Source organism: Vulpes lagopus, chromosome 2 (assembly GCF_018345385.1).
Source record: "Vulpes lagopus strain Blue_001 chromosome 2, ASM1834538v1, whole genome shotgun sequence".
NCBI lineage: Eukaryota > Metazoa > Chordata > Mammalia > Carnivora > Canidae > Vulpes > Vulpes lagopus.
Window position 1 is genome coordinate 153,808,944 of NC_054825.1, and position 70,498 is coordinate 153,879,441.

The 70,498-nt window shown below is 55.6% G+C and overlaps 1 protein-coding gene across 1 annotated transcript; it reads right to left on the reverse strand.

Annotated features, from left to right (window-relative positions):
• Positions 1 to 36,366: 36,366 nt before the first annotated feature.
• LOC121485575 lies at positions 36,367 to 51,123 on the reverse strand. The gene is made up of 3 exons (XM_041746135.1): positions 50,820 to 51,123; positions 38,710 to 38,839; positions 36,367 to 38,236 (listed from the first exon to the last, which is right to left on the reverse strand). The coding sequence occupies exons 1-3, from the start codon at positions 50,973 to 50,975 to the stop codon at positions 37,665 to 37,667; spliced, it is 858 nt and encodes a 285-aa protein (XP_041602069.1). The 5' UTR covers positions 50,976 to 51,123; the 3' UTR covers positions 36,367 to 37,664.
• Positions 51,124 to 70,498: the final 19,375 nt, after the last annotated feature.

Here is a 70,498-nt window from a genome sequence, read left to right on the forward strand (position 1 = left end):
GACAAATGCACAAGCTGCTGCGCACATGCTGGGCAGACTGCAGGAAAAGAGCAGGCAATGCCTGCACCCCAACCCTGGTTACCTACCCCAAAGTAGACCACATGCCCCCTGCTGCCCCACTGTGTCACCCCAGCACTGCCACACTGCATTCAGCCACTGCCTCAGCCTGCTGGAGCCCCAAGTCCTAGGATGCCATGAGGTCATCCAAACTTCCCGCGACTACACCCCTAACCCCCCCCCCGAACCTTAATAATACAGGCAGTGGTGACTCGATGAAGTGCATGTTCTCAGGGATGCTCTATTTTCAAGCCCCTTTGGAAATGTTATTTAACTGTTTTGCTAACACATTCTTTCTCGTGGCCTGACTAAAATGTTGGTGGGGAATTACCCAACACTGAAGGATGGTAAGAAGTGGCTTCACGTGAGCAGTAAGCCTCAGGGATGTTCCCTGCACAGTTTCTCAAACCATTTGCTTCTGGAGTAAACACAGTGTTCACGACATAGCAAGCCCCCCACCCCCCCACCCCGAGACGGGCAGGACACGGGGCTGCTCAGAGCAGAGTCGGAGCCACCTTTCAAAACCAGCAGCTCTCACATGAAAATCTGCATGTCCAGCTTCTCTTGGAAAATGGGAAGATTTGGCCACCAAGTGCCTATGGTCCCCCACCCCCAACCGCACCCCAAGTAACTATCAGCTGGAGGAAGGCGCACTGGGTCCCCCAGACTGGCACTCCCCTGCACTTCACCGCAGCTCTCTGAGGACAGCCAGCTGCTACACTCGTTTACATCACCTGCTTGTCCCCGGCAGGGCTTTTGCAAACTTCAAACAGAAACAAGTTTGAAAAGCAAAATAAAAGGGGCCGGGTTCTTAAAAGATGAGCTCAAACAGGATAAGCACCATCTGTGTCCCACACTGTGCAGGACTGTATCTCCAATGTTGGCCCGGGGCTCCAGGAGCAGTGCGGGTGGACCCCTTTCCAAAGGGTCCCATGGCTCCTCTTACATCACCCCCACCCTTTTGTTCAGCCTCTCCACAAGGCAGGACAGGCCTCTGGGGTTTCCAGAAAAAGTGTTGGGTTTTTTCCCCCAAGAACTCACAGAGGGTAGTGCGGGCATAAGTTGGTGGCAATACTACATTAACTCAAAAAATAAATAAATAAAAACCAAATTTTTGTACAAGACACACACCTATTACCTAAAACCCAGCAGCAGCTTCTCGAATGCGCCCTGGCATCTAAGGAGCACAAAGACCAACCCACCCACCGCCACCCCCGGGAGGCTGTGCAGGACCTCCCACCCCGAGGAGCTGTGTGGTCAGTGGATAGGGAGGCTTCCGAGACAGGATTGGGAAACCAAGAAAGGGAAATCCCCACAGGGCACAGGCTGGACATCTGTAGTCAGTCCCTGTGTCAAGACGGGTTTCTGGAAGGAGCAGTTACTCCTGGCTCAGTGAAACCCCCTGAAGCCCCTGATGGGCTGGGGGCAGGTCATTCCTGAGCTTGGCACTTTCCCTAGCATGAGTAGGCAATGATGTGTGACACGTGTCATAGCCACAGGCATTAACCCCGTGGCTCTCACTGTGGCCTCAACCCCACCCCCACCCCAGAAGCCACAGATGTGCTGTCCTTCCCGGCGTGGCCATGTGCCAAGTCTTCTGAGCCTGGGATTCCCCCCGCCTCCCCCATCCCATGAAAAGAAGATCTGCCCTTTGCCTTCCATGGGCCTCACTGGGAGTTTCTAAAGGTCACAGCGGGTCACCATTTGGCCCACACTCCAGTTTGGTTTGCTGGACAGTGTTCTAGAATGGCTTGCAAATAGAGTCTGACTTGTTTGTGTAGGTGGGAACGGGTGGCAGGCACTTTCCATGTCACCCTAGATGTGTCCCAAAGCCCCCCAGCCAGCCTCTGTGGGCCCTCGAGCTGGGGCGTGACCCTCTCTCTCCTCCAGCGGCACACAGGAAGCCGAGAGCTGTGGTCACCCTGCTGGAGACGTTAACGTACGTAAAAAATAGGTGCTAGAACCGCAGAATTTCTGAACCGAAAGTCCTCCTTTACGTTCTGAAAGGTAATTCAGAGCGAGCGTATAAACACCCAGAAAGGGGAACATGACATTGGAGGTGCTGTTAGCAGCACAGGCTCGGATCTAGGTGTACGCTGCTTACTTAGCTTCAACCTCAAGCAAAAAGTTAGTGCATGACCTAAAGTGTAAGGTGAAAACAGTCCCGGCTTGCTGACCCATCTACTCTACCCTTCTTGAGTTCCTCTAAAGAGGTGCGTCTTCCAAAGTGTGTATTATAAGGAAATGTTTGCAGCAATATTTCTTCCTAATGATGAAAATCAGAAGCCACCATGGGAGGTGGGTGCTACACTGTAGGGTTGCACCTAAAAGACACATATGTGGCCATAAAAGACATTCTGAAGAGAATCTCTTGGCACCATAGAGCCCCAGACACAACATGGAGAAGCATGGGACAGAGAGCACTAACTGTGCGACGCCAGGAACGTGTAAGCCCTCGGCGCACCTGACCCCCACCGCACGCATGACACAGCTGAATAGCCGTGTGGGGAGGGCTGTGATGACAGAGGATCGCTGCTCTCCTTCTTTGTGCTTTTCTACAAACTTTCTGCAGCTCAACCTTATGTAAGACAAATTCAAACTTCTCCCGAATGACAGCCTTGGTGCCAGACGTCATCCACCTGACTCGTGCGTCGGGCACTGGGCCGAATGATTGTTGGCCATATGGTAACAGATCAAGAAGCCAGACGGCTGCAGGGCTGTGCTTGCAGGAAGGGAGAGGCCCCAGCATGACCTTTGACTCCTGAGCTGCTCGTCTGGCCATTTGATTCTGGTCCTTTTGTGGCTGAGGCCGAAGGAGGCCGAGGGGGGCCGTGGCTGTATCGCTCTGGGAGGTTAACTCTAGAATGACCGAGATAAAGATCTCAGATGGCGCAGTAGAGGCAGGAAGGACGGACAGACAGCCCCCAAACACCTTCCCAGAAATGCGCGGGTCACCAGTATGCACATTTTAGCAAGTAGCAATGGGCCAAATGCTCTCACCCCCCACCCCTTTTTGTTAAAATGTCTACTTCCCAGGTGTGAATTACAGCAATAAATTGTGAAACTGTTTTCCATTGTTTATGTAACTAGGAATTCTAGAAATTCAAAATATGTGAGTGTACTCAACCTATTTTTGAGACTCTTGCAAGTGCAATTCTGTTTTTCAGGGCCTACTTGCTCTCATCCCAGAAGAACCATACAGGGCAGCCCGGGTGGCGCAGCGGTTTAGCGCCGCCTTCAGCCCAGGGCCTGATCCTGGAGACCCGTGATCAAGTCCCACGTCGGGCTCCCTGCATGGAGCCTGCTTCTCCCTCTGCCTGTGTCTCTGCCTCTCTCTCTCTCTCTCTCTCTCTCTCTGTCTCATGAATAAATGAATAAAATCCTTAAAAAAAAAAAAAAAAGAAGAAGAAGAAGAAGAAGACCCGTGCATGTCTTTAGTAGGTGGTCACCATTGGTATTCATGGTGTGGTTTTATTTACCAGACTCCTAGAATGCTTATTCTGTGTCAGGCACAAGTCCGAACACTTTAAAAACATCGCTGAACCCTCATGGTGACTCCGCTGGGTGGGCACGGTTGTCAGCATTGTCAGATAAGGGAACGTGGGCACCGAGAGGGTAAGCAACTCAGCCAAGGTCACACAGCCAGGAGGTGGCCGGGCTCGGCTTAGAACACAGAGCCGCTGGCCCTGGAGCTCATCGCAGGGAAGGGAGAGACACGCTTCTCTGTTAAACCTTTTCTAGAGCCTTTGGGGCCAACTGTTTGGTCCACGAAGGACAAGGAGATTATCTAAGGAAAAAGATTTTTTCCGAAACCCTGGCTTTCCTGAGGAGCCCCGCCCAGCGGCGCTGGTCCTGGTGTGTGACTGCAGCGTGCCATCTTGTGGTCAAAGCAAATACAGCCTCTTCCTCGGCATCTAAACCCTTCGGTGCTTCCCAGGAGCCAGGAGCCACAGGCTCTGGCTAGGTGCCACCTGTGATGCGCAGGGGCAGCACCTTCATCTCCCTACCCCCCAGCAGCAAGGACCTCTGACCCTGCCCTGCAGTCCACGGGTTAGATTGGGAGTGGAAGTCAGGCCAGCCCAGAGGATGATGCTTCTGTAAGGTTTGTCCACAGTAGAGAGGCGGGGTGAACCCCACCATCGGGGGAGCAGAACCCACCCCCCAGGAACCTTGTGCCAGTGGTGATGCTCTTGCCCGTGAAGCAGAGGGAAAGCGGGTATCGGGGTCATACAACTAATGAGGGAGCTGGGGACCTGGCCACTCCCTGCCAGACCTCACGCAAACCTCAGATTCATGCTGCCCCCTGGGAGGTGGGACCTGGACTCCCCCGGAGCAGCTGCTCCGGGACACAGCCCCCACAGTGCTCTGTCGTGCTTGGGGCAAGCCCGGCAGCCCATGCACCTGCTTCCTTTCAGATTAGGGATGCTCTGACTCTCCCCATGTTTTCCTCCCTGCAGTGGTGGGGTGACCCGTGGAGGAGGGGCGAGGGCAGCCCCGGGGACAGTGCTGGGTCCCCACCTGGCCATGTGGGGCAGAGCTGCCCTGCTGGCCCATCCACCCAGGCTGTCTCAGTGGGGTGTGTGACATGAGTTCTGTCTTCCACTGCTGTGTTTGGAGGTCTTTTTATTTTTTTATTTTTTATTTCTTAAGATCTTATTTATTTATTCATGAGAGACAGAGAGAGAGAGAGAAGCAGAGACACAGGCAGACAAGCAGGCTCCATGCAGGGAGCCCGATGTGGGACTCGGTCCCAGGACTCCAGGATCACGCCCTGAGCCAAAGGCCGAGGCTCAACCGCTGAGCCACCCATGTGCCCTGACGTGGACGTGTTTTGACACCTTACACATTCAGGGCCCTCATGTTGGAGGATGCCACATCCTCCCGGACAGATGTCACACCCACTCTAATTGATCTGTCCTTTCTTGTTCATTGCCCCACATTGGTGGTCATCTGACCCAGATGCGTCCAACCATTCAGCCCCCAGTGATGGGCGCACACTCAGAGCGTGTGCTACAGACAGGATCGGGTCAGTGCGTGCAGGAGTGCAGGGGGGAGGAGCTCCAGAATGGGATCGGGTCAGTGCACACTCACACTGACCCCCGGGCCCTTCTGGTTCCTGCCCTGGCCTGCACCCTGCGGGATCCAATGCTGTCCTTAGGCTGAGTCAGAAGGGAGTTGAATCGGGGGACACCCAGCAGCTGGTGTGTCCCCAGTGCGTGAGACCTGGAGTGGGAAGCATTAGCTGTGAATCAGTGGTCACCGAGACAGTAGGGAGTGAGCAGGGGAGGGAGGCACACCCACCCAAGCAGCCAGTGAATTTTTGAAAGGGTAATCTTGTCAGCCAGTGGCACTGACACAGTTGCACATGCACACACAAAACAAAACAATTAAAGTCAGCTGCTAGGGGTTCCTGGGGGACTCAGTGGGTGAAGCATCTGCCTTCGGCTCAGGTCATGACCTCAGGATCCTGGGATCCAGTCCTCTGTCAGGCTCCCTGCTCAGTGCAAAGTCTGCTTTTCCCTCTCCCACTTCCCCTCTCCCTGCTCATATTCTCTCTCTCACTCAAATAAATAAATAAAATCTTATTCTAAAAAAAAGAAAAAGAAAAAAGGTCAACTCCTACCTCACAGAATGAAAAAGATCCCCTTGAATTGGGTCATAGATCAACATGTAAATGTGAAAAGTTTGAACCTTTAGAGATAAACAATAGGAGAAAGTCTTGGGTGCCTGGAGTTAGGCAAAGATTTCTTAAACTGGGCCCCAAAATCATATTCTAAAACGTAGTAATTTAGTCTTCAACAAAATTAAGAACATTCGGTCTTCGAAAGACACCATTAAGCCAAGTGAAAAGGCAAGCCATAGACTGTGGGAAAATATTTGTAACACATGTAAAGGCCTTCTATCCACAATATATAAAGAGCTGTTACAACTCAGCAATGAGGAGATAGTCCAATTTTATTTTAAAGGAGCAAAAGATTTGAGCAAGCAGTTCGTGAAAGAAGCAATCAAGGGGCGGCAAAAAGAAGCTCGGCATCATTAGATGTGAAAGAAATGCAGAGGAAAGTCACAATGAGCTGTCTCTACTCACCAACCAGAGCTGACAAGATGTGATGCTAAGCGCTGGTGAGCGTGGGGGGCGGGGCTGGAGCCCTCAGACGCTCCTAGTAGGGATGTAAAATGGTGCAACCACTTTGGGAACACAGCACCTCCTAGAAGTAAAGCTATACTGACAGGCTGACTCCGAGACCCCAGTGCCATGCATCGAGAGAGAGAAAGAGAGAGAGAGAGAGATTCGGGTGACGTGTCAGCGTGAGAACTGAGTGCGGACGCTTGGATTTACTCATAAGATCCAAAAGTTAGATACAACCCAAACGTTCCTCACCCGGTGAACGGTTACACACACTGCCCAGTGTCCCCACAGTGGACCACCGACCACAAAACAAAGAAACAATGTCTAAACCCACTTGCCAGAGGCAACAGACCGCACAGTGCGCACGCTGCGCGCCGTGAACCCACAGACAAGGACAAGTGAGTGACAAAGCAGATTCGTGGCTGGCGGTCGCGGGAGGGGACTGACAGGCGATGCAGATGTTCCGTTCATAACGGAGGTGGTCGCAAGACTACACCCACTTGTCAGAACTGTCTGCACCGAGTGGTTAATCTGGTCCATCTCCACAGCGGTGCAGCCGGTTACGCTCTTGCTTTGGGCTCGGATCGCGATTTCAGGATCGTGGGATGGAGCCTTGTGTCCGGCTCCACATTCCGTGGGGAGTCTGCTTGAGATTCTCTCTCCCCCTGCAAAATAAACATCTTTTAAAATAATGGTGCATCTCATTATGTCTAATTACACCCCCATAAAACCAACCAAATGAGGAGAAGAAAAGAGCATTCTTTTAAGCAGAAGAAAAGAGCATTCTTTTAAGCATAGTCTTTCTTTATCTTTTTAATTTTTTTTTAAGTGATCTCTATGCCCCACGTAAGGGCTTGAACTCACCACCTCCAGATCAAGAGTCACAGTCTTTACAGACTGAGCCAGCTGGGAAGCCCTCAAACATATTCTTAATTTAAGTCCAGTTTGGAGAAAGTTAAAAGAAGGGCAATAGTTGGAGGATCAGATTAAATTTGAAAGGTGTAAACAATGAATCAGCAGTAATGCGCCGCTGGGGAATCCAAAACTGAGGACACACTACCACCTAGTGGCCCAGTCGTGCATTTAGCCCATCATCATCATCTGGTGAACCGTGTGCATCTAACAAGTCACAGACCTGGACTCTTCTCGTCTAGTAAAGGTCTAGTAGAAAGTGTTTCTAGCAAAAACGTCACCAAAAGTAATTTAATAACATGTTATGCCTACTGGTCAAAAGTTGAGAAACCTTTTTAGAAATATCTAAAAAGAAGATCTTCCCGCCCTTTGAGCAACAACCAAAACCATACTTCAGAGAGATTCTCCTTTAATTAGAAACAGCACAGAATTGCCTGTTGCCCCTATTACTTAACATTTCCCTGCAAGTTTTAGCCAATGCAAAAGATGGAAAAGTAAACAAAACAGGAGCAAGATGTAAAATTTTTTTAAAAGGTGGAAATAAAATTATCGCCATTGGAAGGTAACAGAGCAATGTACTTAAAACAAGAGAATCATCTTAAAATTCTTGTAATTCATTAAGTTATCAGACACCAGATTAAAGGGGGAAAGGTGATAGCTTTTCTAGAACAGCAATCACAGACTATACGCTATAGCGAGGGAAAGCTTCCATTAATAAAAGTAGCAGCAAAAAAAAAAAAAGGATATGAAACACCCATAGATAATCTTAAGGAAAAAAAAAAGCTAAAAAGCTATCCATATGTACTGAATGGACTGTAAAAAGTTTATATGGTGAGGGCACCGGGGTGGCTCAGTGGTTGAGCATCTGCCTTTGGCTTAGGGCATGATCCCAGGGTCCGGGGATCGAGTCCCACATCGGGCTCCCCACAGGGAGCCTGCTTCTCCCTCTGCCTGTGTCTCTGCCTCTCTCTCTATGAGTCTCTCCTAAATAAATTTAAAAAAAAACTTTTAAAAAAAGTTTATATGGTAAGATGTATATCATTTCTTGATGGGGAATCTTATAGATTATTCATGTCCCTTCTCTTCAGTTTATCTTCTATATTTTATGGATCTTCAGTCACATACACATATGTGGTATTTAGATTAACTTCAATCATATGAACAAGTTCCCAGAGCAATACTGTAATGATTTTGACTGAAATTCCATACAACTGGATGGTAATCTGAATACTGCTTGTGCATATGCCCATGAACAATGGACCGCATAGTATCACCTTCTTATGTTTACTTTGCACACTAAATGCATCTTTTGCGGCTTGCCGTCTTATACACAAAATGACCATTTGGAGGTGCGTTCGTGTCATTGTGTGTGGTCCCCTATTGTAGGTGTGCGCCCCGGGTTGTCTGTGCTCCTGTGGATGGGCACCCAGAATCCTGCAGACGATGCCTCCAGCATGCATACACATATCTGACAGCCATCGCAGGGACCCAGGCATACACCCGTGCAGACTCCCAGGCTTGAGGGGCAGTGCACTCCAGCCATGCAATTATCTGCTCTTTAAGGGCAAAACATGTGCCACAGACTAAACTCCATCCCCCGAATGCACATTGAAGCCCTAGCCTCCGATGGGATGGTATTTGCAGGCAGGGCCTCTGAGAGGTGAGCAGGATGACATGAGGTCAGGAGCATGGCCCCGCTGTGGGATTAGTGCCCTTATAGAAGGGACAGAAGGAACCTGTCGTCCTGGGGAGAGCTCTCACCAACGACCAGACCCACCCACGCCTTGATCTCAGACCCCTAGCCACCAGGATGGAGAGAAATGCATGCCTTTGCCTGAGCTGCTGGGTCTCTGTTCTGCTGTGACATCCCTGAGCAGACTAATGCAGTATGCCTCGGCTACAAAATGATGTTTTTTGTTTAAAAAAAAAAAACAACTCTATTGCCTTAAGTGATGCAATTTCCCAAAACTGTTTTCTTGTTTCAGCCAGATGATGTATTTTGCAAGGGGTAGATGCCATTGATTTAGAACGCAATGACATAGTCACATCAATATAATTTTTTTAAGTTCTATTATATAGATCACATCTGAAAATACTCAAACGTTTTCAACTATGCAAAGAAAGCGTTGCAGATTCCAGTAGGTTTATTTTTTTCAAAATTTCTCATTTGTATTATCAATATCCTTCCATAACTTTGGCCCCCAAGAGTATATACATGTCAAATATTTTATTCTGTGTAACTGATCCATCATGTTATTTTATGTTTCCTCATTTTTTATTACAATTTTTCTTTATATGAATTTGCCAGGGTATTATTCCCCACTCTAATAAAAGTGTTCAATACTTTCAAATTTTCATGACTTTCAAGTAACATTTGCATCCCACATCTATGTCATTAACAACAAAAATAAGCCACTCATGTTTCTTGAAATTAGCAAGTTATTTTCAGAGCCAGGGAGGGTGGTCTCAGAGCAGTGCAGTGACTAAGGGTTTGCGGGGGAGAATTTGGAGCCCCTGCCCCCAGTCAGAAGCAGAAGGCTGGTTTTGATTTCGCATCAACAATAGTGCTGTGTTCACTTATCTCTGAAAAATATAATAAAAATAGTAAATCAGGTAACTCACTTTATCTTTTCTCCATAAACCTTATATTCACTACCTCATATAAAGTCAAATAATATGTGCATCAAAAGGGCATTAAAATCATGGAAAATGGAAAGCTATGCTGGGCCAGTGGCTTCCAGCCAGCAGAAGCCATGAGGCTGCAGCCACGAAGTGCCAGGACGTGACAGCTCTCCTAGATCTGGCTTTCCTGGCACAAAGCTGCTGTCATCGGACCAAGGCCGCGAGCCTGCACCCAGGAAACAAAACATTCAGGAAAGCAAAGCAGAACCCATACCCCAGTTGAAACAAAACAAAATGCAGTATCTTTTAAAAAAAAAAAGAAAGAAACAAAAGCAAAAACAAAAACAGCTGGGCTGTCCAAACGCATTACACAAAAATGCCCAGGTTGTGTGATGATTGCAAAGGTGGGAATGCACTGAACCAAGAGTTCTCGCAAGCTACTGGATCGTGACATCGGCCACATGATGGATTGGAGGGGAGGAGAACTGATAAAATGAAGGCAATCAGATGCACCCTTATTACCGGCGCCACCGCTCCCCTCCGAACCGCAGTGTGCAGGAGTGCACCTGCTGGACTCAGCGGGCTGTGGGCAGGTTTGCCCGGGACGGATGCGGGCACAGGCCCGGGGGCTGGGAGGCGGGCGGGCGGCGGAGCTCCCCTGCACTGCTCTGTCGCAACCCCTGCAGCTGGCAGCCTGGCAGGCGTGGAGCCGAGAGTGGACGGAGCCATATCCAGGTCCTTCCGAACAAGCTCTGTCCCGCCAGGAGTCCTGGAGGGGGTGCCGCTCTGCATCCAGGTGCTGCTTCCTGCCTTCCTCTGATTCAGGGACTCTGTCCCTCCTATCGCTTGCTCCCTCAAGATACCCAAGCCTGAGACTTGGGGATTGTTCTAGAGACCCCAGCTCCCTCACTCAGCAGCTCAACCTGACCCCCAAGTCCTGGTCAGCAGCCCCGCTGTCCAGTCCCTCCATCCCGGTCAGCCCAGATGCTGTAACAAAGTATGTGGACCCTGCCGCTAAAGTAACAGCATTTATTACTCAGAGCTACAGGCTGGGAGTCTGACACCAGCCCACGGCTCCAGCAGGTGAGGGGCTCCCTGGGGTCTCTTCTATCGGGGCACTAACCGCACTCGTGGGGCTCACCTCCCCGCCCTTCCAAACAGCTTCATGTTAGGGAGTAGGGTTCCAGCACCTGAGTTGGGGGGGGGGCAGACATCAAAGCACGGCACCCACCCTTCCACGCACTTTCATCACTTCGCAGGGATGCGTGCAATTCCCACTGGTGGCTCCTGACCTCCACAGGGTTCACTGTGCTGCCTGAGTTCCTCCAAACGCCATGACGCTGGCCCCATTGTGAGCCACTGTGGAGGGAGCCACACGGGCAGCCTCCTCCATGGGCTCCTCCTTCAGGGTCCCAGTCTGGAACTCCCCACAAGCCCCGACGTGCCCACCGGCTCACACCCTCCGGTCCCACCCAGACCTCCCATTCCCAGCTCTCCCAGACTGTGTAAAGGCTCACTCCCATCATCCATTCCCTGTCCCAATAACTCACATCATGGATTCACACTTGGGACTCACTCCAACATTCTACCGGCATGATGGCTGGACCACGGTATTTGAGGTTCCCCGAAGCCACGCATGCTTCTATGTACACGTTTCTGGCTGATGGGAATTCTCACCCCATTGCCAGGCCCATAACTAACCCCTGCTTGTCTCTCAAAACCCATGCTGAGAGGGTCAGGAGGGAGGCTGAGCCCAGCGAATGGACAGGGTGGTAAATCCATGGGGACAGAGTGGCTCTCAAGCTAGTGGGGACTTAAAGGGGCATCTGGACCCGGGATTGAGGAACTGATCACCTGGGAGCTATTCTTCAGGAAGTTAAGGAATCCTGTCCTAGTGGTCCTCTGGTATAAGGAGCACGGGTTGCCCAAGACCAGGGCTTGTCCCCGGCAGGGCTGCGGCGGCAACTCTAGGAGAGGGCCAGTCTCAGACAGGACCGCTGGGTCGAGGGCCTCCCCTCCTGGATCCCAAGCTCCGAATGGCATCACGGTAGGATCCAAAAAGACCTAAGTGGTAGCAGGAAGCTGGGGGGGGGGGGACACCGTTTCCAGGACTCTGGAAATGATGGACAAAATGCACAAACATCCTGCATGGGAACAGCAGAGCTGGCCCTCGGGGAAGACCCGAGTGTCACAGCCCCAGGGATGCAGAGCGGGCTTGGTGCACGGATGCTGGGGAGCTCTAACAGAGCTGCCACATAAAGCCCAAAACCCTGGGAAGCCCCTCCATGGCCAGAGACACTAGAAAAACCCACCCACCCTGGCAGAGACACAAGGGAACGTCTCTCTTGGCTTCCAGCTCTGCAGGCAGGAAATTCTTCCCTGAAAGTTTGTAAGCTCAGGCCTCGGGTTCTTTGAATGTATTCTCTCTGCAGGAACCACTTTGTAGGACAAGGAAAGGGCAGCTATTAGGACTTTTCCTGTGTGATGCTATTTACTGAGACCTTCCCCCATGTCCCCTGCATGTTCAGGTGCTGGGATCAAAGATGTGAGCATGACAGGGGCACCTGGGTGGCTCAGTGGTTGAGCATCTGACTTCGGCTCAGGCCGTGAGCCTGGGGTCCTGGGATCGAGTTCCGCATTGGGCTTCCCACATGGAGCCTGCTTCTCCCTCTGCCTGTGTCTCTGCCTCTCTCTGTGTGTCTCTTATGAATAAATAAATAAAATCTTAAAAAAAAAAAAAAAGGGAGCATGACATCCTAGGTCGCTGCCTTCGGGCAGGTCACTCTACACATGACCCACAGCTTGGGGGGTGCATGTTGCAATGTCAGGGTGAGTTTCTGGAAAAGCTGTTCACTTTCCAGCAGTCAGATGTGGGACAACACCATGAGAAGGTCCCACTCAGGGTTCATGCATGGATATGTCTGTGCACACGAGCATACACGTGTGGAGGGGGAACAAGCGACCTTGGGTGTGTTGGGGGGCAGTCCTGCCCTTGGGGTCAGCGTCCCATCCTGTCAATACCCCGACTGCTCCACTCTGGTCTCCGATGGGAGCTCCTGCCGCACTGAGATGTCATGTGACCAACACATCAAATCAGGGCTGAGCCATCTCAGAAAACAAGCCAGACCACAGCTCTATATCCTGTGAGTAGTGAAGTCACTCACTTTTTGGAGAAATTAAAACCTAATTATGTGCATTGGAAGAAAGGCAATCGGGACCTGGGGTCTCAGTGACGCATCTGCCTTTGGCTCAGGTCATGATCCCAGGATCCTGGGATTGAGTCCTGCGTCCAGCTCCTTGCACAACGAAAGTCAGCTTCTCTCTCTCTCTCTGCTTGCTTGTGCTCACTCTCTCTCTCTCACAAATAAATAAATTAAATATTTTTTTAAGTTTAAATAAATAAAAAATGGCAAGCAGTCCCGTGAATAACATAAAATAGTAGGTGAATAGAAGGTGTGATCTGGCCCGAGAGTGGCATATTTTCTGATTGTTCTGTCCAGATTTCTAAGTAATATTTTAATTATCTTTAGAGTTAAATGAGTGTGCATTGCCAATACAAGCAATGAGCTCAGAGAGAAGTCGTCCTGGGGGAGGAGGCCGTGAAAACTGAGTAACTCGGCCTGGAATTTAAACACCATAGACCAACCACCATGTGGTTAATGTTTTGCCCAGCCTCCCTCCAAGGGAACGAAACAGGATACAGCAAAGTGGAAAAGAGAATTTACCAAAAGGAGGACCGTGACCGTCAGGACTCCTGTAACCACAGAGCCCAAGACACACGCAGGCTGTTTAAAGCTGGCTCTGGCCGTCCACGCCCTCCGCAAACGGACCAGTAGTTCTCCCCACGAGGGAAGCACAAGAGCTGCCGCTGGGTGGGCAGCGGGGACTGAGGAACCGCAGGGTTGGCTGTGCGGTCGCGCCAGGAGCTTAGTGGGCAGGAGGCCACGGACAGCAGAGGAGTCAGTGGTGCACCTGCTCCTGCCCGTGGTGTTCGTGCCCCACAGGGCCAAGCGGGAGGCAGCTCTTGGGGCGACCGTCTCAGGCCTGGCAGATGCAGGGGGACCTGAGTCGGTGTACATCCTGCATCCAGCCTGCTGGCTCCGAGCGTGGGGCATCCACCACCAACACTCTCTGGATGACCCAGCGTGTTCACTGATCTGAAGGCGCCTCATCAGAACATTCCAGAACACAACCCTGACAGTGTGAAGCTCTCCAGCCTGCACAGTCCTCTCCCCAGGCAACAGAGAGCAGCCCCAATGATGAGAACGTGACTGTCCCAGTTGGTCCCATGGAAGTCCAGGAGTTCGGAGACACTCATGGGGCCGATGTTGCTGTCAGCTGGACCACGGGCGCCCAGCTATGTGGCCAAACGGGGGTCTGGGTGCGTCTGTGAGGTGCTGCCGGGTGGGATTCGCACCTGAACCTGCACACCCAGTAAGGCAGACAGGGTGGGGCTCGTCCCATCCATTGAGGCTGGCCAGGGCTGAATGGGGAGCACCCCGTCCACATCCAGCCGCTAAGCAGGGGTGTGGTCTCCTCCTTCCCCTGGACAACCACATGCACCCCCTGGGCCCAGGCTCCCAGGGCTTCGAGCTCAGACCCTCGCCACCCGCTCCCAGGGCTCCAGTGAGGGTGCCCGCTACAGGCCTGGCACTTCCCAGGCTGCACAATCATGTGGGCCAATACCCTGCAATAAATCATATATGTTATATGTCTCTAAAAAACAGTATGACACGCATGTTATCATAAAAGACAAGAATCAAAGCCACGTTTGCAGCACGATTCCAATTTTTACACATTTATGTGCATAAATACACTCATGCACCCATGTGAACCAGTTTGGGGAGGAACACAGCAACATAGCCTGGTGCTCATTACTGAGTTGTCAGGCTGCAAAGAATTACTCCTCCTTTATCCTTTCTTCTAATTTCTGTATGTAGCACGACTGTAATTTAATTTCTTCCAAAAGTAATGAATATCTGGGTTTTTTTTTTTATAAATTATACTGTCCATGTTTAGAGGCACCTATGTACAGCCGTCAGGAGCATGGAAACCCCCTGCCTGCCCATCTGCTAGTAAACGGACAAACAGAGGCAGACCATCCATATGAGAGACCACAGGGACGTGAGTGAGCCCATCACAGGCACGCATCCCTGTGCATCGCGGTGAGGTTCAGACATCTGCAGAGTGTCCCAGCCCCTGACACTGAAGTCGAGCACAGGAAAGGCTGGTAGCCAGCAGGTGTGTCGTTGTCTGGGTGGGGGGCGGGGGGCGTGTTACTTTAAGTGGACATAAGGAGACTTCGGGCGTGAAGGAAATGTCCTGGGTCACAGACGTGGTCGCACAGGTGTATACATCTGTCAGACTCACCAACTTGGGCTTCTTAATTGTTATTAATGTATGTATTATTTATAAATCATAATTATTATTTATAATATTATAATTATAAATATTATAATTATAATTATTATAATTTATAATATTATAAATAATAGATTCTTTATCTAGAAAGAGAACGAGCAGGAGCAGAGGGAGAAGGAGAAGCAGACTCCTCCGAGCAGGGAGCCCGACTTAGGACTTGATCCCAGGACCCTGAGGTCATGACCTGAGCCGAAGGCAGACGCTCGCTGAACCGACTCAGCCACCCAGGCGCCCCAGATTGGACATTTTAAATACGTGCAATTGATGGCATGAATACTGCGCCTTCATAATGTTAATTTGTTTAAAAGCAAACATTGCCTGGTTGTAATGAAGTAATTGGATGAGGGAATGAATGGATGGGTAAAATGAGGGGCTGCCTGGCAGCTTCCATGTGTGGCCTGCAGGTTAAGTCTCCCCTGACTCAGGCTCCTGGGGCCGCCCTGCACCCTGGCCTGCCCTCCCCAGCTGCGCTCTCTGCCTGGGAATGCCTGTCCCCAGGGCAGCCTTCCTCTCTGGTGGCCGGGCATCAGTGGATGGGACACCCTGAAGTGTGGCCCGCAAGCTCTCAGAGGGCCCAGCCAGACAGACCCCACTGTCCACAGTAGGGATAAGCCTCTCATCCACCACCTACAGAGGGGGTTCCCAGCACAGGATGTCCCCCTACTCTCAGCTGCCTCCCACCCAGGACATCAGCCTGGGAGCTGGTCACCTGGAGCCACTGCTGCCACCGGGGCTCCAAACACCCAGGGAGACCCTTGATGTGATGAGGAGCAAGCAAGGCCACCAAGATGGTGGAGGAGGGAGTGCCAGGCCTCTGGGGGCCCACCTGCACCCCCTTCCTGCTGTTTGGTTATGGGGTCTGCAAATCCCCCCGACACACACTCACTCATGCCTGTGGGGTCCTGACACTTGCAGCCAAACGGGTCTGATACGCACAAAAGATGTGAAAACACATGAATGAATAAATAAAATCTTTAAAAAAAAAAAAAAAGATGTGAAAACAGCAACCTCATGCCCACCTCAGGTGGCCACACAGCTCCCGCTGAGGCTCATTCACTCACTGCTTTGAGGGGCTTTTTTGCTAAATGTTGTTTCCCATTTCATTTTATTCCTTCCAAAAATGATGATAATCTGTTACATGAGTCCATGTCGATATGCTCCTGAGCAATGAGGGGGTGGGAGGTAGGGGCACCGACTCCCCAAGTCATCAAAAATCCATGTACGATTTTTGTCTCCCCCTGAAACCTAGCTACTGTTGACCGGAAGCCTTACTGATCACAGCAACAGCCAACACACCTTCCCTATGTTGTACATATTATGTCCTGCATCTTACAATACAGTCGCCAGAGAGAATTAAATGTCATTAAGAAATCATAAAGAAGAGAAAGCACATTCACTGGACTGTATGGTATTTATTAAAAAATAATCCACCCATAAGTGGATCCATGCAGGTCAAACCCATCTTCTTCGAGGGCTAGTTGTATTTATAATGATTTGATGTAAATAGGATCACACACCCATATAAAACCCAACAGAAAACCTTTCATTTTAAACTTTTTTAAAAGATTTTATTTATTTATTCATGAGAGACACACAGAGAGAGGCAGAGACACAGGCAGAGAGGAACAAGAAGGCTCCCTGCGGGGAGCCCAATGTGGGACTCGATCCCAGGACCCGAGGTCACACCCTGAGCCAAAGGCAGACATTCAACCACTGAGCCACTCAGGTGCCCCTAAATGTTTCATTTTTATGGGAACACTGGTCAGTATGATTGTGTCCAAGAGAGATCTCTGCCCCCCAAATAAAATAATCTGCAAAATACTGTTTACCACCATGTGCCTGGAATTCTGTGTACTGTGAGAACCAGCTATAGATCATTAAAATAGAATTTTCCAGAGAAAACATTAAGCTGCTCCTGTTTCCATCTCGGGGCCCATGGTGTTTACCTTCAGCTCTGCATGTCCATCTCCCAGGGTGTCATCACAGGGTGCTTCTGGCTTCCCTGAAGGAGCGAAGGCATTCTGCTGCATCGCCACATGCCTGCAGGGCCCTCCAGAGACCCCTGTACCCTGTGATCCCGCACCGTGGGACGGGCCATCCACAGGAGCTGTCCCCGTCGCAGACAGGCCCACAGTGAGTGTCTTCCTGGACTCAGGTTGTCATTTGGGTGATCTCAGGATGACTTCCCGGCCCCGCGTTATGGGCTCATGGCTCCAAATGATTCCCACAGTTCTGGGCAACAGGCTCGCAACTGCCCTGCCCACAGCCAGCCAAGCATGAGGAGGCGGCGATGGGGGACTGTCGAGGGTGCCAGCCTGAGAGGGACCCAGAGGAACTCTGACAGCCATGCAGGAAGGTTCAGACACCGTGAGAGGAGCCCCAGCACGGACCCCCATCGCAGAAACGCACCTGTTAGCAAGGCGAGGGTCTGAGGGTCTCAGTTTGGTTGTTTTATTTTGTTGTTTTTTTAGGAGCATCACCCAGGACAGCACCCACCTGTCATGGGAGCTGGGAGGACAGTATGTGAGCACCTGGTCTGTGCTACCCAGGAATAGGGGAAATAGGAAGAAATCTGGATTTTGCAGGGCGCTTTTTAGAACATTCATGTGCATTTCCACACTGATGCATCACAGCAGGGCTTCCCTCTGACTTTCTGAGAGCTCTTGCATCCGGAGCCCCACCTGGGAGTCCGACGGTCTGCTCCGTTTGGACACCGAGTGTCCACCCCTCAAGGGGACAGGGATTCCCCCCTCCTCGTGGTCAGCAGCCCTGCAAAGAATCCGGACGGCCCCTCCTCCTGCCACTTTGCCAGCGGCCCACATCCGTGCTGCCCCCCACAACATCCCGAATCCATTTATTTCTGTCCCTTCTGAGGTCAGGAAAGCACTGTTTATCCCTGGGATAACCATGGTGACGTTTCCAATGGTCCTCAGACGGCTCACATTGGCGCCAGAGTGACAAATAACAAGTGACAGATGCAGATCTGATGTGTCCTCTGCTGGCTCTAAATTCTTGATTGCTTGCCATTGCTCGAAAGCCACGCGATCCAATCTGGCAGCAGCCTCCCATTTGCTGCTTACATTTTATTTGATTAAAATTAAAGCCTCAGGGACGCCTGGGTGGCTCAGCATTTGAGTGTCTGCCTTGGGCTCAGGGCATGACCCCGGGGTCCTGGGATCAAGTCCCACATCGGGCTCCCTGCATGGAGCCTGCTTTTCCCTCTGCCTGTGTCTCAGCCTCTCTCTCTGGATCTCTCATGAATAAATAAATAAAATCATTAAAACACACACACACACTAAAGTGAGCAAGTAGATTCTCAAACACGGAATCCACAAGCGAGGATCACCTGTATCTGACGACGGGCTGCATTCAAAAGTACGTAAAGAACGTGTGTACGTCATGGGTCAGCCCGAGGCTCCCGGGGCTGCTGGCCGTCGCCTCCAGATCCTGGGGGCCTGAGGTGTCGCTGACCTGGGCAGCTGTCTCCAGTCCTGCCCCGGCTTGGAAAGTCAGAAGGATTCCGGGATGTGCGAGAATGAGGTTGCTTCTCCAGCCTCTCCCAGCGCCATGTCCAGGACGGGATATCTGTCAGCAACGGGTTTTGTTCAGTATTTGTGTCAGAGGAGGGAAGCAGGCTCCCAAGGGTGGCCTCTTTGGGTGGGCTCCACGTGCTCACCTATGTCGGGCTCTCCCTGCAGGCACGGGGTGCAGCCGGGAGCCAGTGCCTCTCCTGGGAGAGATGCCAGGGCCAGGGACTCAGAGATGCACTCAGGTCACCACCATCAGGGGCAAGTGCTTGCCTCAGTCTTGCTGCTCCTGGGGCTCTTGACACAGCACGCACCCCTCCTGCACCTCGTCCCTTCACAGTATCTCTTGGCCTCTGCCCTCTGACTCCTTCCTTTGGGCCATCCGGGCCCCGGGAAGAAGGTAGGGCACACAGGGTGGCCATCTGTCCAGGGGGGTTCAGGGCTGCCTCCCGACGCCCAGAAGACCACCCGGCATGGAGGGGGTGGGGGGTGCAAAGTTTTCTCTAAATGCTGAGTGTCTTTGTGTTCCATTTCTCGCACTGAGTCAGCTTCCCTCCTCTCTGGCTGCAAGATAAGTACTTGCATTTCCCTGAACCATTTCAGAGGGGTCACCCAGTCCCTAGGTCTAGATTTGTCATCTGGAACCCAAAGCAGCCATACCAGAGACCCCGTGATACCTGTCCCGCCCTGGGAATTTGCAGAAATGATTGTGTAGACCAAAGGCCATGAAATGCCTGGAGCCTCCAAGCTGTGAGGAGCACTAGAACGTTCTAGGTAGGCAGTCAGGGAAAGAGGTCATCAGGGCAGTGGGTACGGAGAGGGAAGTGGCTGGGACAGAGATTGGGAAGGACCCAACCCATGGGCGGCCCTCCTGCCCACAGGCCAGTGTCTCCCCTGGGGCATCGTGCACCTGCAGTGGCTAAGCCGCCAGCCCAGGGTCAGGAACCAGCTCACGCTAAGGAGCACCAGCCCACGCACAACCCCGTTCCGTTCCTCCTGCTTTGAAATACCTTCTGTCACTTCCAGAAACGTCATCCTGATTGTGATTTTAAGCGTTGCCTGTAAAGCTCCCTGGCAAGCCGGGACACGCCGCAAAGCCAGGCCGGAGTCTCTGGGCGCACCTCTGCAGGGAGGAGTGTGGTTCACCGGCATCCAGAACAGTCCGTGGCTCCCCTGGCCCGTGGCTTCCACGACCCTGAGAACAGCCCCACCTGCCCACACTGTGAGACAAGGGGTGGGGAGGGGTGCTGCGCAGGCCAGGTCGGCAGGTGCCTGAACTGGGGAGATGCACCCTCCGCAGGGTCGGAACACACAGCGCCTCCAGGCCACCTCCCACCTGCATTTGGACAACACCACACCCTTGTCTCTACTTGCCATGGTGGCCACAGGCCACACACTGTCCTCGGGGGCTAGGGGTACAGATGGTGAGCCCCTGGTTCTCGGGCCCATGTGCAAACCCATGGTCATTCCAGGACCACATCCTCACCCCCAGGCCACCTCTGCGCAGCCGGTCCTCACGTGGGGCCCACCCCTTGGAGTGATGCCACGTCCTACAGGTTGCTCCTTCCCCTGATTCTGTTTTGTTTCGTTTTAATTAACAAAAACTGGATGTTCCTCAGGTGCCAAACTCCTTCCTCCTTTAACGACCTCCCTCCTCACCGTGCCTGCCACACAGGCATCAGGCTCTGCCTCTCACAGATGGTGAAACTGAGGCCCAGAAGGCATTCACCTCGGTCCCCCTGCTGCTTAATCAAGATTCATACTCAAATCAGGGAGAAGCAGGGAGAAGGCAACGAGGCAGGGGACGCCCCGCATGGGGTGGGGGCTTTGGGGCAGTACTCAGCTCCCCAGGAGCAAGAATCTAGACAGCTGAGCAAAAACAATATTAAGAATTTGAAGGAGTCTAGGGATGCCCGGGGGGCTCCATCGGTGACGCATCTGCCTTTGGCTCAGGTCATGACCCCAGGGTCCCGGAATTGAGTCCCGCGTCGGGCTCCCTGCTCAGCGGGGAGCCTGCTGCTCCCTCTGCTCATGCTCATGCTTGCTCTCACTTTCAAATAAATAAAATCTTCAAAAAAACAAAGAATTTGAGGAAGTCTGAAGTGAGTGGAGGAATAGATCCCATTTATAGATAGAAACTTTCAAACTTACAAAGATGTCAATTCTCAAAAAGCTGCCTCTGTAAACCCGGTGTGATTGCACTGACATCTCTCCAACTGCCTGCACGCGTGCAGGGCTTGGCAAGCTGGTTCTAAAAGTCGAGGAAGCAGGGCCGCCAGGGCCTCCTGACGGTGGAAAAACCCGTTCAACTGGACGGCAGGACTTGTGAGAACAACCCTGGAGCTAAGCCCAGGAGCCATTAGCAAAGGGCTTGGGAGAAGAACTCGCGCCTGGAGAGCTCATGGGGGGACGAGGTGGGGCGCAGGCCACGGGGTCTCGGGGTGAGCCACCCCCGACAGCAGGCGCCATCCAGCCCCAGCCATGGCCTCTGCTTCACACGCTTCTGGGGGGGCAAGAGTCTACTTGTAAGGGGCCAGTGGTGGAGCTGTTACAAGTAATCCCGGCGACCTTCAAACCTTCAGGTCCACAAGGACTTCTTAAAATGCACACACAGAGCAGCCACCCCCAAAGAAAGTAGTGAGAAATGGTGAGCACTGAAATTAAGAACTTCACTCACCAGTAGGGACCATGGAGGAAGCAAAAATGGGCAGCATAGAGGGTGGTGTTTGCAGATGGTGCTGAGAGGGTGGCAGCCGTAGGGGTGAGAGGTGCCCGGCCTGATTACCTGAGCAGCTTGCAGGGTGGCGAGGACCTGGGGATGGCCTGGGGGGGGGGGACGTGGGAAGCAGGGGGACCCCAGAGGCTGGCCGTGTGCAGCTTCCCGAGCTGGAGGTGGTTGCACGGGAGGCTGATTTATAGTGAGAAATACGTTTTCTGAACTTTTCTGAATGTGCATCCCACTGTGCAGTAGAAAACGGTGAAAACATGTGTACAGTTGACCCTTGAACAACACAGGGGCTGGGGAAGCACCCCCTATATGGTCAAAAATCCAGGTATGCCTGGGTGGCTCAGTGGTTGAGCGTCAGCCTTCGGCCCAGGTTGTGATCCTGGGATCCTGGGATCGAGTCCTGCATTGGGCTCCCTGCATGAAACCTGCTTCTCCCTCTGCCTGTGTCTCTGCCTCTCTGTGTTTCTCATGAATAAATAAATAAAATCTTTAAAGAACAAAACAAAACGAAAGACTCAGGTACAACTTCTGACTTCCCCAAAACCCAACCACGAGCAGTCTATGGTGGACGGGAAGGAAGCCTTACTGATCGACATAGTTGAGTCACACATATTCTGTGTATTACACACTGTGTTCCCGCAGTAAGTAAGCTGCAGGAAAGAGAATGGTATTAGGGAAAACAGAGGAGAACACACATACACAGTGTGTCCTGTACTTATCAAAACGATTCTGTCTACAGGTGAACCCAGGAATTTTAAACCTGCGTTGTTCAAGGGTCGACAGGAGGATGCTTAACTTTTAAAAATCCTACAACCGTGGATGAAGTGGTTTATTGTTTTAAATAGATGGTAATGACACGTGAGCTGTATTTTTTTTTAAGATTTTATTTATTTATTCGTGAGAGACACACAGAGAGGCAGAGACACAGGCAGAGAGAGAAACAGGCTCCCTGCAGGGAGCCTGATGTGGGACTCGATCCCAGGACCCCAGGATGCCCTAACTGGAAGGGAAGGCAGACCCCAATCGCTGAGCCACCCAGGTGCCCCAAGCTGTATTTTTAAAAGAAAGAAAGGTTCTTTGTCATGGGTAAAACTTCCCTGCAGGAAGAGGGGCTGCCCCCTGTGCAACCCCCCTGGGCTTCCCGGCCCCACAATGCAGGTGGAGCGCCCAGAGTTCAGCACCTCTTGCCCCGTTGAGGCCTCCCTGCCCCATCTACACAAGGACTTTGCAGAAATAAAGAGCAGCTTATGAAGGTAAACATGACCGCTCATGACGGCTCCACCCTGCACTTTGCAGACCTGCCCCGCAAGAGACGCCCAGGTGACCCCAGGGCAGGGTGCTCCAGACCCTCGTCCGATCTTCCTATCAGGTAGCACCTAGTCTGCCGACAGGAGGAATCATAGGGAACAAGGAGTTCCACTCCTCCTGGAAAACAGCATTTCCAAGGACACTGTGACCGAGCACAGGCGCGGCAGGGGCAGCAAGCAGGCAGGGCTTGTGCCCGCACCAGGCTCCCGGGTCCTGTTTGGAGCAGCCCGGATGCCCTTGCAGGCAGCTCCACAGCTGGGGGGAAGGTCACAGAGCAAGGTGCTTGGTGCAGCACCCTCTGGATGAACACGGACGTGCTCGGGCCGTGTGCAAAAGGACACTGTGGCTTTGTGTCTCTGGGGCCTTAAGAACGTGGATGCTTTCGTGAGAGTTCCAGCATCTCCGAAGCCCACGAAGGCAGCCCCAGGGTCAGTCAGAATGCACTTGACTCTGCAGCCAAAGGATGTTCTTAGGCATAGGGCAACGGAGGAAAAAAAAGTACCTACTATTTCTTTATCTTTTGAGGGAAGTAAACTCCCACAAGAGTCACCACGGCCTGAGACGAAGGAGGTGGCCATTGGTGCCCCCCATCAGGGCAGGATCTGACGATGCAGAGCCCAAAGTCAATGCACATCTATGCCAATTTAAAAGTATATATAAAAAAGGAACAGGGGCAAACGTGTTTTAAAGGCACACTGTACCAGTGTGCTAGTGAGAGTGTGTAGCGCCCAGAACCCCCACCCAGCGCTGACAGGCACGTAAGGTGGCACAGATGCTTTGGAAACCAGTTTAGCTATTCTCTTAAAACGTTCAGTGTGAACCTACCATACAAGCCAGGAATTTCACTCCTGGGAACTTGCCCCACAGATATAAAAAGATCCATCCACACAAAGGTTTGTTTGTGACCGTCAGGCCGCACATGCAGCCAGAGGGCAAAAAGGACCCATTCGCATGACAACCGATAAAGAGATAAATCCAGCTTATCTGTGCCATGTGATATTACGCCACGCTTGCAAGCACGGACCAATGCAATGCAGATGAACCAAATAAAACAAAAACAAAAACAAGCAAAAAATTGAGCTACATGGAAGAAGCCAGGAGCAGAGGGCTGTGGCATGATGGTGCGGTCATGGAAGGCCCCAGACAGAGGATCCCCACACACGGAGAGCAGCTCAGTGGTGGCCTCAGGGTTGCAGGTGGCAGCGAGGACACAAGGGATGTTTGGGGGTCACGGGAATGTTGGAGACCTGCATCGTGGTGAGGGTAGTGTTAAGGCCCCAGACTTACCAACATGCGTTGAATTGTATGCTTATCACGGGTGAGTTGTGTGGTGTGTGCTTTATGCCTCAAGAAAGCTGTCTTTTGGGGAGAAACAAAAAAGAAACAGTAAAGGAATGAATAAAAATGGATCGTTCCACAAGTAGTGTGGGCGGGCTGTGGACCACGGGGCCCAGGGACGATCAGTGTGATGCGCTCATCACCAAAACCAGCCTAGTTGTTTATTAGCCAAACCACACGACGACGAGAAGCAGTTAATAGATCACCAGTTTCCATGTAGGGCATGCCTGTCTGAGGACAAGAGGGGAAAGTCTGGGCAGGGAAGGCAAGGCTGACCCCTGGCTCGCATTCACAGGCACGCAAAATACACCACAGCTGCTTAGAAGACAAAGGACAAGCCCCAAAATGGAGCTTTGCTGCAAATGTGGCAGGGCTCAATTCTCTCAGGTTTTAGCATCAGAATCAATAAGAAAAATGCTAACAGGCCCAGCATCTCCTGTTCAAACACAGGTCACTCAGGGCTGCAGGGAGAGCGGGACAGCCCAGGTCCCCGAGCTCCCAGGTGGCGGGCTGCAGCATGCACGCCCACCGAGAGCCCCACACCTCAGGGTCCGATAAAGAGATAAATCCAGCTTATCTGTGCTGGTGGCAAATGAAGTCTTTTTTTTTTTTAAGATTTTATTTATTTATTCATGAGAGACCCAGAGAGAGAGAGAGGCAGAGACACAGGCAGAGGGAGAAGCAGGCTCCACGCAGGGAGCCCGATGTGGGACTCAATCCTGGGACTCCGGGATCACACCCTGGGCCACAGGCAGCGCTAAACTGCTGAGCCACCCGGGCTGCCCAGGACACAGGCTTTAAAACATACACCATACACATGTATGCACACATGCACACCACACTTACATGTATATACGTGTGCACACACATGACACCCCACATCATGTACATATACCACATACACATGCACACTCCACATACACGTGCACACACTACTCCATGCATCATGTATGCACACACAGAACAGCTATATGCATGTCACACAATGCATATACTTAGCATACACATGCATATCACACACATGCATGCACACATACTATACCATGCATCATGCAAATACACATAGAACAGCTACATATGTGTCACATGCCACACACGTGCATATATGTATGCATACACATGGCACCACACATATACTGCACACACCATGCACATATGCACACACACCACACCATGCATCATGTGCACACATGCAATAGCTACATGTACATCACACAAAATGCACATATGCACATACAGCACATACATGCATATACATATGTACACACAACACACACATACCACATGCCATGCACACACCACACACATATGCACACACCAAACACCATGCATGCACACATAGAACACCCACATACACCTCATGTGCGGTAAGTCACTGACTATACCCAGTGCCCAGGGCCCCCACAAGGAGCCAAGGCCACATAAGGACTCGCCATACCCAGGACAGGCTGAGGGAGGTGGAGAGGAGCCATGCCCAATAGGTTTCTGATCGCTGGCCTTCTGGGTAGTGAGCCACCAGGAAGCCCCACTCCCCAAGCCTGGGGAGGAACCAGCTGTGGTATGCAGGCCACCCCACACTCTGCAGCAGAAGGCAAAATGTCATGAGGGCCATCAGAGAACCGAAGGCTTGGAGGGGGCAGCTCCAGACGAGCGTGGGTTCCCCCCTTAACACCCTTAAGGCCTTGCGCATTGAGAGAACTGTCCACTACATCCTCCACTTTATCCAACACGCAGTTTACTTCCATGAAGCAAGCCACAATCCCCACGGAGCAATGGTTCTCAAACTCAAGCGTGCTTTGGAACCCCTGGCCGCTCACTAAAACACCTTTGCTGGGTTTCTGAGTTAGCAATTCTGGGGCAGAACCTGAGAATGTGCATTTCGAATGGTTCCCAGGTGATGCTGATGCTGCGGGGCCTGAGACCAGACTTTGAGAACCGCCACTCTAAACACACCCTCCTCTCCAGCTGGCCCATCAAAGGTGCTCTAAGGAGAGTCAGGTGTCTCTAAAATTTCAGACGTAGATTGTAAACTCAAACGCTTCCGAACACTTCCTTAAAATCAAGATGACTCTGTCGGTTGCTCTTGAGTGTTTTAAGTAAACAGCAGGTGAAGCCCTTCCGCACTCATGATGGTGATTACAAACATCATCAGGCCACGCTAAGTAAATATTTACCAAAGTGGTAATTCCTCAGTCGGCTTTTCCGTGATCTTCTATTCCAGGTCTGATTTCTAGTTCAAACATCTCTAGTCTCATTCCATCCCCCGCCAGGGGCACAGTTTTACCCCCTTACCTAGAGAGGGGGTACAGCCAGCCTCTGCATCTGAAGCCAGCCGAGGCTGCAGCCGCCCCCCTACCCTGAGCCCAGGAGCTCAGGATGAGGCATGCAGGTGCCAGTCGCATTGTGCCGACGAGGTGCCCTGAGTCCTTCCCCCTGGGACAGCCTGCTCTGTGCAGTTAGGGTTGGCGCCCCTAAGCAGAAACTGCCCGACTTACACACCCCAACCAACCCGACTGGTGTTGAGTTCCGGACCTAGGCTTTGCTCCTGCATCTGCTTATGCTGAGCGTCTTCCCGCAGTCGTGGGCTGGAAGGAGCTCACACTGACTCCAAGAGCTGACAGTGGAATGATCAGGACTCTCAGAAGCCTGACATTAAACACAGCCATCATGAAAAATCAAATTAGATCAACTTAGGATCAAATCGTATCACAACAAAGGTAATAAATACTCAGACTCACATCTCTATGATTATCTTCTGGCTGTCTACCCTCCTGGGGGTGTTTACGTCCATCGCATGTGTGTGAGAGGAATGGTCTGTAAAAATGAGCTGCTTGCACCTCTGCCCAAACCCACTTCCGGGGCGACACAGTGGGAGCTTGGAATAGGCCACAGTGGGTGTCTTTACACCACAGAAATCTGTAAGGTATTTCCCCAGCCCAGACAGTTATTGGGCTTTACAACATTGATCCTGTGATCGCAGAAGGAAACTTAAAACATTTTAGTAAGTAAGAACTGTGCCTATTTAGGGCATAGGGCACAGTGATGTGATGCACAGGTGCCAGTGACATGATGGCTGGGGCCACCTCCGGACCACTCATTCGCACTGGGGAAGGGAGCATGTGTGCTGGGCCTGGGGGCCTGGGGGAAGGAGCTGGAGGAGATAAGCTCCCTGCAGGGCAGTTGGGACAGAGTCTGTGCTGGGTGTGGAGTGCGTGCAGGTAGGCTGGGACCATCTGCTCGCTGTCACTACCAGATGCACACAGAAGCAGGGATGGGACTCGCTGGGGACAGGGGGGCAGATGGGACGGAGCACAGAGCATCCCCAATGCTGCTGTGGATCCAGGGACACGAGAGGGAGAGATAGGGTGTGGGAGGGACCAGGGCCTGGTGCACGGGAGGTCAAGCTCAAAGATGGTGATGTTGTAGGGGATGTTAAGTAGACCCATTGTCCCACACTCCCCCTAGGCGCCACTTCTTTCTTCCAAAACCAGCAGGAGAGGACGTGCCTGCAACAGGAGGACGTCCCTCTCTTTAGCTCAGATCCTTTATAAATGCCACTGAGCAGCACTTGCCAGCAAGAAAGCACGTAGGTGGGGGAGATGGTCTGGCACAGCCCTGCTGCTGGAGGCCTGGAGGCTCCCACGAGCACAGAAGGGTCATCTCTGGGGATGATATCTGCATCCATTGGTCGCCATCACCAAGCAAGCTGGGCATGCCGTCAAGCCCTCTGTCCCCACCTTAACCACATGATCATTACCATGTGTGGCCACACATGCCCCTCCATGGGGCTTTTACAGACGCTGGGGACGCGATGGCTGTGCATTTGAGGAAGGGATACCAAACACAGGGTTTTCTCCATATGGCCTCACCACAAAATATACGTTACACACACGCTGCCTGAGTCCTCCCTGGCATCCAGCAGGTGTCTTTGTCTGGGTGCCTACAAAAGTAGGAGTTTTCTCGGAGGATGATTCCAGAAAGCACAAGTGGAGAGCAGGGAGACACAGCAGGGAGAACAGCTACCATGCGTGACGGGACACGCTTGCCCCAGGGTGGCAAAGGCCCCTGCACTTGCAAAGTGCACCTGCCTGTGGGGACGTCCCCGTGATGCTGGAAGGGAGCCTCAGCTCTGAGCCGGGACGCTGCCCACCTGCTACAGCTGTGGAGATCAGGTGGGTCGTGGGGCTCTGCGACGAGGCATCGACCACATAAGCACGTGGAATATGTATATGTATATATATATAAAACAAGTCAGCGATCCTTGGAAACAAGCCGTCTGTTTTAAGAAGGTGAATCATTAACCCAGTGTGTCTCCCACGCTGCCCCAGTGAAGGCATTCCAGGGCTCTCCTGGGTGGACGTGGGCGGGCAGGCCTCCAGCAGTGTGCCACACAAGCAGGAGCTCAGCAGGCGGTCCGGGAGGGTGGATTCCAAGGGCAAAGGTGGCAACAGCACCCCCGCCCCATGTCACCGGAGAGGGAAAAGACGCCCTCTGCAAGGAAGAAGGACAACTCTATCTTAAAAAGAAGCCGTAGCCAGCCTCTCCTTCCCTGCTTCAGGATGGGGGTGTGAGATTGGTTTCTAGGTCTTAGGGGGTTAGGGACAGGTTTCCAGTTAAATGTGGCAGATTGTCACCGGGACATCCCTATAACAACCATAAATACCAGAAGGGGATAAACCTGCAGAAGACCGGGGCACGGGGGTGGGGTGGCTCAGCGGTGGAGCGCCTACCTTGGGCTCAGGTCGTGATCTCAGGGTCCTGGGATCGAGTCCCACATCAGGCTCCCCACAGAGAGCCTGCTTCTCCCTCTGCCTGTGTCTCTGCCTTTCTCTGTGTGTCTCTCATGAATGAATAAATAAATAAAATATTTTTAAAAACCCTGCAGACAACTAAGAGCCTGTACCCCAATATGCAAACAGCTCTGACAAGTCAATAAGAGAAGACATCCCAATGGAAAAGTGGGCAAAGTGTCTGGGTGACCACACGGTGTGTTGTGCAGGTGGCATGTCCATACAACGCAATACTGGGCAGTGGTCACAATGAACAAGCCCCGCGAGTCCCGTCCCCCCCTGGGTGACCCGCATGCCACGATGTTGAGTAACAGCAGCCAGAGCAGGGGGTGGAAAGCAGCAGCAGGCCCCGTGAGGTTCTGTGGCCACGCGCTCTCACCAAGGGCGAACTTCTGGGAAGAGCTGTGAAGCCCTAGGAATGGGGCAGGAGTCTGCTCCTCTTCCCTCCAGGCCTCAGACTTTTAAAACATCGTGCATCTCTTGCCATGGTAAAAATAGATTTTTTTTTAAAAGAAAAAAATCTCTAAAATCAATTCAGGGAGTCAGCATCAAGCGCAGGACACGACAGAGTCAGGTGGGCTGAGTGGCTGCGGGTGGGGGGCCCAGAAGGACTTGTGTGGCCCCGGCCCCCAGGGGCCAAGGGGAGGGCAGAGCCAGGGGCTGGGCGCTGTGGGAGCACGTCCTGCCCCCTGGACTCGGCCAGGCTCCGGGTTGGGGACACCTCACTGCCTGCACTGGAGACTTCTGCTCAGCCTCAGTCCATGGACCTCGTGTGAGCATCTCCCCAAAACAGACGGAGGGGCGTACGTCCGCCAAGGTGACCCCAGGTTTGAGGGCACGGGGCGCGTGTTTACACGAGAGTGGGGAACCCCGGCTCTCCCCAGCACACTCGCACACTCGCACGTGTTCACATGCACACACAGCCCAGTGGCAGCACGCACCTGTTCTGGGGGCCAGCTGGTGGTGAGCATGGGAGCTGGGAGCAGGGACCATACACAGGTAGACCCGCATCCACCCTGGGGGGCACTCTGTGGTGGCGACCTTCTTTCAAAGACCTCGATTCTCCCAGTTTGTTGAGGGAGCAACTGAGGTCCCCAGAGGTGACCTCTCAGTTAACAGCCACACAGGGTGAGGGACCAGTAAGGCACATTCCTCGCCATCTCCACACAGGTGACCTACCTGGCCTCAGGCCCCAGACATGCAGGTCAGTGCTCCCCCAACCCCGGGGCCCCTGGTGCGAGGAGCCAGAGAGCCCGAGAAGTCTCAGAGGGAGGGGAGACGATGAGGGTGTGGCCTCTGGGTACCAACCCGTCCTACCCTGTCCACACCCTCCCTGCCCCCACTTCCCTGAGAGCCATGAGAGCTGGGCCTGCCGTGACCCGCAGACAGGGGGTGGCCCCTATACCTTCCTGGCTCCTCGAGGAAACCTGCCCTCATCCCACCAGCACCCCAGAGCCCACCCCCAAAATCTAGGCTCAGGTTCCCCCACAGACATGGCTGGGAGCATCCTCAGTTGGTGGAACTGAGGTCAAAATGGCTCTGCACCGAGGATCTCTGAGGTGTGGGCACCTTGCCCCTCACGGAGCCCAGCCCTGCCACTCCCCGGGCCCAGCCCTGCCCCTGGGAGTGCTGGAGGACAGTCTGCACCACAGGCCCACTGCCGAGCCAGCTGTCTGTCTCAGAGGGACCCTCATGTCCAGCCTGACCCCCTTGCAGCAAAGGCAGGGGGGCCCAGAAATGGCAGACATTCAGCATCTTGCCAACAGACAAGAAAGGAGACACACGTGCCCCAGGGTGTCCGTGAAGCCCCCGTTAGCCCCAGGGACAGGGGAGGCAACACAGAGGCCCAGGGCAATGGGTCTGGCCTTGGCTTATTTGGCCTCCTTCTGCAGTGACTCTCAGCTCCTTATGGCAGCACAGCATAGATGCTTGGTTGCAGGGAGACCTGAGAGCTTGTGGCTGCAGCTGGGGCCCAGCAGACAGTGGGCGCGTCGCCGTGCAGTGGGCAGGGCTGTGGGGGAGCAGGTGCACAGGGGGGCAGCAGGGAGGGGGCACAAGCAGAGTGAAGACCATCCCTGCACATCTGTGGCGTTCGGAGGTGCTGGTGAGGGGGGTGCTGGATCCTGAGCGTGAGGAGGAACGCAAGGAGCCTTGAGTCTAGGAGAGGCAGTGCCCAGAGGAGCTGGGGAGCAACAGAACCCAGGTTGTGGGCAGTCACACGAGGCATCTTGCCTCGCTGCAGCTCTGCACTTAGGCCCGGGGCACCTCCGCCTTCACTCAGGACTGGATCTAACAAGAAAGGCCCCTCTTGTTCCAAATGGCCCCACCTCGGTCATGAAAATGCACCATTGCACCATTAACCGCACATCCCCCTGGCGCCCCAGGCTGTGGGTTTTGAGTCGGTTTTGTCACAGGCACAACCACAGATCTAGGCACCAGGGAAAGACACAGACTGTACACGACTGTGGGGCACAAAGCAGCAGCGTGTGTCTGGGGCAGGGCAGGGAGCGCACACGTGTCTCCCAGCACAAGGAGCGCTAGAAGAGGGAGGTCGTGGCCCCGAGACCTGCCCCAGAGCCTGCTTGTCACATCTACCCCAGCACCTTTGCACCCTCCGGGCCACAAATGGTGTCTGTTCACAAGCAGAGGACCTGGCTGCTTCCTGGGCCCTAAAGACAGGAAGGAAGAGGAGCCTCTGGTTTGTAGCCCAATAACCCGTGGAGGCTTGTCTGCTCCCCACAAAGTGGTGGGGTGTGGGTGCTCTCTCCTACGGCTTCTTCCCAGCTTGGGACCCGACCACTGACTGTCACTCATGGTCCCTAAGGGGCACATGGCAGGGCCACCCTCTGGCCGGGGCCAACCCCGTGTCAGGGCCTCAGCACCACCCCCTCCCTCACCCCCATGTGGAAGGCAGGCAGACGGTCCCCCCGGAACCCCCCACCCCATGCCTTCTGGAAGCCTGCACAGCCTGCAGACACGCTACAAGTCAGAGCTCAGAGGTGCCGGATCACAGGGCCCAAGTGTTCCTGCCTCGTGGAGGTGATTCGAGGAACCAGCCTTCTCCCCTGCACTGACGCTCCGGGTCGCAGAGCTCCTCTGAAGCCTGCATCTGCCTGCAGTTCCCTGCGGTCAGACACTTGACGACGTCCTGGAGGGGTGGCCACTGTCACAGCTTCCTGCCTGCTGCCCTGGGGACAACGGGCATCTCCTCTGACCTGCTGGCCATTTGGGGTCCCCTGGGCCTGTGTGGTGGGCATGGGTGACCCTAGGGACTCACCATCCCCCCACCCCTCCACCCTGCACCTCCCAGGGGCACAGGCCCAGCTGGGCTGCCACGCCAATGCTACTCCCCAGGAACAAAAATGTGCCAGCTAGAAATGCAGCAAGTGTCGGCCGCGTGTCAAAGCTCCGTACCCATTGTGAATCCACGACAGCTGGATTTGTCAGCGTGAGGATGTCAGGGAGCGTCAGGAAGGCAGCTGCTGGTTTGAAAAGGAAGCTAAAACTTCCACTCTCTTGATTAAGCGTCCCAAACTCATTTCTACACCCAACCCCAATAAAACTGAGATGCACACCCAGGGTGCTGCACATGGACACACACACACACAGCCCGACATGCCCATGCACTCCCCGCGCCCCTGCTGCAGCACCCAGGACCCTTACGCGATGCCCCGTGGGCCTGAGGTCGCTGGCGTGCTCCCTGCAGTGATGACGCATGGGCAGGGGAGCCCCTGGGGGCTTCTAGGAGGAGGGGAAGGGCCAGCCCTGGTGGGAGGAGAGCCACCACGTGGGCACCAGGACCAGCACAGGACATTGGCCTGACGCAGGGGTGGATGCTGGGGCCCGTCGGAGACCGGATCTGGTCAGAACGGAGCCCTAGAGATGTTTGAGGAGTGGGCCGTGAGGGAGGCGACGTTCTCAGTCTCCAATGTTGTTTTTGGTGTTGTCCGTTTTCCCTGCTGTAGATCATAACCCACGCAACGTTACGCAAGCGTGTGCACGGTTGTGATGCAAACATATGTTCGTATGTGTCCTGGGAGAACCACATGCACACGCACGCGAGGTGCTCAGCGTCCACATAACAGGGCCTTGCTTCCTTGCTGTCCTGGTCCAGGACACCGACCCAGGGGACCAGCTTTATGAATCGTGATGAGAACTTTCCGAGAGACCCACGGACTCGTCAAAGGCAAATATCCACACTCAGTTTGCAAACTCGGGTTCTGGGGGTTCTTCAGCTTGCTGCCCCTGGGGTCCCTCCCTATCAGCCGGTCCCAACAGAAGCCTCCTTACACCGGACGTCTGGTTCTCAGGGGACTTGGCCTGCCAAGGTGAAGCTCTGGGGGGTGGGCCTCCTGCCAGCGGCCACATGCTCAGCTCCCCTCACCCGCAGGTGGCGGCAGTGGCGGTGGTGACGTCTGGGGGTCTTGGCACCCAACACGCACATAGACCAGGGGTGACCGCGCTTGTGTCTCTGCAAGTTTCTTATTTTCTCATTGATCAATACTACTTTTTAAGTCGTAAAACCACCTGGATAAATAGGCCTAATCCCCGAACCGTCCCCTAAGGAGAATAAGTCAAGAGGCCGAGGCCAAGTAGTTGCAGGGCAGCTGAGGCCCGAAGGAAGGGGGTGTCGGGAGCCCTCCGCTCCCCAGCCCCTCCCCTCGTTGGTTGGGTGGCTTCTGCTCCTGGGGGGGCCTGCTCGCATCCCCTCCTGTAACCCCCACCTGCGCCCCATGGTGCCACCACGGGCGGAGCTGGCACTGAAGCAATGGGATCCTCCCTCCCCCCCACCTCCTGCCGCCCTTCCGGGCACCGAGCCACAGACACTCGCTGAAGTGGGACCAACCCCGAGCGTGTTGTGCCCACGACATCTTGTCGGCCATCTGAGGTATCATCACTACTTGATCTGTCACCATGGCAACAGGAAAACTCTGGAAAAGCCAGCCTTATGGTCTCTCCTGGTAGAAACACTCCATCTCCCAAACAGCAGAGGTGCCTCACCCTAACCACCCATGGCGCGGGGATGACACCAGCCGGCCGCGGCACCGGGGCAAGTGTCCGGGGATGCGGATTACACAGCGTCCCTGTGTCATGAGCAGGGAACGTGCCTGGCGGTGGCTGCCCGTCTGAGGACTCAGCACTGCCGTCTGGGATGGCTGGGGCGTGGAGCATCGTGTGCCCAACATGGAGGTGACCCACCCCACCCTCGTCCCCCCAGACTCCCCCAGGGTGATGGAGCCGCTCTTCTGTGACACCAGCTTTTCTCACCAGCCCTCCCAGGCCCGCTCACACCCACAGCCGATGATGGGGATGATGATACCAACATGCCCACACTCACAGAGGGCTCATGTGCCAATTCCTGGCCAGGAATTCTGGTTATAAGTGGTCACCTTTGTCACCAGGATCGTGACAAGCTGTCCTGGGCCAGCTCAGTTCTTCCCCAGGGCCCGTGGAGACAGGCGGCCACACCCCCCCAACCCCTGGACAGCAGGCTCATTCCAGGAGCCCAGCCTCAGCCAAGGGGCTTCTCACGCATCCCCCGTCCTATCACCGTGATGGCTGAGAGCTGGGTGTCGTCTTGTCCATTTTACAGGCTGAGAAACTGAGTCCCGGGGTGTTAGGTCATAGAACCCAGATTTAAAGCCTTTGTGATCGCTGTTGGATTACATCCCAACGGCGCTTTTAAAGTTGGATTTCAGGAATGCCTGGGTGGCTCAGTGGTTGGGCAGTTGCCTTCGGCTCGGGTTGTGATCCCCGGATCCAGGATCGAGTCCCACATGGGGCTCCCTGCATGGAGCCTGCTTCTCCCTCTGCCTGTGTCTCTGCCTCTCTCCGTCTCTGTGTCTCTCATGAATTAATAAACAAATCTTTTTTTAAAAAGTTGGATTTCAGATGAACTACAAATAACCTTAGTATAAGTGTATCCCAAACTTCCATCTGCTGCATCTGGTGACCCTACCGTGTGTAAAGCACGTGGTGGGTTACAGGCTGGGACGTCCGCGCTGGTTGCTGGCTGGGCTGAGCCGTGGAAGCCGCGAGTGTGGGCTGCCCTGGGCTGTCTGCACCACCGCAGAGGCCTGGCCGAAGCTCCAGGGCTGGGCAGGGGGGCCTCCAGGCCCGGTGGAGGACAGGAGCTCCTCCAGGGGAGGCCTTCCCGCCGACACCCACCACCGCCAAGTGGCTTGCGTCCCTGCCGGCCCGTCCCTGCTCTGGGCTGTATCCCTGCCCCTCGCTGCGTCCCCCCTTCTCCTGCTCATCTGTGCAGCACTGAAAGCTGAGAAAGGGGAGAACCAGTGAAATCTCCAGAAGAGGCCGCGTCCACTGGCGTCGTCAGAGCTGACACGCACTGGATCGCGGCTGGGAGTGTGGCCCAATGAGACGCCCACGGCAAACGGAAAGGCTGTTAACAAGAATCACGGGTAATAATCACAGCGTCTGGAGTTTCAGGGCCTGGAGCCGGCCCCCCTGAAACACAACAACACGTTTAATGGCCCCGCTCCCCATAAATGTTCCCACAGGCCGGGAAGGCTCACTCCCATTAGACGGGCAGTGAAAACATGGCCCTGCTCAGCAGCCTGGGCCATGGGGACCTGTGTCCAGCCTGGGCTGCCTGCAGGGAGCCCCCCAGCCCCATCTTCCCTATCCCCCTGTCCCTCCCTCTTTCCCTCCTGTGTTCCCAACCTCCTGCCAAATATACCTACAAGCCAGGGCTTCGGGGCTCAGCACAGTGGGAGGCCAACAGAGGCTGGCGCACTCAACACATTTCAGGAAATTCTGCACCCCCCCCCTGCCCCAGGCCCAAAGACTATCCAGTGCCCTGGGTGCATCTTGGCTCTTTGGGGCACTGTGGGGACGGTTTAAATCCTCATTATTTTAAGATAACAAGTTGGAGCACCTGGGTGACTCAGTGGTGGAGTGCCTGCCTTCGGCTCAGAGCGTGATCCCGGGGTCCTAGGATCGAGTCCTTTGTTGGGCTCCCCGCAGGGAGCCTGCTTCTCCCTCTGCCTGTGACTCTGCCTCTCTCTGTGTGTCTCTCATGAATAAATAAATAAATAAAATCTTTAAAAAAAAAAAAAAAAAGAAGTGCCCACTCAGGCTGTAATCCCATAGGTATTTCCTACAAGTGGTTTGGGCTGCAAATGTGAGAAAGCCCATCTCAGAGGTGCTCTAACAGGGATGCACTTAGCGGTGTCACAGAAGACGCAGTCAGAGCCTGTGCCCCGGCCAAAGGACGCCCCAACCAGGTGCGTCCTGTCCTCCCATTTCCATTCCCAGCACAAAAGCCTTGAACCCTGGTGCTGGCTGCCTCATGGTTACAAAATAGCTACCAGAGCTCTGGGCATGTCACCAACATCTCAGACTGGAAGGAAGGGACAGGGGAAAGCCTATGAAGTCTCCAGATGATCTTTTCTTTTCTCTCTCTTTTTATTTTTTTTTTCTCTTTTTATTTTTTTTTTCTCTTTTTATTTTTTTTGTTATGCCTTGAAGGGTCCCATTCCCGGTCCCCCCAAAACAGTGGCAAAGGAAAGGAGAGGTTATTGCTGTGACTAGTTCAGACCAAATGGATATGGAAATGCTTCCTCCTGGGAGCTGGAATGCTCTCTCCCTGCTACACAGATGCAGAATTGGGTTCTTCTGGCAAGAAGTGTGGACCACGGGAGGGAAGGGACAGTGTCCTCCATGAGCCCGGGGCTGGGTGGGGAGAGTCCCCGATAAGTAACCGGCTCCCTGTTTCTGGCAGGGTCCATGTTTGGAGCTCCCAAGTAAGGTCAAGTCTTGATTCTGTCTGGCTTAGAGAAGGAAGCTCATGAGCACACGAGCACCAAAGCCAGTAGTTGCCATCCTGGATCCTGCACCCGCACCTTCTCGTTGCCCATCCTGGATCCCGCACCTGCACCTACTCGTTGTCCATCCTGGATCCCGCATCCACACCTTCTCTTTGAAACAAAAGTGATCCAAGGAATTCCCACCTGGTCGCCCCCACCAGAGTCCTAGAGAGGCATCGAAGTCCTGGCAGACGCTCTGCAGCAAGTGAGGTGAGGCCAGGTGGATGCAGGTAAGGCCAGCAGCCGCCACAGGGGGCACTGGGGTGGGGGGACACAGGCCATAAAGTCCATGACAGCTGATAGCCTGCAGCATTGGTGTCTGGAGCTGCTCACAGCTATCGCTCATGGAGCCTGAGTGTCAGCGAAGGTGCCTTTTGGCCTTGAGAGAGTTTCACATCCGTGGGGGTATGGGTTCCTCCAGGATCTCCCCTCGACTTTGGGGCCTGACTGTATGGCTGCTGGCTCAGCACAGAGACAGGCCCATCACCCCCACACTGAGGCCAGCAGGAGCAGCCCCGGAAGGTGGGGAATGGACGCCCCTGCCCAGGAGAAGGGGACTGGCTGCTCCAAGAGCTCCCCAGGTTGGTGGGGATCAGCCTGCCCATGGGACTTCCAGCAAGTCTAGATCAGAATCCCGGGCAGCAGCGTCTCAGCCTCGGCTTCTCCGCCAGCAGGATTTCCCAGGCCAGCATATTTCCTCCACCGGAATCATAAGATCTTATGTGACCAAATACATTTGGGCAACGCCAGGAGATCCCCTCGGGCCTCAGCCCCAGCATGGACGGACTGGGGGCAGCCGATAGCTCACACGCAGGCCGGGACCCAACAGCAGAGGCCAGTTGTGGATGTGAGTGTAACTGCTCTGGCCGGCAAGCATCTATCTGGCAGCTTCTCCTGGAGGGAAGCGCTCGCCCGGCCCAGCAACAGGAACAAATGAAAACGTATACCCTCCACCCTCACCAAAGACTCCTGTAAGAATATTCAGAGCAGCTTTACTGGTAAGAGTCAAGACCTGGAAACACCCCCCTCCACCAGGGAAACACGGGACAGGTGTTCTGAGTGTCCAAGCAGGTGCAGGGTAGGATGCTGCACCACGGGGCTGTCCCCAGCCAGGCCACGTGCTCCACCCGGCAGGTCATGGAACCGTCCGCCAGTCCTCCTCGGCTGTCTCAGCCACTGGGATGCACCACCACGCGTGTGTACGCAAGTCTTGGAACCAGGCCCCAGAAAACAAGCGTGCATTTCAGGACAAACCTCCCCAGAGGCAGGATTCCTGAGTGACCCTGGGCCCCCAGGGTGATGCTTCCCAAATCCAGGGCTCCTGGAGGACAGGTCCTGCTGGAGCATCCTGTCCACCAACACGGCACATGGGCAGTCTTCCTCGGTCTTTCTCCAGGGGGTCTCCTCCCTCGTTGCCTCACTTTGCTCTTTCTTCCATTCCCAGAAAGGGCCAAAGGCCTTTTTGGATACCTCATCCCGAGAAGGAAGTGGGAGGAATTCATGGCAGGCATGGAGGCCCCTGTGGAGTCCGCGCACTCTCCCTTGTCCACATGGGCTCCTGGGAGACGGGACAACCTCTAACACAAAACAGAAGGAAGGAGACGGGTCATCATGTCCATCTGTCCAGCTTGTCCCCCTCCAGGTTCCTGGAACACCCAGCACCCCAGATCGTTCTCAGACTGGCTACATCTGCCTCCCTACAGAGGGGGGTCAGACTCCAGCACAGATGCACCTAGCAGTGCATGAGCCCCGAGGACAGGAGCTCCTCCAGGGGAGGCCTTCCCGCCGACACCCACCACCGCCAAGCCGGACCCCGAGGGCTGCTCCCTGGCCCTGGGGGGAATCCCTCCTGCAGGCTGTGATCTGCATGCTGGGCCCTCTCGGCGATGAGGGGAGTGCGAGGACGAGCACGAAGACGAAGAGGAATGCTCCAGATAAGGGAATCTTGCCTCACAAAACCAGGAGGAGCAAGTCCCAAGCAGCACAGGCAAGCCACAAACCCTCCACAGGGCAGCAGGGCCCAGGGCCTCAAGGGTCACCGGTCACTCACGTGCATCAGCGACAGCCCAAGCCTCCGGGTAGAGAAACTTGCAGAGCAGGAGCAGAGGGGCCGCAGTTCTCGCTGGGGCCAGCCGCAGCGCCCCACGACTGACCGCAGGGACACAAGAACTCCTAATGGCCTGGTGAAAATAAACGTGTAAACCATCTGAGCAAGTTCCCCCAGAAAGTGTGTTTTTTACAAAGCACGGGATAAATCTATTTTTTGCTCCAAGAGCAGAACCAGCAGGCCACTCCAAGGTGACCTTTGTAAAGGGAACAGCACCACATGTGGCAGCATTCTGGGGATCGTCCTCATGGCAGGACAAGTCAGGGTGACGGGGCAGTGGGGACGGTGGGGATGGAGGGGACGGTGGGGGCAGAGGGGACCACAGGGACCACTGTCCTAGCAGAATGCTTGTACGTGTGCCCTGGAAAATGCACTTAGGCAGAGCTGGATTTGTTCCAAAGCAAGCTTTCCTCCTTCCCTGCGTCCAAAGTGAACAGATCTGCTGCCCTATTCATGACAAAAGTCATTGCCCGGCTCTGTCATCCCAAGACTGGTGGTGCCCCAGGCCCTCAGGCCATTGGCACATCCACGGGGCCGCTCTGCAAAACAATTTCCAGAGTTAGAAGGGAAGCAGGCTTCTGCGTAAGAGGAGCATCTTGACGCCAGGACAGCCCACCCTCTGCCCATTTCTCCTGAAATGCTTTCGGGGGCAGGACCTTGTCCCTCCAGATTCGGTCGTGTGGCACTTCGAGCCTCTGAAAGGTGGCGTTAGGTACATACTCGAATTTTTCCCCCTGTCAGCTAAAAATATTTGTGGGCCAGGAAGCAAGGCTTTGGATGAGAAACTTCTTTACTAAATATTTTTATATTAGAGGGGGGAATATTTTGAGGTTTTGGGATTGAATCCTGCCCATGTCCCGCAGGTCGCTTCTGTGTCAGTCACCCACAGGCTTCAGGAAAAACAGTGATTTTTCTGAACGTGACGTCAGATGCCAAGCATCGGGCACAGCACTGAGGACCACATCCTTGTCCATAGGAAGTCTGGTGGGAGCAGGTTCACATCCCTCTCTGGGCCCTACAGTTTCCCTGAGCGCTCTTGGAATGTGACAGTTTGAACAGATTGTGGCAACAGATGGGGAAAAAAAATCACCATCTGATTTTGGTGTGACGTGGAGACATAGAATGTGGTGCACAATAATTAGAGAGGTTGCGCACAGCCAGGAAAGGCCGTCTGCAAACAGCGAGGCTCACTGAGTGTCAACGAGGCTTGGGCCCGTGAAAGGCGAGGGGAGCCATGTCTACCTCACCACCTTCTATGCCCTGGTCCCCCTAACACCCCAAAGACCCCCTGAGCTGGGCACGAGAACCATGTCCATGGAGTTCAGAGCCTGCCCAAGGATGCACACGCTCCTCAGGGTGCACGCACCCTCATCCTCGATCACATGGCAACACAGAGGACAGAGCCTGGCCCCACAACGTCGGGGAGAGCAAGGAGGCGGTGGCCTGCAGGGGCTCCAGGAGGGGGACCCCGCTTTGCTGGCAGCCTTTGTCCTTACGGGTGGGTCTCGGCCTCCTGTTTCAATACTTTTCATGTGTTTTAAATATTTAGAGGGAAAACCTAAATATTTGCACACAGGATTTATGGCAGCGTAGGGTCCCTGCACATGCTTGGTGGAAACGGAGTTTGTAGCTGTCACTAGACTTGCGCACTCAGTGGACGTCGTGGACGCACATGCTCGCATGCACAGGCCACCTGAGCCCCCACAGACTCAGGAAACTCTCAGCGTGAGTGCCTGTGGCTCTAGAATCTGGAGGGAGCCCAGAGTTGCTGAGAGGTGCCGAGGGCAGCGTGTGGCCGGCCCCGGGGCAGAGGTAATATGCCTGCACTTGCTCGTGAGCCAAGACTCCTGTTTCTAAAGGATGGTGGGGGGAAGCAGCTCGCAGACAAAGCCCCCGTCTCGTCTGGCAGGTAAGTATCGTGAGTCCTTAAGGGGTCTTAGGTACATTTAATTTACCCAACCGTAAACACAACAGGAGTGAGGCCATCCATATTATGTCCAAACAAGAGCACGTGGGAACGGAGAATATACACAGAAGTTTCCCTGAAGAAATGTGTTTAACTCTCCAGGTGGTCACTTTGCTCTGGTGGGTGTAGGGGGCCCGCAAGGGGGACCATGAGCCGCCAGCCCGAGGGAGGATGTGGGTAGGGCAGGGGCATGTGAGGGGGGTGTGTGGCCCCACTGGCACCCAGAGATGGGCTGACCCTCATCCTGCCATCCTGGCCCCCAAACTGCAGAGGGAATGAGTGAATGAAGCAGCGGCCCAGGGGATGGAGGAGCTGGGGGGGTGCATCTGGCGGAGGCAGCAGGAGCAGACCAGTGAGGACACGCGAGCGGCAGCAGCGTCCAGCAACCCTGCCTCACCCCTGCAAGCACGGCAGTCTCTGGGCTTCACCTCTGCCTTTGGAGCACAATGTGGGGAGCTCCGGGGCATCACCCCCTCCCGCAGGCTGGTGTGGTCCAGCCGAGAGCTGCTCCCCACGCCCGCACCCCCACCCCAGCCCCCGCAATGCCCCCACTCACAGCCCAGGGACCTTTCCCCGTGCAGAGGGAGGCCACGCCAGCACCTGCACCCGCCGTCCTGGCTGTCATTTCCATGGACGACAGGCAGCCAAGCCTCCCTCTTCTCTCCCAGGCAGAGAATCCCTGACAACCGGGGGTCAGGACAGGCTGCCACTCACATCCTAGCTGGTGTTCTCGGGCTCCAGAGAGCTGCTAAAGCCGCAAAGGGGAACCGTTAGGAGCAACATTGTGGGATCCGCGATTAGAAATGTGGTCAGCGGTCAGGACGTCCGGGTTCACGCCCGATGCTCCGTGTGAGCCCAGGGTCACCGCCCGGGCACACTCACAGCTATAAGACAAACAAACCAATCAGCCTTCGAGCAAAAGACCATGGGGGAGGTAAAGAAAATCCTGTAGAATTCACCTCCCGCCCAGAAAAGGAAAATGAAGCCCTCAGGGAAAAGGGATGAGAGTGTGTCTGCGACCCTGACGCCAGACACAGCAGAAGGGGCTGAAGGGACGGCTTGGGTCCCCAGTACAACCAGGTGGCAGAGGAGTCCAGGAGAAGTGTCGGGGAGAGCAGGCTCTGCGCCCAGCAGTCACGGGAGGGCTGGCCCCTGTGGAGAGGCTCAGGAGAGGGCCTGGCCATGAGGTCTGCACGAGCCCCCCCAGGACCTGTCCCCAGACTTCACAGAACAAGGGCCAGAGAGACAACCCCACCCAGGTCCAGCAGGGAACGGACAGCCGTGACCGTGCCGCCAGGGAGCGTCCACCCTGATTCCACCCTGAGCACGCCTCGCTGAGCCTGGGGGGCCCTGGGGTGCGGGTGCTCCCCCCAGAGCAAGGGAGCCAGCTAGGAAGGGCAGATTGGCTCCATGGACAGAGCCAGCCTGAGACACAGGCAGCCTGGGGACAAGAGGCCAACAGTGGCCCAGGGCTTCCTTGTCAGGGGACGGCGGGAGGCAGCTTATGTCCAGGAGAAAACAGGGTCACAGGTAAGGGATGGCCTCCAGCAGAGCAGCCAGCAAACCTCTGCTGGGGGAGGCCTGGCATGGGTGAGGGCAGCAGTAGGCCCCCCCGCCCAACCTGGGGACGTCCCTCCTCAGGACTCCCCTGCCTAACCTGGGCATGTCCTTCCTCAGGACTCCCCGCCCGACCCGCGGACCTCCCTCTTCAGGATCTCCCTGCCCGACCCAGGGACGTCCCTCCTCAGGACCCCCTACCCAACCCAGGGACCTCCCTCTTCAGGACCCCCCTGCCCAACCTGGGCATGTCCCTCCTCAGGGCCCCCTACCTGACCCGGGGACCTCACTCCTCAGGGCCCCCGGCCCCAAACCGGGGGCGTCCCTCCGCTGGGCCCTCCTGCCCGACCCGGGGACTTCCCTCCTCAGGGCCCCCCTGCCTGACCCCAGGGACTTCCCTCTTCAGGGTTCCCCTGCCCTACCTCAGGCATGTCCCTCCTCAGGGTCCCCTGCCTGACCTGGGGACATCCTCCTCAGAAACCCCTGCCTGACCTGGAGACCTCCCTCCGCAGGGCCCCCCCACCTGACCCAGGGACCTCCCTCCTTAGGGCCCCCCTGCCTGACCCGGGTATGTCCTCCTCAGAACCCCCTGCCCGGCCTGGGGACATCCCTCCACAGCCCATGTGGTGGCCCGGGGGCTCCATCCACATCCCCAAGGTGGTCCTGGCCATCACCCAGTCTGCAGGCGTGATGGCTACAGACAACTGATCACATACACATTCTTCCCACATTTTGTTTTTATAGACACCTCAACTCAGAAACTTCCAAATGTATACAGGAACCCCACGGAAGGTGGACAGGGGGGTAAGGGGAAGGTGAACAGGTAGCAGGGGGACAGGGGAAGGACAGGGATGCTTGTTTCTCATCCCGCTTGGTGACACACCAGAGAGTGAGAGGGAAAGCACCCCTGGAGTCCAGCATGGGATGAGAACAGGACTCATATTTTCTAAAACGTAGGGGGGGACCAGAGATGTGGGCAGCTGAACGCTGTCGTGAGTTGTGCAAAGATGCCGTCAGCTCCCATCTAAGGCCGATAAACTGGAAAACAGCAGCTGTGGTTGGGCAGCCACCAGCATGGAGACAGGGTGGGGGGGCGGCTCCCCGGAGCTAGGAACGGGGGGGGGGGGGGGCTGGGTGCAAATAGGTGTACCTAACGCTGCAGGGTTGAGCCAGTCTTCCTCTTGCCCACCTGTCTGAGAGAGTCTCCCATGATTCTAGGAGGAACCAAGCAGAGCTGCATGCACCCGCTGACAGGTGAGCTGCAGGGTCCAATTTAAATCCAAAGTCGCACTTTGAAAATAAAAAAAAAAAAAACAGATGGAGACACAGAGTGAGAAATTGAGAACAGATCTTGCAAAGTGCACGTGTGTAGTTACGGGCTTGTTTGGGGGGCGCAGGGAGAGGCTGGAGGAGGAGGTATGTCCTGGAAGGTGGGGGAACAGAGGGCTGGCCATCCCTGCTTTGTTGCCCCATGAGCGTCTGTGATCATAGGCTTTAAAGCCTACGCCACGATGAGATCTGCGAGCTACGTCTAGCGCGTTCCCGCCCACCTCCCTCTGGATGTCTCGTTTACTCCTGTATTTGCCTCAATAATAGAAAAAGTCACCTTCTTTGGGTGGAAAGTCAATCTTTGCCAACAGACGATGCTCTTTCTAAACGACTTTGGCCCTGGTGAGTCAAATACCAGTCAAGCGGTTTGCAAGCGAGAGGGGGAGAGCCAGAGTGCGGGCTGGGGCTGGTGGAGGGGGTCCTGCTCTCCCCAAGGGAACCAGGTGGGGGGGCCGGGGGGGGCAGCGTCACTCCACGCCTAGACAGTGGCCTGACTCGAAAGCACTTTCGGTTTGTGCGAGCGCTTCCACGGCTTGCAGAGCATGACCTGTCAGCCAGGCCTCTCCATAAAACCATGTCCCAGAACTGGGTCGTTGCAAGTAGGCCTCTGTGTTCATTCATCGCTAGCCCCCCACCTCACCCACTCTGCCTGGGATGTGAGCCACATGAGCAGCCTCCACGCCCGGTCGGGGCCTCCACTGGGTCTGACTGAGGATGTTGGAAAAAGTGGAAGAGGAGAAAAGACAGGTGCACAGAGTCTGTGCCGGGCGCTGGGTGAGCTAGGCCGTGTGCGGGGAAGGCTGTCCCCGGCCAGAGGCCCGAGCCCATAGAGTTTGGGATGCACTGATGACACCGAACCGGTGATGAGGCCTCAGGTCTTGTCGTGGAAGAAGCCAGCTCCTTACACCGTCCAATCCTTGATTGGGGAGCCTGGGGTCACTGAGTTTCCTGTTCCCAGGGTCAGTGAGCAAACGGTGGCTGAGGCGGGTGCCCACGGGTCCCAGGGGCAGGCGGCTTACCAGCAGGTGGACCCATCCTTGTCCACCTTTGCACAAAAGGTCTATGTGCGGAGAGGCATGGCCAGGAAGCCCGAAAGCTGGGGCTCAGATCCTACCTCCCACAGTCACAGCCAACAGAGCATAAACAAGCCCCCTAACCCTGTTAGAACAGTCACATTTCTGGATGAGGATGACAAGGCCAGCATGCCCTGCCTGCGTGTTTGTATTGGGGAGGCTCACGCCCTGGGGGGTTGGAGATGCAGCATCGCCTGCCCACAGCCCAGCAGCCCGTGATTGCTGCAGGAAACCGTGCCCCCGGGAATGCACTGTGACTACACATTTGCCCCCTGGCTCTAACCCGGCGGGACGTGTGCTGGCCCTGTGTGCTCAGGACCATCCACCTGTTCTCGCAGGTGCTGCTCCCACCCAGCCCCGAGGCTCTGTGACCTGCAGGACCGCACCCCGCCATGGGCAGAGGCAGGCGGCCCAGGTCTGACCGGTCGTGGATCTCTAAGCCATTTGGGGTTATAAGTTCACATGTTGGGTGTGGGACCCGACCAGAGTCCTTTCGTGAGGCTCTCCGTAGGGTGGGAGAGTCCTCGTCATTATTGTGTTGTGGCAAGAGAGTGAAACCAACACGCCAGCAGAACTGGAGGCTGTCAGAGACAGCACAGGAGTGGCACAACAGTGGCTTCGCAGCCCCTGGATCTAGCTGTACCTGCAGCATCACTAGGTGTAAGTGAGCCACAATTCTGTCACTTGCAACTAAGAGTCCCATTGCCTCCATGAATAATAAAGTAGACACGTTTGACAGTGATTTTACAGAAGCATCGTGCTCAGTGCTAGGGACGTAAAGTCTGGGGATGCCCTTTAAAATAGTAATTCATGGGGCACCTGGGTGGCTCAGCAGTGGAGTATCTGCCTTCGGCTCAGACTGTGATCCCTGGGTTCTGGGATCAAGTCCCATGTTGGGCTCCCTGCAGGGAGTCTGCTTCTCCCTCTTGCCTGTGTCTCTGCCTCTTTCTGTGTGTCTCTCAGGAATAAATAAATAAAATCTTAAAAAAAAAATAGACCATACTCAAGAGACTTTGGAGGGTCCATCCAGATGGAACAGAGGGAGGACAGGAGAAACGTTCTTACCTCCCACTGATCTCTAACTGAAATTCAGCATTTCCTTCAAGGGTCAGTATAGACAACAGAACCCAGAAAGGTCAGAGGGCTGTGTGACCCGCCCCAGGACTCACAGAGCTGCTCCCGTCTCAAAACACCGGGCAGCTCATTTCCACTTAGGAATTGCTGGTTCTCAGATCCACTGCTGCAGCGTGTTACTCAGCGTGTAAACAAAGAAGCAAATGGATCACAGTTTAACAGACTCTGATAACTGGATTTCAGGATAACAGGTTTGGTTTCTAATCCCGTGTTTTATTCGGTACATTTAGAACCATTGCTCTGAAAGGAGGTCAACAGGGGTCACGAAGCTGTAGAGGCTCAAAATGAAGACCAGAGTAAAGAGGGAACAAACCAGGGGACCCTGGTGCGGGCTGTGGAGGGCAGGTGTGCCTCCACCTCCACGGGCAGGACTGCCAGGTGACATGGCAGCGGGAGGGGACATGTGGGTTGGCTTGGGGACTCTGGATGCAGGATGCCTGCGGGGTAGCCAATGTCTGGAGGGCCCTTCCAGGAGAGGGGGGCTTGGGGAAGTGTGCTGGCTCTGCCGCCAGTGAGGCAGGCGGTTTTGGGGTCTGGGAAGGCATCACCGGTGCAGGTCAGCGGAGGACACCAGCTCTGGGTCAACTAATGGTCAGCAAGCACGGCCCACCAGAGGCTTGTCCCCCGCCCCCGACTCCCACTGACCCCGGGTCCCACCAGCCTGCGTCCTGGAAGGTTTACCCTGTGCGTGCGTGACAGGGGAAGGCCTGATCAGCCAGGATGGGGGCTTAGTGACTCAGGAAGCGCGTGCGTGCGTGAAGGCTGGATTATACTCCTTCAGCTGAGGGAGTGTGCACTTCGCGGTCTGACGGCTAAAATACCGTGGGGTGCCGGGAACAATGGTGATGGCTCAGCCAGGCTTTCATTTATAAGCTGCTGCCGGAATGCAGCCTTCTAGAACACAGCCAGTGCATCTGGTGTGCGCCTGGGAGGGCACTTCCTCTCCAGCTGAAGAGGGTGCTCTGGCAACGAGTGCCCGATAGAGACCCCCGGGGGACCCTTCATCTCGGGGTGGGTGGGGAGGCTGCCAGAGTGGGATGGCCAGTGAGGAGCAGGGTGGCAGTCATGCCATCCGCGGTCACCTTCAGAAGGCATTTCCCTCGAACCAGAAGCGGCACGGCCTCCCCGGTCATTACCCAAGCCCCCCCAAGGCCCGTTTCTGCAGGGGCTGCACCACACCAACCCCCCAGCCCGCTTGACAGCTCACGTGCTAAGGTCCCGGCCAGGGCTGTACCTGCTGCAGCAGGTGCAATGCAATGCACCTTGCCTCCCTCGCTCAGATACTCCCCGTGTGGCCACCTTAATACTGCTCTCAGCCAATTGCACCCGCTCTCAGCTGCACCCGGGGGGTGCAGAGGTAGAGAAGTAAGTATCTCTCCTCACGCCCACGGGGCAATGGTGGAAGCCGAGCAGAGCCTGTGGCACCTGGGCTGCCACATGGAGCCTCCCCGCAAAGTGGACTTCGTATCATCTACCCAGACAATGGTGCTCGTCCACACAGAGACGGCGGAGCTGGAGAAACACAGAGACACTCCACACGATGTGCTCCATGGATCCAAACACTTGGCATTTCTGGAGAAGCTCCAAGACAAATTGGTGGATGCGCTGTCATTGCTCCTTGTCAAATTAGCATGGAAAGGGGGAGCAGGGGACCGGAGGTGGGTCGGAGGTGACATAAGATTGCCACCCTGTGCCCAGGCTCATTTGGCTGCTCTTATGTACATGTTTAGGATGTCCCGTCATGGAATGTAAAGTGGCAACAAGGAGAACAGAAAGACAAACTGGGTCACTTGGTGTGATGGGCTGAGGCCACAGGGACGGGAGGCCCTTCCAGAGACTGGCTGGTGGGAAGTGAGCAGCGCTCACCCTGAGCCCTCCCCCTGCCCCTGACATACATGAGGAAACAGGGGACAGGGCCAGGGTGTAAGGTGCTGAGGCTGCTGGCCCTCGCTCCAGGGCAGGGCGCTAACAAGTGTCTGGCCCGTGGGCCGTCCTTGGCCCCTTGAAGTGCTGGGACGGGGTGCAGGTGTGCAGAGAGCACGGCGGGCCTGGCAGCGGGGGGAGCTTCTGAGGTCACCCCGATGCAGGTCGCTCCAGCAGGCTCCCGCGGTGGCCCCAGGACCTGTCTAGACACTGGCTCGGAAGGACGCGCTCCTCCAGGGGCGGCGGCTCCTCTGGCAGGCGGATCTGCCAGAAAGCGCTCTCGGGGAGCGGAAATCTACTCTCTAATCTAATTTCCACCCATCTGTCCTCCTTCTGCCCTTCATAACCCCACAGGGTAATCCTTCTTCCCGGACAGTTTTGCAAATATTTGGATTCCACCATCTTGCGCTCCACACATCCATCTCTCAGGCTGACGTCTCCTGACGTGCCCGACCACCCTCCCATGGCCAGCTGGTGACTGTCCTTGGGCTCTAGCAAGGGCACCGTGTTCCAGTGGCGCCCAGTGGGACAGGGATAAGGGGGGTACCCCACCCACCTCTGTGATGCTCACAATCCTGGATCCTAAGAGTGGGTATTCACTCGGGGCAGGGGATGCTGTTAAAACAGCCCTGCTCTAATCTCTTCCCATCAAGTTTTAATCCCAGAGGGATGGGGACCTCAATTCATGGCTCCACCAAGCAGAAGGAGCTTGGAAAGGTTGTTGCCCCACTTTCCCGGATAGTCCCCAGCACCAAGGGTGGAGTACACGGCGCCATGGAGCAGCTACTGCTGTTCTCTTGGCAAGCCCAGCCCAGCTCAGAGCTTCCCCCCTGGGGAAGGCGGGATGGGGCTCCCAAGGTCACCCTGGAGCATCGAAGGCAAGGCCCTGGAGCCTCTGAGATTCCAGGTCATGACCCCACCGCCAAGGCACAGAGGGAGAGGGGTGAGCCGTCACCCGGCCTGTGTGCATGCTCAGCACTGCTTCACCATCCGGACCTGTGCCGGCCCTCAGGTCCTGGTCCTAAGGCCTGGCTGGCAGGGCCTCAGCAGAGCAAGGCAAGGGGCCTGTGAAGGGGACCGAGGCTCTTGGGCTGCCCCGGATCATTTAGGGAAGTGTATGTTTTTAACTCTCCCTCTGGCTCTCAGCAGCAGTGGTCACCAGGAGAGCAGTCCCGGGTTCCCTGGGAGAGTGCTGCGGCTCAGGCCAGAGGCCCAGGCCTAGTGAGGGAGCCCCCACGCCCCCCCGTGGCAAAGCCCCACCGGCTCATGGGGAAACCGTGTTCCTTCCTGCGGACAGCATCCACAGCAGCTGTGGGAGCTCCCTGAGATCACAGCCTTCAGAGGATGCCCAGGGCCCCCAAGGCCCCACATTAGTACAGACACGTGTCACCAGGGGCCGCACTGGGGAACCTTTTGCCATTTGGTGTAGGAGACGTGATCGCTGGGCAGACAGTTGGCAGGGAGCACACAAGGGCCGCGGAAACACCGCCGGCTGGAGGAGGTACCTGCCCGCCTCAGTCTGGGAAATGCAGGGGCCGCTCCTGCCCAAAGTCAGGCTTCCTGAGATGCCAAGGGGCAGCCGTGCGCTGTGCACACGTGCGTGCAGGGCAGGGCCCCAGCAGAGTGGCCGGGGGCCTGGGGGCGCGGGAGACCTGGGGATTGGGGGCGCCGGGAGGGGTGCAGTCAGGCCGGGCTCCCGGGAGGGGCCCGCCGGGCCCTGAGCAGGTGGTGTGGGGGGGTGGGGCGGGGGGCGGGGCGGGGTGGGGGTTGGGGGGCGGGGGCGGGTGGCTGGGCCCGCCTGAGCGCGGGCGGGCCAGGGGCCGCCTCTGAGGCCCCGCGCGGAGAGGAGGCGGGAGGGGGAGGAGGGGAGGAGTGGTGGAGGAAGGTGAAGAGAGGGGAGGGCGGAGGGGAGGGGACGAGCCGCGGAGGAGGAGTCTGCCGGCAGCCGGGCGGGGGAGGAGGCGGCGGGAAGGGGAGGCGGGAGCGGGGGAGGGGCCTGCGCGCCGCCCCGCGCCCTCCCCCCCGCGCCGGCCTCCGCGCCCTCGCGCGCCGCAGCATCCCGCCGCCGCCCCCGCCGCCCGAGCCCCGAGCCGCGAGCCCCGAGCCCCGAGCCCCGAGCCCGGCCCGAGCGCCCCGCCGCCCGCCGCCATTCCTGCGCCCGCGCTCGCCGGGCCGGGCACCGCCGGGACGCGCGGCCAGGACGCGCCACGCCAGGTAAGGGCCGGCTGGCGGCGGGAGCGCGCGGGCCCGGCAGGTGCGCGGGGGCGGCGGCGGGACCCTCCGAGACCCCGGGCCGCCGGGAGCCCCCAGCCTCCACCCGCCGGGCCCTCCCGCAGTCCCCGCCCCGGAGCCCCCCCTCCTCCCCGGACCCCGACCCTCCCGGCGTCCCCTCCTCGGAGCCCCCCGGCGGCGCCCCTTGGGACCAGCCCCCCAGGCCCCTCCCGGCACCCCCGGGACCCCTCCCTCCGCTCCCGAGCACCCTCCGGGCCGGCGCGCAGGTGGCTCCGGGGGCGCAGGGCGCGCGGCCGATCGCGGCTGGGAGCGGGGGCGGCGCGCAGACCGGGCGGGCGCTCCCCTGGCCGCTGGGCCCCCCCCCCCGGGCCCTCCGGGTCCAGCCGCTCGGGCCTGGCCGCGCTCCGCGGGCTTCTATTTCGGGCCGGAGGCCGCGGCCCCCGTGCGCCGGCCGGAGACGCGCACTCAGACAGGTGGGGCAGGTCAGGGCCCTGGCGGTGAGGGCTGCAGGCCTCGGGCTTCCCTCAGGGTTTGGGCTGCGTGATTCTAGAACAGCCAAGGAGACTCTCCAGCCTTGGCTGGGGCTGCACCTGTTGCAGCCGCCTGGTGAGCTGCAGGGAGCTGAGCCCACTGGGGTTTTCCGGTGCGCACATGGAAAGGAGACTTGGGTGGTGGTCCTTCTTGTCATCGGGAGGGGGGGCGCATGTGAGTCTGTATGGGGGCAGTTCACTGAAAATGAGGCCTGTTGTCAAGGGCTGGGTGAGCCCTGCCTTCCAGCGCCTTCCGACCCCGTGCCTCCCAAAGTTGGCTCTGTTTTTGTTTTACAAACCTCCCCTTACCTTGAGCACGTCCAGGCCGGTGGGTGGCCAGGCTGCTGCAGGCCAGGCCAGACCTGGGGCTTGTGGCCAAGCAGCTGGCCCTCCTGCTCTGAGTCTATTCAGGTCCACTAGGCGCCACGGAGCGGAAGTTTCTTCTGCAAGGGGGTGAAGTGACATCGTGGCCTGTCACCTCATATCTGCCCCAGGCCCGGGGCCAGCCGGCTGGCTGCCTGGGCACCGTTATTTGGGACTGTTTACTGTGTCCCAGAAACAGGCTGCCTCAGCCAGCGCTGGGGCCAGGATTCTGGTGGAGATAATGCCCTGATTGTCACTTGAACGGTTGGTGTCTATGCATATCGTCTGTAAAAATAAAGAAGAATAAAGCCGGCCTGCTCTGAGTACTCTAGGCACCATGTGCTACCAGGGATAACAGCTCAGGAATGAGGGACTGGTGAGGGACACACTGGCTGTTTCTGTAGACAGGGACTGGCCCTCTGGGAGCCAGACCTGCACTTCGCCCTGAAAGTGCCTGTAATACACCCAGCAGGTGAATCAGGTAAAGGTGTAGAAGCTAATCAGCAACACAGAGAGGTATCTCTACCCGGTCCCTCCCTCGCAGGACCGTGAGCTGGTGGCGGGGAGTGACTGACTCCCCGTGATGGGCTTTGCCATCTGTTTGTCTGCCTCTGAAATAGTACAGTTGAGCTTGTCTGCCTACCCTCTGCCCAGGCTAGCACATGTCTGTTGGAAAATGCAGCTTTGCAGCGCCCCCTCCCCTGGTGCGTGGGGTGCCCTGCCGCTCCTGCTCTAGCCCCGGCAGGCAGTGCACACATCCGAGCTGGGGTGTGGGGTGTGGGCCGTGCTGCACAGCTGTCCAGTGGCTGGAGGTAGGGGGCAGCAGGGCAGGGCAGGGAGATGACCTTCATGACATCACTCACTTGTGATCCCCACCGTGTGGGTTATCTGAGGCAGATGCATCTCGAGGGCCTTCCCCACCCCAGGCGGGGATGTCTAGGCCGGTCTTGGGAGAGCATACTAATGGTCGGCTCTGGTGCCAGCTCACAGCAAAATCAATAACGCCTTGCAAGGACCATGGATCCGCTGTGCTTCTGGAGAGAGTCCGCCTCTCCCACACCCAGTGTGGACAGGCCTAGGCCTCCGGCCCCTCCCTCTGGGTCCCTTTGCTCGTAGTGGGGGAGGAACGGGCAGGGCCAGGAGGGCGGCTGCAGAGCCTTCTCCTGATGCTGCGTGCTGTGTGGTGAGTCTGGGGCCAGAGCTCCTGTTTCAGCAGCTGGGACCTGGTCCCCAGGCATCCCCGTTGCTGGCTGGGGTAGGCCCCTGCCGCTGTGGCCGTGAATTCACTTCCCGATTATTCCATAATTTATAGTGACTCTCCTCTTCTTATCACACTAAGGATCCGCTTGGTTGAAAGAACTGCCGGGAGGGAGGTGGGAGGTGAGGTGGCCGGCAGTGGCTCCAAGCGCCCCTGCACCCCCAGGCTTTTCAGGGAGCAGAAGCCGTGGTCTGTTCACTGGCTGGGTGTGCAGGGTGGCCGTGTGGTGAAGCTGGCCATGCAAAAGCCCTCAGATGAATTTGCTGTCGGCTCATAGTCCAGGGTTAATGCTGGGAGAAAGGCCACCGTCTTTGCAGTTCCCAGCTGGGAGCAGTGTCATCCCTCTTGACCTGTCACCCGGCAGAAGGGAGAATAGAAGAAGGAAGATGACTGAAGAGAAGTGGGGGGTGCAAGGGGGGAGGTCCTCTCTCCCTCCGGCCTGGGTCGGCCTGGGGCTTGGCAGGTGCAGCTGCCACAGCTCTACCACACCACTGGGCTGTGGCTGTCTGGGGACGTCTTGGGGCGTCTCCCAAGAGCAGGGCCGGTCAGGCAGGCTCCTTGGCACCGGAGATAGGGCTCAGCGCGCAGCAATTTCCAGGCTGCCTGCCGTCTGGGGGGGTGGGGGGGTGGGTGACACAGGGAAGCCAGGGGTTACTAGGAGGAAATATCTGCTGATTCGGAAGGGTGCGTATTGGGCCTCACCTAGTGAGGGTGGCATTTGTCCGCATGACAATTAAGGTGATTTTGGGGCTGAGCAAGTTGGCCCATCCCAGTTCCTTGAGTGGCTCACTTTTCAGCTTGCCTGACCCTCCCTCCAGTGCACAGACCTTTTTACTGGCAGTGCTGTGCTGGGGCAGGCTCCCTGTCCCCCTGTTGCCACTCCTGGGCTTTGCAGCAGCCCCCAGGGCCATCCTAGGCCTGGGTGCACCTCCAGAGGGGTGGGGTCCCTTCTTTGGTTGAAAAGTCTTAGATGCTGTCCAGGAGAAAGCAGACTGCACCCTCTGCCCGGGTCACTTCTAAGCAGCTCCCGGAATTGCAGGCTCTGGACAAAATGCAGTCAGACCAGCATTTGATTTGACTCAAGAATCATTCCTTTAAAAAATTATGGTATTTATGAGACAGTTGATATTTGTTGAGCAACTGCTGAGTTTTTTTTTTAAAGATTTTATTTATTTATTCATGAGAGACACACAGAGGCAGACACATAGGCAGAGAGAGAAGCAGGCTCCCTGCTGGGATCTCAATGCAGGACTCAATCCTGGGACAGACCGCTGAGCCACCCAGGCAACCGCTGAGCCACCCAGGCATCCCAATGACTGATGAGTTTCAAAGAATTATCATATTCCTTAGTATGAGCCATGTACAGAGCCATGGCCATGCTGAAACGACCTTTACCTGTTAGCTGTGGACACGAGAGTGTGTGCTGAGGAGACAAGAGAGTGTTTGGGGTCTGCTTCTCACCAGCAGGGTGGCAGGTGGGTGGGCGTGGAGGGGTGGTTGGGTCTGGGAGAGGGTGCCTGCAGGTTCTTATTCTGTTCTGTCTGCCTTCACTTATTTTCAAAATGCTCCATAATAAGAAGTTAGTAGTAATCCAAGAACCGTGTGTCCCCTCCCAGAAACACGCCATAGGGTCCTTTAGTTCATGACACAGTTTGGGGCTTTACTTCAAAAGACGTGCCGACATATGAAGGGAAACCACCACTTCTCAGTGGAGCAGGCCTAGGAGGAGCCGGTTTTCGTGTGCGTACGTGTCAGCAATAACCTGAAAGGGCACACAGCGTCTGTTGAACAGATCGTTGTGGAGTGTCTGCTGTGGACGGCAGGAGCTGCTCCAGGCCTGGGGCCAGGGGGGAGGGGTATGGTGTGTGTGTGTGTGTGTGTGTGTGTGTGCGTACACGTATGCATGCGTATGTGTGCACTCGTGTGTGCGTATGTGTGCAGGTATGTGTATGCATGTGTGCATGCATGCCTAAGTGCACTAGGTGTGTGCATGTGTGCGTGTGTATGTAGATCTGCATTTGTGTGTAGGGTTGTGTATGTGTGCATTTGTGTGCAGGTATGTGTATGTGCATGCGTGCTGTGTATGTATGCATGCATATGTGAGTGTATGTGTGTGCATGGCTGTGTGCATGCATGTGTGTACGCATACATGAGTGTGAGCATGTGTGTTGGAGGAGGAAGTATGCATGTGTAATGGGGGGAGGGCGAGGGAAGGAGGGGTTGGGAGAGGAAGTGGAATCTATACTTTTTTCCCTTCTACATACTTCTGTTCAGTTAGTTGCTTTCAAAATGGAATTGTTTTTTCAGTCTAAAAGTTAATTTTAAGAAGGGTATCTCCATGAGGTGATACCATGTTGTATTCTGAATGTTCTGGATTTCTGAATTGGAAGTTGGTTTAAACAAGACTTGATTTGCAGAAGTGCACGTCTCTGCACAACGTAACGAGCGATGATGAGGTTCACACAAGGCACTTGTGAGTCAGTGGTCCCTGGCCGTCTGACTAAGTGCTCTGGGAGCCGCAAAGAGACAGACTCAGTTGCCTGGCCCTTGGCGGCTGGGAGACGAGCCCCAGGCCCTGAACCTTGAACGCCAGCATGTCCCCCCACGGTGCCAGGGCCCGGCAGAGGTGGTCTGTGCGGTGCAGGAGGACCTCAGCCCGGACCCACCTGGTCGTGGTTCAGGTGGAGCAGCATGTCCCCTCCACGGCCCAAAGCAAAAGCAGAGATAGTCCCAAGCCCCAGAAGGTTCCCTGGGCGCTGGGTGTCTGGCCACTGCAGGCAGGTGCATCATTTTCAGTGTTTACTTTGGTTTTCTTTTCATTTAGCAGAGGGTGTGTCAGGTAACCTCTGTTCTGGAAAGCAGAGAGTGCAAATTGTCTGGGATCCTGAGGGTTTTTCCCTCCTGTTTTCCTTGTGGAAGACCTCCTGGGTGCCTTCACAGCCAGAATAGAATTCGCTTTGGTCTAGCATTCAGGGGGCTTTGGCCCTGACCTGTGTGTTTTTAGATTTTGTGCGGAAAGCCACTGGTTCCCATGGGCCTGCCATCTGCGAGGGCTGCACTGCCCACCCCCTTCTGTGTCGTCACTGCATGTGTGGCGTGTGCCACGGTTCTCTGGGACTGAGGAGGGGGTACTGCAGTGGGCGGTGCTGCTCCGAGCCTGAGAAGTAGTCTGAGTCTGCTCAGGACAAGTGCCTGACCTCTCCTCTCATTGAGGTCCCAGGACCAGCTCACACATTTGTCCTGCAGTGGAGGGCACCCCTGGCAGACGTTTGCTGAGCACCAGTTACAGCAAGAAGCCGAGGTGCAGAAGGCCCTGTCCACATGGCGCTGCTCTCAGGTTGAGGGAGATGGAAGCCAGACATGGGGGAAGTAAGTCAGCCTGTGTCACACGTTGAGGCCGTCACGGGGTGTTTGGGATTCGAAATCAGGTGGCTAGGCCTGCCGCTGGCAGTGTGGAGCAAGTACAGAATGGGGGGTGCAGCCAGTGGGCAGGAGGGGACCCTGAGACCCAGCTCAGGCAGCTGGAGGGGTCAGTTGGCATCATCCTGAGGTTGTGGGGAGTCGGGGAGGACGGCCGCTGCCCAGGTACTGCCTGTGAGCCTGCACTGTCCATGTTCAGGAGCCTGCACTGGAGCACGCATGCATGAGCAGGGAGTGGGGAGGAATGAGGAGGGGCAGAGGGGGAGAGAGAAGCCCAAGCAGACAATGTGAGGCTTGACCTCATGACCCTGAGATGGTGACCTGAGCTGAAACCTTGAGTCAGACACTGAATCGACGGCACCACCCAGGCTCCCCCAAAGATGAAGCTTCTAAAGCTATGAGTCAGCACGGGACAGTGGAGGTGGAGGGGAGGACAGGCCAAAGGACCCTGGGGGGTGGCCAGAGAGGGGTGAGGAAGGCCGCCCAGCCCAGGGGTCCTGTGCAGTGAGGGCTTGGAGCTGACCCCAGCAACCTGGAGGTCCTTGATGAGCTGCCAACCTGCCTGTGGTCTGGGGGGGAGTGGTCAAGACCCTGTGGGGAGCAGCTGGTGGTCTGGGGGGAGTGGCCTCGGTGGACAGTGGATGGGAGCAGTCAGGGCCCTGGGGGGAGTGGCCAGTGATCTGGAGGGAGCGGTCCATGGTCTCGAGGGAGCGGCCAGCGGTCTGGGGGAGTGGTTGGCCAAGAGTTCAGGGGGCATGGAAAGGAGAGCTGCCCCTCCTTTTTTTTGCGAGTTGGGCTTGCAGAGCAATAAGTAGGGGAGGACAGAGTAGCAGGGTGACGTTGGGGTCTGTGTTTTGGAAGGAGGGACGAGCCATGAAGGTAGCAAGGAGGAGGCTTTTGCTGGAGCCCTCCAGGCAGAGGTGCTGGCCGGCCCCAGGGTCTCCCCTCTAGGCCAGCTGGGCCCCCAGCTTGCAGTGTGGCCTGCAGCCTGTGTGCACTGCACCTCTGCTCACCCAGGTCCACAGGCAGGAGGGGCCAGGACGCAGAAGCACAGTAGAGGTTGGTGACACGGCATCTCTGAGCACAGGCAGGAGCTCACGGGTGAGCACCAGGGGCCCCGGAAAGCTGTTGGCGGGGCACCTGGGCAGGGAGGGGAGTCAGCCATGGGGGAGGTCTGGTCAGAACCTGGGGCTGGGAGCAGGGGCCTGTCTTGGAGGCCATGTGGCTGTGGGGGAACTCTGAACATTCCCTCTGGGTGAGACCCGGCATCTCCTCTAGTGGGCCTCAGCCACCAGCAGGGTCCCAGGTCCTGTCTAGGATGGAGACATGGTCCCAGGTCACCTGGACGCCATCTGAGAGCACATGTCTGGGTCCCCCAGCCCATCGGCTGTGTTCCCCAGACCCGGAGCGGAGGCCCTTTGTTGCCAGGCCTGCCCATGGGTGAGCCCTGGGGTGGACAGGGCAGCCGAATCATCCCTCTTGCGCAGAGGGATGGCGCGCCCTTCACCACTTTTAGCAGGATGTGATTGCCACACAGCAACAGATGCTTGTTTTCAGGGAGCAGAGTGTTCTGAGCCATGTGCGTGGCCAGCAGCTGCCGTGATGCAGGCCCCATGTCGCTGCCCTCAGCCCTGGGGTTGGACGTGCCGGGTCCACGCAGCCATTCACGAGAGTGAGAGTGCCCAGTGGCTTGGTGCTCTCACTGCAGGGTGGCATAGGGGCAACTGGGACCCTCTGGCTTGTGAGCGCTTCCAGGGTCCCTCTTGCCCTTTGCACTCAGCCCACGGCCCAGGCAATGACTGATGTGTTGAGATTAGGTTACGGTCGATGAGATGTGTTCCTCCAGGAGTTTCAAAAGGGACAGACACTGTGTCTGGCTGCTTTCATGCAGCGTGGTGGCTTTGAGATCCGTCGGAGCAGCCGTGCTTGTGAGAACTCCGTGTCTCTGTAGGGCTGAGTTCTCTTGGACGGTTGGGTGACCCAGGGTTTATCGATTCCTTCACCTGTTGGTGGACATTTGCATCACTTCCTGCGTGGGGTTGTGGTGAATAAAAGTGCCGTAGGCTACGACTCAGCATGGAAGGAGACACAGCCGGGGACCCAGGAGCAGATGCATCTCCAAAGGAGATACAGAAATGATGGAGAAGCACACAGTAAGATGCGTGCTATCGGGAGTCCCCAGGGACGTGCAGAGCCAATCTGTGGCCACGTACCACTTCCCACCCGGTGGAAGGGCTTTGGTCCAGAGAGAACAGGAAGTGAAAAGGGTTGGCGAGCTCAAGGAAGATGAGAACCTGGTGCCTCGCTGGTGGGAAGGGGAAATCACAGTCCCGTCGGAAAGCCGCGTGGAGAGTCCCTCACGGAGGTTAATGGAGGCTGGCCCTGGGACCCGGCAACCCCACCCCCAGGTGTCCACCCAGAAGAGCTGAAGACAGGCCTCCAAACAAAATGCTGTGTGCGACTGTTCATAGTAGTAGCATCAGCCAAGAGGTCAGAAGGACCCAAGGTCCGTCAGGGAGCGAATGGCCCAGCCAGAGCATGGTGGAGCGCTGACAGACTGGAACATGGGTGCCCCTCGGAAACATCGTGCTTGGGGAGCAAAGACGTAGAAGGGGACACGTTGCATGATTCCAATTATGTGAAAGGTCTAGAATAGGCACGTCCTTGGAGACTGGAGGCAGAGCCTAGGGTGGCTGTGGCTGGGGAGGGGGTGAGGGGTTAATGGGTGCTTTCTCTTTGGGGTGAAGATAGGGCTCTGGAGCTGCATCCTGCTCATGGTTGCATGGTGCTGGGGATGTACTCAGTGTCACCAAAATGGTAAATGTTGGGCCACCTGGGTGGCTCAGTTGATGAAGTGTCTGCCTTGGGCTCATGTCATGATCCCGGGGTCTTGGGGTCGAGTCCCTCACCGGGCTCCCTGCTCAGCTGAGGGGAGTCAGGTTCTCTCCCTCTGCCTCTGCTCCCCTCCTCCCCCCGCTCATGCTCTCTCAAATCTTTAAAAAAAAATGTAAATCTTTAAAAAAATAAATCTTAAAAAAATATAATATAATAAAGTGATAGATGTTACCTTTTGTACGTTTTACAATAAAAAGTGGTGTAAAAGCTCCCGCTGGGGAGCTGCGGGCACGGGCACCTCAGAGTGTGTGGGTCGTGTATGGTATTCGACTCTGAGAAATCGGCAAACGGTTTTCCATGGAGGTGGTGCCTTGCCCTGTCCCCGTGCCCCGTGTCCCGCATGTGAGAGGACAGTTCCCCACCCCGCCGACTTGCGTTGTCACCATCTCTCTGATTTTTGCTCTGCTGGTGTGTCACATGCTGTGTCCCCAAGATTCTAGCACAGCAGCTCTTCCTGGGTTTACGTGTAAGTATTGTGTTAAGTTCCTCTTCAGATCATCTGCCCACGTTTGAAGGGGGGTGTGTTCTTGGATTTGGGTTCCAGGAGCCCTTCACGTGTTCCAGATTCAGGTCGTTTGTCCAATATGTGGAAGGCGAATAGGTTCCCTGTCTGTGGCTCGCCGTTTCGTTAATGACATCTTTCAAAGGGCAGGTGTTTTCAATTCTGATGAAATCTGGGTTTATCTCCTGTTTTTGATTTATTTATTTTTTAAGAGATCTTATTTATTTATTCATGAGAGACAGAGAGAGAGAGGCAGAGACACAGGCAGAGGGAGAAGCAGGCTCCATGTGGGGAGCCCGATGAGGGACTCGATCCCAGGACCCCGGGGTCATGACCTGAACCAAAGATAGACGCTCAGTCGCTGAGCCACCCAGGGATCCCCTATCTCCTGTTTTTTTTAGTAGCTTGTACTTTTCTCGGGTCCTATTTACGAAACCTTTGCTGAAGGTATAGTCACGGAGATTTTCTCCTGAGTGTTCTGAAGACATTATGGTTTTAATGTCTTCTGTTCAGATCTGTTGCCCGTTTTCATTAATATTTTAACTAGAAAGTTGAAAGGATCGAGGTTCGTTGTTTCCATGTTGGATGACCAGTTGTTCTAGTACCGTTGGTTTAAAGAAACGATCCTTCCCGTTGGATTGTCTTGGTGTCATGTCTGGAGAGCACCTGAGCTTCTCCGCGAGGCTGTTTCTGGGCTTGATCCTGGCCCGATCTGGATTCTTCCTCGCGGCCCCCCCACTCTGGCTCCATGCCTGTTGCCTTCTGCAATGTCTTGAAGTTACGTCCTGTGAGCCTCCCAGCTATGCCTTGTTTCCAAGATGGTGTTGTCTGGTCCCGACCCTTCGCATCTCCCTGTGAATTTAAAATCAGCTTGTCAACTTCTATAAGAACCCTTGCTTGGATTTTTGACGGGGATCACATCGACGCCTTAACTCAATTTGGAGAAAATTGTCATGGTTAACAGTTCTGAGTGCCTCAGCCAACGGGCACGGGCCATCCCTCCACCCGTGCTCTCCTAGCGGTGACTTGCAGAGGTTGTGTACAGGTTTTATACGTATCCTGTCAGATTTATTGTTAGGGAGTTCATGTTTTTGGATGTTATTATGCATGGATTTCTTAGTTATATTTTGCACTTTATTGCAGGTGTTTACAAGTGCAATTGATTTTTTAAATTGTTTATCCTGTAACCTTTATATATTGACTTATTTGAGTAGCTTTTCCTGCAGCCGGCCCCTTAAGATTTTGCACGTAGATAATCCTTATGGTTAGGAATGGGAACCATTTACCATTTCATTCCAGTCAAGTGCTGCTTATTTCTTTTTTTATTCTCTTGTCTGGGATCTTCACTACAATATTTCACAGAAGTGGTAAAAGTGGACAGTCTTGCCTGTTCCCAATCATAGGAAGAAAGAACTAAATGTCTTTTCGTGAAACACAGTGAAGATTTTATCTGGATGCCTTTTATGAGAGGATGAGGAAGGTTTCTCATTTGCTGAGAGTTTTTATCAGGAATGGACGTTGAATATTGTCATATGCTTTTTCTTTATCTGTGGAGATGATCGTATGGTATTTTTTTTCATAGATAGTGAACTGTGTTGATTTTGTGTGTGTGTGTGTGTGTGTGTGTGTGTGTGTGTGTTAAACAACCTTGCATTCCTAGCACAAACTCGAGATGGTCACAATGTATTATTTTTCTTACATATTGCTGGATTTAATGTGCTACAATGTTGTTAAGGATGTTTGTAAGTGTATTCTTGAGGGATACCGTGTTCCTTTTTTGTAATATCTGTCTGGTTTCAGTATGGGTAATGTTGGAGTCACATAGTGATTTGGGAAGCTCTTCATTTATTAATTATTATTTTTTAAAGATTTATTTACGGGGCACCTGGGTGGCTCAGTGAGTGAAGCGTCTGCCTTGGGCTCAGGTCATGATCCTGGGGTCCTGGGATGAAGTCCTGCATTGGGCTCCCTGCTCAGCAAGGAGCCTGCCTCATCCTCTCCCTCCCCCCCCCCCACCCCGCTTGTGCTCTCTCTCAAATAAATAAATCTTAAAAAAAAAAAGTTTATTTACTTATTTGAGAGAGCAAGCGGGTGAGTGAGCATGTGAGCAGGGGTGAGGGGTAGAGAGAGAGGGAGAATGTCGAGCTGAGTCTGCATCAAACGTGGAGCCCGATGTGGGGCTCAATCTCATGACCCTGAGATCATGACCAGAGCTGAAATCAAGAGTCAGATGCTCAACGGGATGAGTCATGCAGGTGCCCCTTTAATTTTTATTTTTTGAAAGACAGCTTGTGTGGGACCAGTGTTATTTCTTCCTTAAGTGTTTGCTAGGATTTACTAGTGAAACCATCTGCGGTTTTCCTCATGAGGAGGCTGTCAGGTTTGAATTCGGTGTCTGGACGTAGGGCTGCTAAAATTTTCTGTAGGTCGGTCCTGGTGTTAGGTGTGTTTCAGGGACTCTTTTCCATTTCCTCTACGTTGTCAGACTTGTTGGAATAAAGTTGCCTCATAATATTCCTCTGTTATGCTTGTGATGTCTGTAGGATCTGCAGGATGTCCCCTCTGTCATTCTGAGCCTGGGGTCTTACAGTGCCTGGGCCTCCACCCACCCAGTCACATCTGACCCCAGGGTCAGAGGTAGGATACAGTCCAGTGGTTTGGACAAGCTGCTCAGGTCATTCTAACCTGCAGCCAGAGACCAAAACCTTCGAGGTCGAGGATGGAGGAATTTGTGGGTACCTCCTGGCAGCCCAGCAGGTGTTCAGGGTGGGAGGGGGTGGATCAAGAGCTGAGTGGTCTGTGGGGCCCTAGAGAAGGCAGCAGGCAGCTGCCTTGGAGGAGGTGTTGGGCTTGGTGCTGTCTTGGTGGGCCGCAGGCTTGGTGGGCCCGCGGGCATGGAGGGTGCTCAGGATGTGCCAGAGGTGCAACAAGGCCTCTCTGCTGGCTGGTGGTTTGTGTTTAAGTCAGATTTACTGACAAATAATCTGTCCACAGCAGAACTCACCCCTTGCCAGGTCCTGCCCCGTGGGTTGTAATGCACAGTCATGCAGCCACCACCAAACCAGGATGTGAAAATTTGCTTGACCCTGCAGACTTCCTTATGCTCTCTGGAGTCAGATCCTTCTCCCCACCCCCAGCAACCACACATCCATTTCCTGTCCCTGTAGACTTTTCCAGAGCATCACGTAAGTGGAATCCGACCAACACAGCATAGGCGGCAGACCGGTAACTGGCGCCGTTGGATCCAGGTGGAGGGTGACTCTGGCCTCTCCGACTGCTGCACATGGGGAGGCCGTCAGGCAAGGAATGACACGGCTGCTTGCACGAGGGCCGCTTTGTAAGTGACGTGCCTGACGCGTCTGTCCCTCTTTCGTGGGGTCCTGACTACAGGTGCGGGTGTGGTAAACAGAGAGAACAAGAGACTTTTTCACATGGCCACTCAGCCGGGAGGATGTGAAGCCCGGGAGCTGTGGCCTGAGGCCTGCGGGGAGGCATGCTTTTCAGGTGCCGCGTCTGGTGCACGCAGCAAGGGGTGGTCACCCATCAGGGCACTTTAGGATTTAAAGATGTACGTACCCTGGGCCCCTGCAGCTCAACATCTAGTTTACCCGAAGTAATCATGGGTATAAAGAGGCGTTTATTAGAAAGGGTGTTTGCCAGCATTTGTGAACAGAAAGCCCGGGTACGAGCTTGTGCCTGAGGGTGGGGCAGCCTGTCTCCAGAAGTCAGAGCGCCCAGTTTGACCATGGGATGCAGAATCAGAACATGTCCAGTGGCACAGCCCGCTCGTCTCCAAGGCCATAGGCGCAGCGAGGGCTGTAGCTCACCCGGAGAGTAGTAGACCAAGCTTTTGAAGATACTGTTTCTGCACAGAAACCCCCCTGGAGCTTGGTTTCAGACAGGACACTGAGTCGCAGGTGCATCCTGGCACTGGGTTTATCGACAGGGCTCACTCACGGTCATGTCTCCGACCCCACAGCCTGGGGGCCATGGGTGCTAGGGGAGTCGACATCGCTTCCCTGTTGTCCTCAGAGCTTGTCTCCTGTCCCCGATGTCTCGTGAGTGTGCACACACACACGCACACACACAAATCCGTCCTGAGACCCAGCAGACGCCTCCCAGGCCTCTCGTACCTGCCTCGTTTAATAAGCACGTGGGTGTTTTACTGTCTGTTTTACTTTTAAGTGGAAAACGCACCGTGGGAAGTGGGGCAGCCGCCCTGGCCTCTCCCATGCGGTGGGGACCAGCTCCTGGGGCCAGAGTGTGCAGTGGGCACGGGCTCCCCTCCTCCCTCGGCCTGTCACCATCTCAGGGCCTGCCCCGCCTCATGAGCCGCGGGGTCAGCGCCAGTGGGTGGGGGTGGGGGTGTTGCAGGATTACACCCTACAACAAGCGAGTACCACTTGTTGGAATCCAGAGTCATGTTTAAAGACAAGCTTTAGAGACGTTTCAGTGCATTTATAATATTTTCAAAAATATTTTTTATTAGAACATTAAAACTTCACTGCGGTCAGGAAGCTGGCTGCTTTCAGGCCCTGAGGGTGACTGGTGGGGAAGACGTGCATTTATGCTGTGACCAGTGCACACGTGTGCATGTGTGTGCAGTACACTTATGTGCACACAACACATGCACACGCAACACATGTGTGCATATATGACACGTGCATATACACTGTGAACATGTAGCAAATATGCCCACTTGCGCACAGAACATGTGTACACATGTGCACACACCACAGTGCACATATGCACATAGCATGCACATGGTATATACATGCACGCAGTACACATGACACGTACACACACCCCTAAATCCAGTGTTTTCCTCAACAGCATACGCATCCTTAACCATACAAAATACTTTTGATGTGTGTTCAGTGCATCTTCTGTGAAAGCTATTTCTACTCACCCCCCTCATTTGAAAAAGACCCCCCTTGATGCCTCGCTCTGTGTGACTGCATGGACATTTTAACATGTTGGCACAGGGCAGGCTGTGTATTTCATATTCTTGTCCCTTGGACTCCCTCCTTGGTTTCTCTCTGTGGCCTGGCGTGCAGCGGGGCCGGGAGGCCCAGGGGCCCTAGGCCACCATGGACTGCACGCTCCAGAGCCACAGGGCTGGGAAACTGGGTCACGGCTGAGTCCCTGAGCTGAGTGGGCGGAACTGGACTGCTGGCATGTCTTTGAAACCCGAGGGAGTGGCTTGGGTTTCAAATGTGGGATCCTGCAGAGGCTCCCGGCCTCCTTGGGCCTTCTGTGTGGGGCCCACAGTCCCCTGGCTTGGCGGACAAGACTGCCACAGAGACATGGCTCACTTTTTACCAGCAGCCCCAGGAGGCAGTGGAATGGGGTTTTTAAAATAGACTGTGAGTGCTGAGCTCCTAAAGAGCTGCTTTCAGGGAGAGGCAGGGCCCTGTCACCTGCTGTGACCCTCCGAGGCCCCCTGAGCCAGGGGCACAGGCTTGCTGTGAGCAGGGACGAATGAGCGCTATGTCCCATGACTGCGTCTCTTTGTGCAGAAGGGGTGGCCAGCTCTGCACAGTCACATTGTTTCAAACATGAGGGAGAACCTGAAGGAATCAGAACGCTGTCCCTTGTCCCAGTCAGAGAGGGGGCAACGGGCATGCACACGGGACTACTCCAGGGGGCACCGCTGCAGGCAGGACGTTTGTGCAGAGGTGTGAGGACCTGGGCTGTTCCCAGGCCCTTTTCAGCACTTCCATTGCAGATGCTAAATCAGATGGGAAACTTCCAAACACAGCTGTGTTCACCACAGGTGCCAGGCTCCCCTGCCCGCTGGGCAGCTGAGGAGCTGGAGTTGGGCTTGTGCATAGACGTTGCCTCTGTGTCCTCGGGAGGCAGGCCGAGCCTGGGGTGCTTCCCTGGGACGTGGGAGCTGGGTTGATGCTGGCAAATGCCCCGCAGCCCTCTGCACTTCAGAGGTACTGATGCCCATGTGCTCAGAGCTGGAGGGGGATGCATCTCAGGAAGGAGACGTGGCCACGGCCCACGGTGTCAGCTAGTCTTCACCCACAGAGCGACCACATATGACCTCATGTCCTTGGGCAGCAAGACCCAGAAGCAGCCAGCAGACGGGCTCTCCTGTGAGTGCCGGGGCAGGAGGCCCGTTGATGTCAGCTCTACCGGTGGGGGCCCTGTCTTCCAGCCACCCCTGCCCAAAGCCACCCATGCTGCTCCGTGGTGGGTCCCCTGCCCCACTTGGCAGTAGCCCATCCCCGCTTCCTCTCCTGACTAGAAAGGCAAAGGGCTTCTGCAGCCCATGCCCCTGGGGACCACCTGCTACCATGTGGCGTTCCCACCGCCAACTCTCCATGGTGCTGTCACGTGCATGAGCCGGTTTCCACACTTGCTGTGCCGTTGGCTTGGTTTCCTCCTGGGCCGTTACAATGTGGCTGGTGAGGGTGCCTGGGTCTCAGGAACACTAAGAGACAGCTGGGAGCTGGGTGGGGGGAAGCTGTGGTTGTCACTCCCCTGGCGTTGCTGTCACTGGGATGCCGTGTCTGTCCTGCTGTGGGGCAGGTGTCATGGTGCCCACGTGGAGCCTAGAGCCCTGCGATGCCCAGCACGGAGGCAATGGCCTTGTGGCCGCTGTGCGGTGAAGAGCCGGGCCCCCAGACTGCCACACGCCCCACAGCCAGTAGTCCTGATCTCCAGGCACTCCCTGCCAGGGCCTGATGGGCAAGGGGACCTGCCTGTCCATGACTGTAGCCTGTGGCCATTGGGTCCCCCAACCAGGGTCCCCAACATTGGAGCTGGGACAAAGATCCTGCCGTGGCCCGCTGGGACCCCCAGCCCATGGAAGCACGAGCATGGTGAATACCACAGCCCCAAGTCCACGGTAGTTCATTACGCTGCGTAGTGGCTGGAGTGGAAGGGGTGGCTCCCGGGAGAGGGCGGCAACCTGGGGTAGACAGGAAGCCCAGGGCATGGGTGTTGGATGGCATGGTGGCCTGTGGCCCTGACAGGCGTGAACCTGGCTCTCTGCCTTCATCCCGCAGTTGCACCTCTGTGCCTCAGGGCGGCCTTCTTACCTTCTGGTGAACTGACAGTGAAGGCAGCGTGCTCACTCCTCCCGCGTGCACATGCATGATCCCTGGCTGCTGTAACAAGGCGTCACTCGCGAGGTGGCTTCCAGAACAGGATTTGTTATTCTCGTGGTTCCGGGGCCAGAAATCCAAAATGAAGGTGCGGGCAGGCCCGTGCTCCCTCTGCTGACCTGGGGAGGGTCCTTCCTGCCCCTTCCAGCCTCCGGGGGCTCCGATTGCCCCTCACTCATGTCCAGTCTCAGTCTCCGTCCTCCGATGGCTGCTCCTCGGTGTCTGGGTCTCTCCTCTGTGTGTCTCTCATGAGGACACTTGTCAGTAGGTTCAGGGACCCCGCCGATGACCCAGGATGATCTCATCTTAACTCCGTGCCCTTAACCTAGTGACGTCAGCAAACACCCTGGTTCCGATCAGGTGGTGTCCGCGGGCACCGGGGAGGCTCTGGGGACCCGCCGTGGCACACTGGAAGGCCCAGGACGTCGAGGGGCCGCGGGGCGGGCGCCGGGGCTGGCAGGCTGTCACTTTCTCCAGGATGTAGTTCAGAGCCGCGTTATCAGCAGGAAAGTGGAAACCACGGCTGCCTCCTGCCCTCGTGGGCCGCGACAGAGGCGAGAGCGCAGTGGAAACTCGCCGCTTGGTGAAATAATTTTTCATTGACTCAGAGGGGAAACAGGAAAGGGCCTCCTGTCTTTTCATGTGAGTTTTTATCTCTGCCGCCGGGGCTCTCTTTTAAGTAGCATTTCTACAAAAATACTTGTTAAATCTTTAGCGTGAACAGGAAAGCAAATATGCTGACTGATTTTTCCTTTATTTTAATGGTGTTTTTCTTACGTGGAAGATGGAGAAAGAGTGCCCCTCCTCCACGTGTGCGGGCTGCACGCTGTGGCCCGCCGTGTGTCCGAGCTCGGCCTGTGCCCTTCTCTCGCTCGTGTGTTTGCACGCAGGTGCACACACCGAACCCATGCATACGGCCAGTTTCCCAGAGCTGCGGTCGCTCCTGCAGGGCCCTGCAGCGTGCTTTTCCCACACAGTGCTGTGGCGTAGACTCGCGGGCTCCGTGATGTGCTGTGATGCCACCCACGGTGCGGTGAGGGCCATATGCCTGCGTCCCTCACCCCAAGGTGGAAACTCGGGTGTTTTCCTGTCTCCCACGTCCTTGACCACCACTCCTCATGTGTGTCAGTGAGTATTTTTATATGGAGGACTTTTCTGGGAAAGCATACAAATTACCCGTAAGTTGTTAAACGGACGTGATGCCCTTGATTGGAGACCAGCGGGGCCATCACCTGCTTCCTGAGGCCCGTCAGTGGTGGTGGTGTGTGCGGGCGTGTCCCCAGGGACCCAGGCACCTGGTGTCCACGCTCTGGGTCACCTTGTCAGCTTCAGCCGTGCCAGCTTGGCCCCGGGGAGCGTGGCGCCCAGGGAAAGGAATTGGCAGTGTTTGTAGTTGGCCGTGTGTGTGTGTGCAGACGTGTGGGCACATGTGGCACGCGTGTTCCTGGAAGTAGTGCACAGCACATCTCAAGGATTGTGTTCCACAGGCCGTCACTGATTTAGGAGTCTGTCTGTGAGGAGGCTTACTAGAACTTGCTTTCCATCCATCTTAATTGTATTTCCAGCCAAATGAGGAAGGTCATCCCCCTCCCCGCCCCGGCCCCTCCATACCTCCTGCTTGTCTGGAAAGGTCACACATGGGGGGAAACTCCCCTCCACGTCATACGTGACGCAGCGTGTCCTCCTGGGAGGCAGCTGTGCACCCTGACCCCACATTCCCCATGCTGGGTGGTAAGTCCTCGGTCATCCGCACACAAGGTTTTGACCCCGAGCCCTTCATGGGGCGCCATGTGCTCACGGGGGCCGCTGTCTCTCTGTGGGGAGGTTCTGCTCAGATGTGGGGGTGGTCCAAGCTGGGTGACATCTCAGAAGCTGTGTCCTGTCATCTCAGGCGGCATTCTTCAGAGACGGAGAACCGACAGCGGGCATGTGGGTGCATGTGCGTGGTGTGCACTGAGAGAAGCAGAGAAAGTTGTATTCTACGGGATTGGCTCGTGTAATCGGGGAGGCTAGTGGCCTGAAATCCACAGGCCAGGCCAGCAGGTGGAGACCCCGGATGCCTGGAGACACGCCCTACTACTCACGGCCTTTTTTCCTACTAAGACCTTCCACTGATTGGATGAGGCCCACGCGCGTTGTCGAGGGTGATGTGCTTTACTTGAGGTCTCCTGATTTAGATGTTCACATTGGTCGTAAACCCCTTCACGGAAACCTTGGGAAGAGCTTGACCAAGTCCCTGGCTGCTGTGGTTCAGCCATACTCACACGTGAAGTCAGCCCCAGGCTGATCAGCGTCCCCGAGAGCCTCGGCCCCGTGGCAGGATGCGGGTGTGTGGGGATGGGGAGCAGCCTGTTCCCTCAGCAGGCAGGACTCGTGGCTGGTCCCCAGGTGCCGTGGGGCCAGCGTTGGCATGGAGGAAGGTGACAGTTCATGCATTTGGATGGTGCTGGGAGCATGTGCATGAGCAGAACCCATACGCACTGGCGCAGGCCCCCCTGGACCTGCAGCCTCTGGCCCCGTGCAAAGGCCTGAGTGCCTCTCAGGGCACCTCTGGGGGTGAGTCCTATCAGCCCCCCTCCAGAACAGGCTTGCACTGGAGGAGGTGTATTCACCAGAAGCCTTGGTGCTGTGCCCTTTTTTTTTTTGGAAAAAGTCATCTGGTCCCTGACCTTTGTGAGGGGCTGAGGCTGGTCTCCTGGTCTCCTGGCCGCCTGGCATGCTCTTATCAGGCCTCTTGGTTAGGTTGATGATAAATAATCGCGGTCAACAGGACAAAAGCAGTGTGGTGTCCCGGGACGGGCTCAGCCTACCATTTGTGTGGGTTTGGAAACAACCTGCTTGGGGGACAAGTCAAGAGCAGGGAGCTGTGCCCCCTGCATCCCCCCAAACGGTCAGGGAAATGGTTTCTTTCTTTTCCACTAGGTATGGTGTTGGAGGTGAAAGAGGAATGGTGGATGGATGGATGAGTGAGCGGGCTGGTCGCGGAGCTCGGAGGGGCTCAGTGGGGCCAGCAGTGTGGTAGGCAAGCATCTGAGGACACAGGTGTCAGGGCCATGACCCCAGAACCCCAGGGCTGCAGGCCTCCCCGTGCTCCCAGGGGGCTTGGGGGTGCAGTGTAAGCACTTCCCATGAAGCCAGTGGTCTCACTATTTTAGAAAAGTGAGGCCTTTCTGGGCAGCCTGGGCTGCACCTCTTTGCGGTTGCTCTGGTGGTCATGGCCCAGAGGCCCTGATCCTCCTGCAGGGCTGGCAGGGGAGCTCTGTGGGTGCCCCGAACCTGACCCTGCCCACTGGGGTGCAGTTGGAATATGCCGGTGCAGGAGGACCAGAGTCTGGTGGCAACTGCAGGTGCCCAAGCGGCATGGCAGCTCCAGGCCCGCCCCCAGGGTCTAACACACCGACTGCTCTTCTCAGAAGTGCCTTCTAGAACTTTCCACTGTGGCCTGGCCAGGCATCCCGGGGCCTCACCAGCCGGAACCCCAAGGGGCTCCCCTGAGGACAGACCTGAGACCTGACATCAGCCCCACGTTTCACGGTGGAAAGGCTTGTCCAGGAGGGACATGGTGAATTACATAGAGATGCGTCCTGAGTTCTCCCCTTTGAGGGACACACGTGTGTCGGGAGGGGGGCCGGGTCATAGGTGCCTGATGATACTCGGTGCTTTCGGCCCCGTGCTCCGCCAGGCTGTTCCGGGAAGAGCTAAGGAGGTGCACAGAGTGCTTGGGAGATGAAGCTTTTGGGTTGTGCCGGGAATTCAGATGGGGAGAGGCCCCGGTCCTGGAAGAGGAAGAAACCAGAGCAGTGTCCAGAGAGTATGGACGTGGCTCGCACATCTGTGTGCTGCATATTGGAACTCGGAGACATTCAAACTGGTTTGTGTTTATGTGTCCAGAATTATCTTTGTGGTGTGCTTATTTGGATTACAATGACAGTGGTTTCTTGACTCTGGCTGTAGCCCGGAGTTTGGGGGGGGGGATGATTCCCGCTGAAGTGCTTGCAGCTCGTGGAGCCGGGGAGTGAGTCATACAGTGTTTATCGGCGGTGTTTGTTGGTGCCAGGTGTCCCCGGGCTGCGATTGGCACGTGGACATGATCAGGGCGATACTTCTTGGCAGCCCATGGGGTGGTGGGAGGACTCGTGCCCAGGAGCAGCTTCCTGTGTGTCCGCAGGGTGGCTGGAGGCTTTCTTTTTTTATTTATTCGTTTTTTAAAAAAGATTTTATTTATTCATGAGACACACAGAGAGAGGCAGAGATACAGGCAGAGGGGGAAGCAAGCTCCCTGCAGGGAGCCTGATGGGGGACTTGATCCCAGGACCCTGGGGTCACTCCCTGAGTTGAAGGCAGATGCTCAACCACTGAGCCACCCAGGCATCCCAGCTGGAGGCTTTCTGAATTGTGAGCATGGACCCAGAAATGCCACAGTGGGGCCATG

Bases quoted from the DNA above. Each gene is read 5' to 3' on its own strand.
- LOC121485575 (XM_041746135.1), bottom strand. From the start codon at position 50,975: ATGTCACTTCACCCCCTTGCAGAAGAAACTTCCGCTCCGTGGCGCCTA. The intron at 38,840-50,819 runs GTAAGGGGAGGT...TATTTTCACCAG, and splicing joins CCGGCCTGGACGTGCTCAAG to GCCATTAGGAGTTCTTGTGT. The intron at 38,237-38,709 runs GTGAGTGACCGG...GTTTTGTGTTAG, and splicing joins TTGGGCTGTCGCTGATGCAC to AGGTTGTCCCGTCTCCCAGG.